The sequence below is a fragment of the Corylus avellana genome, chromosome 6 (genome assembly GCF_965113065.1).
Source record: "Corylus avellana chromosome 6, dhCorAvel1.hap1.2, whole genome shotgun sequence".
Classification (NCBI taxonomy): Eukaryota; Viridiplantae; Streptophyta; class Magnoliopsida; order Fagales; family Betulaceae; genus Corylus; species Corylus avellana.
This window is the reverse complement of record NC_142495.1, coordinates 6535251-6607339: the sequence shown is the minus strand read 5'-3', so window position 1 is coordinate 6607339 and position 72089 is coordinate 6535251. Positions and strand designations below refer to the sequence as shown.

Here is a 72089-nt window from a genome sequence, read left to right as displayed (position 1 = left end):
AATTTTGAGATGTTTTATTGTTCACACGTCGCTATTCACGTGCGAATTGTGATGTGTGAATAGTGTTACCATTCACACGTTACTATTCGCACGTAAATAGTAATACTATTCAAATGTCATTATTTTATGAATAGTGACGTTTTTTTTAAAAAAACAGTGGAAATTTTTGTAGTGTGAGATGATTTTTCAAGAGAAAGTGAGTATTTGTGAGAGAAGGGCCGGTTGAATTTTGCTATGGGGTCTAAAGGCTTATGCGTGTTTTGTTAGAAATAAGAAAGGAGAGGGTGGCTAGTGGGGACCCTTTGATATGATATGAGCCTGTAATGATGTCAGTAAGCATACGAATAGAATTTTTTTAGAATTACTGAATTCAATACCTATATGGCTGATGATGGGTATTTTTTTTTGAAGATAGTAGTGATATGCTTCTCATTAGAAAATCAAAGGGCTAGAGCAGTTTGCTCCAGCAACACAGTTTCTTGAATACATATGGGCAGTTAATGTACTTTGTTTAAAAATTTTAAATAGTCTCCCTATAATGTTGGAGAGAAGTAAATTGTGAGACCATAGTTATTTTACATTAAATTACGTCATGATTAATTAAGTATCGGAATAATAAAAAACCAGTTCACTTAACTAAAAATTATGTGTTCATGCCATGCATCGCAATCACAATTTTCTAAAGAAGGTTTCCGTCATATATATGTGGGGAGAGGGTGTTCGAATTAAGCTCGATCGTATGTAGCATAGTAGAAGCTGGGTTACACGTCATAGCAGCAAAACCTATAATGGCTTGCTCTCTCTTCATTTGTAGAGATTAATCATTAAGAGCATTCTTAATGGAAGAGCCAAATATTACTTTTATCTAAAATAACTCTTCAAATGTTTAAAAAAGCTCTTACATTGGATTAGCCAAAAAAAAAAAAAAAAATGTAAAATAGATATTTGATTGGAAGAGCTAAAAAAAAGGTTAAATGTAATAGCACTTTTCAAGAGAGTTATTTTATTTTTCATTCTTTCTCTCACCTATTTTCTCTTTTTTCCAAATCTTTTCCTACTTTTTTTTGCATGTTCTCTTTTTCCCATTTTTCCTCTCACATGTTCTATTTTTTTCAAAACTTTTCTTACTTTTAATATATTTTAATAGAATAGATAAAAATATAGCTAATCGGATGTAGAGACATTTAAAAATGGCTTAGCTAAATTAGATAAAAGTGAGTTTTAAGAAGTCATTTTACATTAAAATATAGCTCCTCCATTGAGAATGCTCTAAGAAGAAAGAGTATATGGAATTGGAAGTGGAAGTGCTATTGATAGGATATTAATAATCCAGCACTAACACCCTTTTAATTTGCCGGATTTTTGGGCACTGACACCCCTTAATTCGAAGGAATCAAATTAAGGCCATGTTTGGTTTGTGGAATAGACCTTTGGATTGGACTAGCTAACACTAGGGCCCCGTTTGGTTTGCAGAATAGACTCTTGGATTGGAGTAGCTAATACTAGATATAGCTAGTCCTTTGCTTGGTAACACTCTATTTCTGGAAATAGTCTATTCTCATGGGACTATTAATCCCATATACACAAGGGTAACTAAGCCACTAAAAAATGAGTGGCTTAGCTATTCATTTCATGTGGGATTAAATTAATTGTGTAAATTACTACAAAAAACTCAACTTGTGGGATTAAATTTCGTTCTCTCTCTCTGATTCTTCTCTCTCTCTCTCTCTCTCTCTCTCTCTCTATATATATATATATCCGTTTCTCTTTTTTTCGTCTCTATGTTTTGTTATCTCTCTTTTTCTATTTTCTCTCTATTCTTTTGGTACAGTTTTTCTACAAGTGCAAACAAAAATTTTCTTTTCTCTATGCAGTCTCCCTTCTCTGTACCGTTTCTCAGTTTTTTTTTTTTTTTTTTGATTATATGTACCGTTTCTTTCTGATTTTCTTCTCTCCGTTTCTCTTTTTATTTATTTATTATTTTTTATTTATGTACCTGTTTCTCCGTATCTCTTTTTTCTCAGATTATTTATTTATTTTTCTTTGACGGAGAAATATAATCCACAAGGTTTTTATAAAATACAAATATATAATCTGTTTTTTGATTTCTTTTGATTCTCTGTACATTCTCCAACTATATTTTTTTTCATTTCAAGATTGAGTTTGATTCTGTTTTCTCCAACTATATTTTTTTTATATAAATAATTTTGTAGCATAATTGCAAAAAAGAAAAAGAAAAAGAAAAAGAAGCCCACATACCTGACATAATTAAAAACAAAAAAGAAAAAGAAATTATAGTAAAGTTGTTTAGGTTTAAAAAAAAAAAAAATGAAAGTCCTTAATAGTATAAATTGTATTTGTATTATAAGGGTATTTTAGAAAATTTGATCACAATATGATTCAATTCACCAACATATTGCATTGTACCAAACGAAGGAATATGATTAGCTAATCTATTCCAGTGTCACAACCAAACAAAGGAATAAAAATAGCTAATCTATCCCGCACTCTGTTATTCCCAGTAGTAGCTAATTCTTTTCCAGTGGACTAGACATTTCACAAACCAAACGAGGCCTAAGCGTGTGAGAGAGGGGGCTTAAAATTCTTACCAATTTTAGAAATCAAAACAAAAACCAAAGCAAACCCATGTATACATACCCTCTTCAACTTGTGAGAATCGCTGGTGGTGGTGTTGTTCAGTGGGTGTCGCCCAGAGAGAGAGAGAGAGAGAGGAGAGAGGAGCGTGGGAAAATGGGGGAGGTGAAATGGATTTGGGTGAGATGAACGGGATAATGCAACCAAAAGACAAAAATAACCTTGCTTGATTTAAGCATGACGAACAAAGAAAATGGGCAAAATTGTAAAGATAATTGTGTATACTGAAAGACAACAATAACCTTGTCTTATATAACTATGATTAAAAAAGGCGAAGGGCATAATAGTAATTAAAACAATCAAAAGACGGAAATAACCTTGCTTGTCATGCTTGAGTTAACCATGTACGTAGAACAAAAAAGAAGAAGAAAAAAAAAAAAAAAAAAAAAAAAAAACAAACAAACAAACAAAAAGGAAGGGCAAAATGGTATTTTCATCATCAAATAAAATTGGAACCATTCTTTGTGACATCGCCTCTTTTTATATATCCTCTAAGGACATATAAAAAGAGGCAAAAACAAACATGAATCCTCTCACACAATCAATTAAGCAGAAATAAACATGATATAGTGTTTAAAAAAATATAAACAAAATGATAACAAAAATATAAGATTTACGTGGTTCGGCACTTTGTTTACATTTACAGTACAACGGTAGAGAGATATTTTACTAATTCAAAAGGGGAGATATAAAAGAGTATTTAATCACTCACAAACCCAAATTCTCAAATACACCCAATTTCCTCTCAACTCACCTCTCGTCTCTTTCTATTTTCTGCACTCTCTCTACTTGTTCTCTTGCTGTAAAACCTGACGGCTATTTATAACCATAATGTAAAAGAGAAACAAAAATGGTGGGTGCTTCTTTTGTCAAGCTTTGCAATCTCTAATTAATAGAATGCAAAGGAGAAGAAGAAGGAAAGCAAAAACAGAGATGAGTGTGCGGATTGAAAAACAGAGATACTGAATTCTGTATATTCAACTTGATTCAAAGAATGATGAAGTACGATGTTTATATACTTTAATACTTCGATAAGCATAACAACTTTCGAACTACTTAACTGCAGCTAACAACTTAACTAATTAACAACTAACTTTAACTAATCTCCAACTACACTGAAACAGTACAATAACAAACTTACAAACTAAAAAGTTTAGCTTAATACAATCGTTTACAATTTGTACACGTGCATGCAGACAACTCCCATCTGAGTTGTCTGATGGGAGTTGTCTGATAGTTCACAAAAGAATAAACCAAAGATTTAATGTAAGGCTGCCCAGTCTGCTACAACTCTCAGGTGCAGAGAATTCTTGATGTCTTCATACGGTGTGCTTTGGAGATAAAGATAAATCACAAATCTTGATGAACAAATGAGGTGGAAGGCTGGCAGATTCTTTTGACAAAAACTGAAGAGCAAATGTTAGGCGCAGCTAGTCTTAGGTGCCTGTTCTTATTGTGCACAATAATTGATGAACAATATAGAATAAAAAAAAAAAAAGACTAGACATAGATTTAACGTGGTTCATCAATTTGCTTATGTTCACAGAGAGGTGGTTATATTTTTTTCTTAATAATCAAGGGTTTCAACATAGCGCGCGCGCACACACACATATATATATATATATATATATATATATATAAAAGAAAAACCCTATCCCTAACCTATCCCTAAATCCTACTGATCGATAGCAACGTATTAAATAAATTTCTAAAATAACCGACGTTCACTAGTTTCACCCGTGCGTGAAAAAAAAACAAGGGCAGCCCACAATACAAGAATTTTCCTACTTTGCCTTCTGCTAATGAAAATCTTCATTCGGTGCCTAATTATTTTTCTTTGACTATGAGCCAAATTTCAACGTACACCACCTTCAGACGGCTTATAAATCGATCGATCAATTGATTAAACTTGCAATATCTAAACAAATTTAGAGCAGATTTCTCTTCAAGTTTCGCCAATGGCCTCTCTATTGAAATCGACCCCAAAAACTCATGATGGTGATCATGAGAATGAAGAAGAGAGCTTCACGTATGCAATGCACGTGGCGACCTCCATTGCGCTGCCCATGACCTTGCGATCTGCCGTCGAGCTTGGCGTTTTTGAAATACTAGCAAAAGCGGGTCTGGGAGCCAAGCTCTCCCCCTCACAGATTGTTCAACACATGCCAACCAAGAACCCCGAGGCAGCCACAAAGATGTTGGACCGTATTCTGAGGATGCTGGCCACCCACTCTTTGCTGTGTTGCTATGTGGTTGCTGGTGACTCATTAGGATCCTTTAATAGGCTTTACAGTCTTTCTGATGTCTCTAAACACTTCGTCTGCAACGAAGATGGTGTCTCTTTGAGCCCTCTCATGGCCTTGGTTCACGACAATGCCTTGTTAGATATCTGGTCTGTTCTCTATTTTCACCTCCACTTTTCTTGTCCCCCCTTTTGTTCATAATTAGTGTTTGTCAAAAATATAAAGGGTGTCAACGTGACATATGCAAAAAAAAATTAAGTCAACGTGTTACAAGTGAAATGTTGTTAAAAAAAGGGACGTTAATTGATGGTTTTTTAGTAGTGAGAGAAAGCACGTGTTTATGCTTTCTTATCAAGATTCAAAAAAAGTTTTGTTGTTCTGGATTCTAGTACAATATTCTTTTTTTAATTTATTATGAAAATCATATGATAGTTAAATATTAGAATTTATATAATATTTGTAGATTTATTTACAAAGTATTGCTCGTACGGATAATTCAGTTGGATGTGCTGATTCTGGTATTTTAAGTTCAATGAAAAAAAAAAAACAAACTTCTAACAGTATTCAAATATGACATCTAACCCGAAATATTCATTGACAGGTCCCAACTGAAAGATGCAATTCTTGAGGGAGGAGTTTCTGCATTCAACAGGGTTCATGGCACGGACTCCTTCGCGTATACCGGGTTGGAGCCCAGGCTCAATCAGGTTGTTAACACAGCCATGTTCAACCACACTACCATTGTTATTAAGAACATCCTTGACTCCTACAAAGGCTTCCAACAACTCATACAATTGGTTGATGTCGATGGCGGTCTAGGAGTCACACTTAACTTGATCACTTCCAGATACCCCCATATCAAGGCCATTAATTTCGATTTGCCCCATGTCATTCAACATGCCCCACATTATCCTGGTATATATGCTATTCTTTTATATATAATGTTCTTCATAAGCTATATATATATATATATAGTGTACATATATATATATATATATATATATATATATATATATATATATATATATAGTGTGTGTGTGTGTGTGTGGATAAAGAGAGGTGTTAATTATTTGTGTTGCAGGTGTGGAACATGTCGGAGGAGACATGTTTGAAAGCGTTCCTAAGGGGGACGCCATTTTTCTGAAGGTGGGTTTTATTGATTTGTGTACTTTTTTGTATATGAGTTGAAGAGAAATGGTGTTATAATTTGGTATATATATATTTTGTAGTGGATACTCCATGATTGGAATGATGAAGAGTGCTTGAAGCTGATGAAGAACTGCTACGAGGCAACTCCAAAAGATGGAAAGGTGATTGTTGTGGATGCAGTTCTTCCAATTGTGCATGAGATTAGCACTAGCACTACAAAAAAAAAGAAGAGATTTTTTGACGTGGCAAACAGTAACTAATTTTTACCACGTCAAAACATTTTGACGTGTCTAAGTAGACACGTAAAAAAAAATATTATTGACGTACTGCATTTTAACACGTCAAAAGTTTTTGACGTGTCAACCTAACACGTCAAAAACTTTTGACGTGTTAATTTAAGATGTCAAAAGTTTTTGACGTGTTAGGTTGACACGTCAAAAACTTTTGATGTGTCAAATCAACACGTCAAAAATAAATTAACATTAATTTGTAAATAATTAGGTAATAATTGATATCAAAAATATGTATTAAAAAATAATTAAATTTAATTGGCATAAAAAATTAAATTTGATTGGTGAGGAAAATTAAGTTTATCATATTAGTATAAATTACTTGGTATATATATATATATATATATATATATATATGTTTGTTGGATATATATGCATGCGTAATCATTCTAGCTATATATTGTATACCAATTAATATAATTATCACATGCATGCATCTAATTCAACCATTTCATTAATATTAAGTTAAACATGATATTATCATGCATATATGTATCAGTCTAGTAATATTAATATGATAGCCATTTTAATTTTTTAAAAATATATAAAACATACTGAATACATTTATTTTATAAGACCCGCAAACCTCACATGAACTCGGCCAACACAAAATATGTGGTCGGTGAGTGGATACATCTAATTATCTATACATCTAGAATATTAATTTATTTATTCTTTAATTAATTGTAATTGTGTTGTATGGATATATAATGTGGACATATAAGAAGAAAAAAAAATGATATAATATAATAAATTATATTTGTAATAGAAATTATATGATAGAGTAAATATAATTTTAATACAAATATAATTTAATATATAATCTTAATAAATTAAAATAAATATAATTTATTATATTTTAAATTATATAATATAATTAAATATTATATGTTTTTGACGTGCCATGTGTGGCACGTCAAAAACTTTTGATGCGCGACGTGTTGTAGTTAAAACGTCAAAACATTTTGACGTGTCTAACCAACATGTAAAAAAAAAATTAACATTTTATTGTAATTAGGAAATAATTGATATAAAAAATATGTATTAAAAAACAATTAATTTTAATAGGCATAAAAAATTAATTTTGATTGGATAGGAAAATTAAGTTTATCATATTAATTAGTATAAATTACTTGGTATATTTGTATATGTATATGTATATATATATCACATGCATGCCAATTAATATCACATGTATATTATATAATTAATTAATGTACACTAATTAAACATAATCATGCTATATATTAATGTATGCTAGGAAAGGTGGTTAGATTAGACGGTTAGCTAACAAAGGTGGGGTGATGATATTTTGTTGTTATTAGAATGATAATTATAATTAGGTATTATAATTATTAATGGTTATAATATATATATACCAAATTATAACACCATTTCTCTGTTCTCTGTTGCCCGGCAGCAGAGAAAAAATATTTTTTCTGTTGCCCGGCGGCAGAGAACAAATTTTTTCTCTGCTGCCGGGCAACGGAGAAATTTTTTTTTCTCTGTTCTCTGCTGCCGGGCAACAGAGAACAGAGAAAAAAAAAAATTTCTGTTGCCCGACAGCAGTGAAAAAGGGCAGCAGAGAAAAAAAATTTTCTCTACTGCCGCCAATGAGAGAGAGGGGCACCGGAGAGAGGGAGGAGGAGCTTAGTTCTTACCCAGCGTTTTCTGTAGGGGTTATATCCGTCATCTCTGGCTTTTTTTTGTATCGGCCGGCGGCGTCTCCGGCGACGTCTCCGGTGGTAGGTTGGTGGCTGGAGCGGTTTTGGAGAAAAATATGAAAAGGTTATTCTAGAAGGTGTTTTGTTTTAGGTATTCTAGAAAAAAGATTTGGTGAAACACCATATTTTTGTTACAGTGTTCCACGCTGATGTGTCGCCTTCTTATTGGAGGGCACAAAGGCCTTGGTTTATGCCACGACCCTATAGAAGTTATTCTCTTATATTTATCTTATGATTTTAATTGTTAAGTATTAAATTATTGTTTCTTTAATGCATGAACTTAAGGATATATTTGTTCTTTTAATTGTTTAAATATAAATTGTTTGATGTCTGGACCTGAGAATAATTAACTAAGCCACATATGTTGGTAAATGTTTATGGTACTATCCAAAATTGCAATCGGAAAGCTCTGGCAAGGCAAGTCTTGGGACTTAAGTGTGCCGTTGTGCACCCCCTCACTTACCTGGGACACTATCCGGTTGTACTTTGGAAAAATATTGTTTACCCACTGACATGTTGGTTTTGTCTTTTTTTCTTGGAAACTTTAGTTTTGGCATCTATACAGTTATTGGATGTTAATGAAGTCGTGATTATCATAATAATTGTGGAAAAGCCACAGCATCCCAATTTTATAATGATAATTGCATCAAGATCATATATGTGAACTTCATAAAGAAAATTAACATCCAGTTGTAATTAATTCATAAATTTAATTACTAATCCACACAGGGACGTTATTATTTTTATGACCTAATTAGAATAAGATAATAAATTTAACTTTAAAAATAAAATTTCTCTTAGGCCCACAGGTACGGAGAATTTTCTTTATTAATGTTAAATTTATTAGTCCTATTAAAGAATAAATTTCATGCGTGATGCAACATTTGCCCACATGTAGGTTGAAATTTACTATTAAATTAGCATTGGTTAATTTAAATAAATTCGATTTTAATGAAGTCGTAATTGTCATAATAATTTTTGAGTGAGTCACAGCATTCCGATTTTATAATGATAATTGCATCAAGATTATATATATGAACTTCATAAAGAAAATTAACATCGTGTTGTAATTAATTCATAAATTTAATTTGCCAATCCCCAATCCCCACAAGGACATTTTTATTTTTATGAGTTAATTATAATAAGATAATAAATTTAACATTGAAAATAAAATTTATCTTAGGCCCACAGATACGGAAAATTTTATTTATTAATGCTAAATTTATTAGTCTTATTAATAAAGAGTAAATTTCATGTGTGATGCACCTTTGCCCACAGGTAAGTTGAAATTTACTATTAAATTAACATTGGTTAATTTAAATAAGATTATTTCACAGCATTAAAGTATATAATTTTTTCTTGATTACTGGATGTATTCCTACTGCTTTAATTATTAGTATTTTATGTTCCAATAATTCCTAGTGGTAATTTTTTCCTGACTGAAAAGAAAAATGTGCTTTTCACTTTGGGGTGTTTGGAGACAGAATTGGCGTTTCGTGTGGACGAATCACATTCTCCCATGGAATAAAGTACGCCACATGAGATTATTAAACATGAACGATTGTAGTGGTTTAAATCGCTTAAGTTTCAACGTTCATGAAATCTCATATCAAGGAAAGCATTAGGGTTTTATTCCTTAATGTTTTAGGGCCAAAGAAAGGTCATTGAGGAACATTTAGTGAGTTCCAATAAGGTTTTGGCCTACACCCTAACAGAAAAGCTTTAAAGTAAAACTTTTTACAGTTTCAAAATGTGCTTGAGCACATTATGGAAATGAATGACATAACCGCTCATTATAAAGTCCATAAAGGTTGAGTTTTTTTGAGTCATTATGGTCAATTTTATTTTAAATTCTCTCATCTAAATATGATATTTTTTTTCAAATATCTTGTGGCACACATAAGGATAACTGATCAATGAAGGAACTTCTGATCATGTGTGTTCAAGAAGATGAGAGATTAAGACATGAGAATCCAGAAAGTTACTCATCTTAAGGGAAAGACCTTTATAGGCAATCATGTCCAATAGTTGATGAATGAAAACAAGGTGCCAACAAAGTGTTATGGCAATTAAGATACTTGTTTCTCTTACACTAAGAAAAATTATGGGCATATAAAGAATGATTGCATAAAGTATCATAAATGACTTGAAATAAAGGTAATCTCATATACCTAGTGTGTCATGGATCTCTTTTATTGACTCTCCTAAGGACTATGTGGATTGAATTTGGTTTAGCGGTCCATGTTGTCAACATAATGCAGGGTTTTCTAAATTATGGATCTATAGATTAATTTTAAAAAATTCAGTTATGTCATTTTGACCTTAATAATGTTTTTATATATTCCACAATTCTTTTAGAAATTTAATTTCTATTTTAGTTTGTTAAAATCAAGTTTGAATATTGTTAAAAAATTTTGGTGGAATATTAAATTAATGGTTTATTTAAAATTGATCTAGATCCCAATTTTTGGAACATTAATCCCTGCATATAAATGATGACATAAAGCAGAGTCTTATTAATGAGAAATTCCTCTATGTTATGGCATTGGAGATTGGAATATATCTCTATAAAGAATAAAATGTCGATAAATGATAGAGCTTTTTACGACTCTTGAAATTTACTATCTCTGGTATTTATGTGGACTGCATTAAGGAAAAACAGACCAACTATACCACTAAAGGTGCCAACAAAAGGATTTTTGAAATTATTGAGATCATGTACATGTGTAACCTTTTCCATTGCCTAAATGGTTAGAGATATCCTATCTCTTCCAGTAATAACCATATAAGGTTTATGTATCTCTATCTTCTAAATCATAAGGTTTGGGCATTAAATGCTTTCAGTACCTATAAGATAGAAGTAGAGAAACAAAACAAAAGAAAATCAAGATCGCAAGATCTGATAGAGGCAGATGGTATTATGGTAGGTACATGAAAATGGGACATGAAAGGTAATACTAATATTCTATTCTCCTAATGGAGTGAAACCTTGAAAACCGCTGTGTATACATTTAACTGGGTTCCATTCAGGGTTGTCCATAAGACACCTAAATTAAGGAATTAATGGAACCAAGTTCAAATTGTTTACACATATGGGGTTGTCTTGCTATAATGAGGATTTATAATTCACACCTAAGGTAATTAAATTCAAGGACAACTAGCGGAATTTTATGGGTTATACAGTAAACTCCAAGGGGTTTAGGCTTTACCGTTCTTCATTTAGTCCTAAAATTGTTGAGTATAGATATTCAAAATTTCTAGAGGACGCTGAACTTAGTAGGAATGCTTATCCTCAAGGGATTGAATTAGAGGAAGCACAAGAGTTGACTGAAGCCCCTTCACATGAAGGGTGTTTGATTGTGCTTAAGAAAAATCAAATTGATTATCTTCAAGCACAATCGGTTTCAAAATAGTCAACTCGTAAGGAACAAGTTCAGAATGAACCTACTCAGACTTTGTCAAAAGTAAATGAAGTAGGATTAAGAAGATTCTCTAGAATAAGGCAACCAACAATCTCTAGTGATTATGTTGTATACTTTCAAGAGTCTGATTTTTATGTCGGACCTAAGGACGATCCAAAATTTTTTTTCACATCTTTTTGGGTGGAGATAACTTCACATTGTGTTTCAATGCCATGAAGGAGGAGATGAAATCTTTGGCTAAAATTCAAGTCTGCAATTTTGTTGACTTACCAAAGGAAGTTGTAGCCGTAGGCTGCAAATGGGTTTATAAAACCTAAAAGGATGATTCCGAGTAATGTTGAATGATATAAATTTAGACTTGTAGCCAATGATCTTACTCAAAAGGAAGGCATTGATTATCATGGTATGAGTAGCTCATTTTGTTTTGGAGCTATATCAAAAGGATGTGAAAAACAACTTTCTTGAATAAGGATCTTAAGGAGGAGGTGTACATAAGACAACTTAAAGGGTTTTATTAATAACAGTCAGAAAGCTTACAAATTATGGATATCTATTAATGGACTAAGATAGGCCTCTCACTAGTGGTATATAATACAAGGTTGTTACCTCACATAGGTTTATTGAGAACCTTGTTAATCATTGAATATACCTTAAGGTCAGTGGGAGTAAAGTTACATTTCTTTTAGTCTTGTATATAGATAATATTTTGCTTGCAAGCATTAATTTAGGTTTGCTACATAAAGTTCCTCTCACTAAAGTTTTGGGAGAGATTCAGAATAAAGAACTATGAATCTTCAGTAGCACCTATTATTAAAGGGGATAGTGTCTCAAAATGTATTGGAACAAAGGCAGATGAAAAAATATTTCATATGTATGTACAAGTCTACATTAGACCTGACATTGAAATAGCAGTTGGACTATTGGGTCAATATGGTATTATGGAATATGCAATGAACCAAGAACTACAGTTTAACCGAAAGATACACTTACCATTTGGTGATGTTTATTTAGGTTTGATTTTTGCTAAATGTGTAGATAATAGATAATCAACTTCAGTATATATGTACTGAAGATACAGTAAGCATACTATAGTTGCTACATCTACCATGAAAGCAAAAGTCATTACATGCTGTGAATTAATTACACAGGCATTATAGTTGAGACATTTTTGTTAAAGGTCTCAAGATTGTCGATTTTATAGTTAGACCCATAAAGATCTTCTGAGTTAATTCTACTACAGTTATTTTTTCTAAGAATAAACTAAGTAGAAGCAGAAGTATATATATCGACATAAAGTATCACTATGAAAGAAAGCATTAAGTGACAAAAAGTGTTTATTGAGCATATAAGTATTGAATTAATGATTGCGGATCCCATGACTATAGGCTTACCGGTAAAGAAAGTATAAAGTCATGTGGAATATACGGGATTCATTAATTCATTTGTGCTTAGTTTCTCTTTAATTGGTCTATAGACATAAATGTAATGTTATAAAGATTTTTGTGCGCATATATATTATTCTTATCCGTGGGGATAAAATTAAAGTTGGACCCGAATGACTTATAGCTAATTCATTCATAAAGTACATTATCCATAAAGTACTCATTTAGGGAGGCATTGCACATCGTGATACATGGAAGGGATGACTTATCATATAAAAGCTTTATCGCCATGATTCGTGTGTAGTATTCCTTGAGTGAGTGGGAGGATTCTATGAATGGTTGTAATAAATAAAGTAATGGCCATATCATAGAACTGGACACCATAAGAAATTTATGTGTCATAAGGGCCAAGTGGGAGAATGTAAGAAATTCTATTAAAGTATGTCCCTTATGTCACATATATTATTGTATTACGGTATTCAGTAATTTATTCCAATTAAAGCTTATTGTGTGAAATCAAATATTCTGAATTAAATTGCTGATTCAATTCTTGTGGAACAAGTATTTGATTTTCAATCAAATATTCTGAATTAAATTGCTGATTTAATTATTGTGGAACAAGAATTTGATTTCATTACTGATTTTATTTTGTGGAATCAATTAGCTGTATTTATTTATTTTTATTCCTTGATGTGAGGAATAATTAAGATAATAGTTCTAATTGAGGGTCCCTGACCTACCTATAAATAAGGCATGTGTATTCCATCAATTGGCATTCACTGGTAGGCATAGGTCAGAAGAACCTCTCAATATTTTTTGTTTTCCAGATTGTTTCTGTGAAGCTGTTCTTCAATTGGCTTGAGCAAAGCATGGCTAGAGGTATTTATATAATTATTCATCCTGCTGCTAATTTTATTGTCAATTAGCATTTAATTATATATTGAATTCTTACAGAGGATAGACCTGGTCCCACTCAAACCCATCACAATCTGTACTTCTGCATATTTGCCCGTGAGGATAATAATTTTCTCAACTCAATGGATTTGATTAATTGAAAATTCAGCAAGAAAATTATGAAAAAAAAAAAGAGAGAGAAAGGAATGTAAAAGGAAAGGAAGAAGAATCGCACCACTAATCCTATTAGGTAATGAGCATTTTGGGCACATTTTTTTTGACATGTCCGCACAATAGGAAAATGGAGATTCGAACTAATGACTTTCACTTTATTAAGCGTGATCCTAACAAATTGAGTTACCTCTTGATCATATTTTAGTGTTTTGTCTTGTGTCTTCTTTGGGGTTTTTTAGGGCCATTAGACGATTTTGAAGTTGTTTTGGCTTATTTTAGTGATTTTGTTTTTAGGTTCAGTATTATAGATTAGACTCTCTATACCAAAACAACATCGTTTTGGTAAATTTGTTTTCATATATTTATACATATATGGTTATTAACCTACCGTAAAACTGTTAACCGCGTCTGCATATATGGTCAATAATTTTTTTCTAACAGCATCCACGTTCGGTTACGCGGATAACACTTAACTATACCAATTACTTGCAGTCTGAAAGTCTTTTTTTAAGTCTTTAACATTTCTCTAAATCTGAATAAAATTTGGTATAATTATATTAGTTTTTTATTTTAAAATATTCCTAGCATATGGAAAAGTCGTATGTAGATATATTGTAGATGTTTCAAGGGATTACGGCGCTCTTTATTTTGCTTGGGATAAAGTAAAGGATGGTGACTATGGTTTGACTACGACGATTATTTTTTATTTTTTTGACGGATAATGATGCCTTGAATATTCAGAATTGACAATAAAAATTAATAGGCCCAATTTTCAAGCAGCTCGAAATTGACCTTGACCATGGATCTCAACAGCAATGACGTGGTTGAATAAATAAAAAAAATGTCTACTATAGTGACATATTGTCACTTCATTTAAATAAAGTGGCACGTACACAATCAAAATATAATTTATAAAAAAAAAAAAAAAAAAAATCTAAATAGTAAATTAAACCGTATTTCATTTCATTTGTTTTTTTGGATGGATGGATTCCTCTTGATATCACCAAAAATGAAAAGCATGCGTGATTCCGTAAGTGCTTGAATTTGAAGTTGTTTTATTATTAATCTGAGCATCTTTAGCAGCATATTTTACTTAGTGAAAAAAGTACAATTTTTTATTTTAATTATTGCTTTTTCCCTACATATTCCAACAGATTTTCTATTTTATTCTCTACTTGCTTTAAAATATTATTTCTCATTCTTTTTTATTATTATTATATTATTGCCAACACTTAATTAAAGAGAAAAACCAACACATATATAAAAATCACTCATAAAAACAAAATAAACACGTATGAAGAACATTCATTTCACATGCAGGTACTGATTCTTAAAATTAATAGCATAAATAAATTTTTTCATCCAACTGTAATTTATTTGTTTCCATCAGTGTGTTTCTATGCAATAAATTTTTTCATCCAACTGCAATTGATTTGTTTCCAACCGTGTATTTCCATGAAATAAATTTTTTCTGCATTCAATTTTTTATCCAACTGTGAGAAAAAATTTTGTGAGCGAGAGAGATAAATTTTGTGTGAAAAAATTTTGTGTTTGAGAGAGAGATGTAGCAGATGTGAATAGGTGTTCAAAAAAAATAAAAGATGTTGGATGAAAAGAGGTAAAATAAAGAAATAATAAATAAATAAATAATATTTTATTCATCTAATGTGCTACAGTGGATAACTTCAAATTGATATTCACGGTAGTAATACAGCTATTTTAACTAATAACTAGCTAATGTATTAGAACTGAAAAAAGAATAATAATAATTAAATATAATTAATATCGATCTTTTCATTAAGCTGCCAGAGATGCTCTTGTACAAATTGTATCTTGTCGTTTGATAAGGTCACTTCAATTATTTAATTTACTCCAAATAAGATAAGGATAGAGAGAGGCCGGTGGCTCATGGTTTGACTGCATCATTTTTTATTATATTTTTATGGTTACCGTAACTGCTACTCCATCATACCACTGAAAGTCCTAAATAAATATAATTAGTCAAATGAAGCAGCTCATTTGACTAATTATATAATTATTGACAGTACAGATATTTAATTTAATTCAAAGGAAAAATTTATATTTTGACACATTATTATATATAGCTGGATGAGAATATACAAAACATGAGAGGGTATAGGTCAAGATTTTGAATAGCTATTATTAATGTTGGATGTCGGCACTCTCAGCCTTGTGGTTGTGGAATAATAGGCAGATTATGTCAATTATTTTGAAACTTTAGTTTCTTTCTAGAACCAATATCCTAATTGCCTGGATTCATAAGGCGTAGACTTATGGGGAAAATAAAATAAAATAAACCCCCTCTCAGCTCTCAGATTTGAAACAACCAATCATTAACCATTGTAATTTCGACCTGAATTTTTTTTTTTTCTAGGCAATTTCCAGCCTATTTTTCTATGTGTTTCATTGCAATACGTAATTATTCGTGATTAATTGTAAATTAATCCAAGGTTTGGGCTTTTCGCTTGCAGAATTTGTAAATTGCATGGAAAAAGGAAGAAGGTAATTTAATTTGTTACTCACTAAATTGCTCTTTTTGCCGGTTTAAACAAGAGTTGTCTCCATCTTTATAGGGTGCATTGAAGCTGTCCATTGCATATGCAGCAGGACGATATTTTTGGACCCCATTTTGTTAGGCCAGGTATTCGGACTATTTGACACCTAACTGAACAAGATGGATTTTGAGTACCCTTTAACATGAGGCTAACCATTCACACCCATTGCATCCAATTCCCATCAAAGGTGTCATGATTGTATATAAAATAAGAGTATCTAAGAACACACGAAATATTTATTATTATTATTATTATTATTAATAGAAACTTGGAGATTTTTATTATCTTCCGATTTTCATTACTCTGGAAGATACTCTTGCTCAATAAACACAATATCACAAATAAAACTAAGAAAATCTTTAGACTGGTTTACAAAGTGAGAAAACTAATAATTAATACCTTAAGTGACATGCCCAAGGATATTATAATTTAGTATTTAATTTTCTGTTTTCAACGTTGCCGGAGATGGTTTCTTTTTTCTTTTTCTTTTTAGATTTAATTTTAAATTAAATTAATAAAAAATTCTCTATGCTGATGTGGTAAAATGATGTGTTTCAATCAATCTAACGGCATTTAAAATTTTTTAACGGTATAGATTTTATTGGCATTTCGATTAAACTAATGAGTAAATTTTCAAAAGAAAAAAACTTAGGGAGTTTTTTATTTTTTAGTGGGTTGACTCATGGATTTATAATATATTGCCCTAAATAATTTTGTAGTATAATTGCAACAAAAAAAAGAGCCACATACCTAACATAATTAAAAATAAAGAAAAAATTATAGTGTAGTTATTTATGTTTGAAAAAATAAAGAAAGAAAGTCCTTAACAATATAAATTGTATTTGTATTATAAGGGTATTTTAGGAAATTTGATAATAATATGATTCCATTTACCAATATATTGTATTTTACCAAACGAAGGAATATATAATTAGTGACAGTGTTCTATTCCAATGTCACAACCAAACAAAGGAATATGAATAGTTAGTCTATTCCACACTCTTCTATTCCTAGTAGTAGTCAATCATTTTCTAATGGACTAGACATTCTGCAAACCAAATGAGGCCTAAGTGTCATAATTTGCATTAAAAACCCTAACAACAAGTATATATAAAAGGCAATTTGATAACGGAATATACTGACGAGTGATTTGATAAAAGTTAAACTCTAAGAATCTCTCAAGTATTTTTCTCTAGAATTAAATCTGAACCATCTTGTACATGATTTATAGATTTTATTAACTAAATTAACTATTGCACTCTAAACATAAAAACTTCAAGTGACATTTATGTAATGAATAGACCTCCTTTTATATATATATATCAAAGATAGCCTATAAACTTTGAAAAAGTCAAAGTGTTTGGATGCTTAGCTTGGACCGAGCCCCTCCAGCAATGAATGTGGCCCTCCCTTTAATATGACATCTTTGGATTTTTCTCCATATACGTACAATGGCTGTGTATAAACTTTTTTAAACAGTCTCCGAGCTCTTCTTTTCATAAGATGTTCCTAGATTTTTCTTAGATCGTCATTGATTGCGTATGAACTTTACAAAAAATGTGCATGTTTGACTGTCTTATCTTTCGCAGCCTTGGTGCTAATACTTTCTACCTCGTGCTAAGAATTGGTGCTCTTCTTTGACTGTCTCTTTTATAGTAGAAGAAAGAAGGAGCTAAGAGTATTGAAAGTCTCACATTGTCTGTGTATTAAGGAGATAAGTTATTTATAAGGGTAAGAAAAAATCTCAATTCTTCAGTTAGCTTTTGAGTTGAGTTAAGCCCAAGACTCATTTCTAATATGGTATTAGAACTTAGCCCAATTGGTTGTGGCCTACCGTCACTCATTGTCGCACGTGTTGGCTTGGATGTCCTCCCGTCACAAGTGAGGAAGCGTATTGAAAGTCCCACATTATCTAGGTATTAAGAAGATGAGCCATTTATAAGGGTGAGGAAAAACCTTAACTCCTGAACTAACTTTTGAGTTGAGTTAGGCCCAAAGAGTAAGACCATGTATTGGGTGACGTTGCATAAATAACCCCCTATCAAGTATCATCTAACTTTTGATCAAGGCATATGTACGCAAGCCCATTGCTTTCTCATGCTAACTACTTCTAAGCACAAAGCAAAACTGAGTGAATGGAGTACCTAGCATTTGTGTTGCTACTTCCCTTTATGTTGGTATCTATTCATCTGCTGGCCTCTGGCCTAAGAGCCAAGAAATCTGGCGTGTCGAAAAAAAAAAAAAAAACATTCCTCAGGTCAGGTGCAACACGTACCCTCGGAACAATAATTAAGCTTTATCGGCTAAGTTAAGGCTGAAGAGAAGACTTACAACAAAGGAATAGAACTTGTGTCAAATTGAGAAGAATTATTTGAATCTACAGATTTTATTTTGTTTTATTACAGAAATAAATTGTTATATGGTTTAATTTTTTTTTTAATCTAACAGTATAAATAGTATTAATTACGTCATTTTAAACTTTTAAATAAAGTGACAATTAATAATACACTTACCTTTTTTTTTTTGAAATCAAATCACTGTTATTGCATTAGAAAAAATCAACTGGTCTGATGCTCATTGTGTGGCAGAATTAGGGCTGTTAAGTGAGCGAAGCGCCTCGCGGGCAAGTTCGGGCTCGGCTCGCATAAGCTCGGCTCGTGCTCGACTCGAATATTAAATGAAGCACTTCATGAACACAAATCCTAGCTCGAATATTAAACGAAGCAAGCTCGGCTCGACTCGGCTAAGCTCGTGAACAGCTCGTATAAGCTCGAGTGTGTGTATATATATATATATATATATATAAACTAAGTAATAGATAATTAATTATAAATCTCATAATTATTAAAACCTTAAAATTGCATTTATATTTAAGCGTTAGAGAATAAAAAATTCTAGACCTTTCGTGATGAAAGAGAGAGAGAGCAATCATTAAAAAAACCTCGATTCAATTATAGCAGATTCAAACGAAAGGAAAAAGAATCAAGCAGAAACTATTGAGGGAGATTGCGAAAGGTATAAACTATTGATGAATCAAACAGACTCAAACACTATCACAACATGTCTGGTGAGTGAGAGTGAGAGAGTGGGAAATGAGAGTTCAGGTGGAAGATCCGTTGTGACTGGTGAGGGGGATTGAGAGAGAGACGTTAAAAAAATATTTTTTTGTAGGGGGCGTTGTCCCAATGCAGTCCGAATGCAACCTGTTAACTTGTCCCACATTATGAAGAAAACATCAATCTCCAAGTTTACTTATCTATAAAATGATGCATATCCTCTCTCTTTAAAACCAAATGCCTTGTTGTATTGACTCAGGCTCTATACTCGACTAGCCAGGCTAAGCAAATACTCATATGTAAACTAACTTCTTAAGCCATTTAAGAGTACTTGAAGTTAAAAAAAAAAATTTAAACAAAAACATTAAATATAAGAGCCAGCTCGCGAGCCGGCTCGGCTCGACTTATTATTAGCTCGAGCTCGATTTTTTTGGCTCGCCCTTGAGCTCGAGTAATATTTAAACGAGCCAAGCTTGAACAAGGGAAGTTCGCTCAAGCTCGGCTCGTTTACACCCCTAGGCAGAATTAGAACCACCTTCATACGTACGGCTTATAAATCGATAATATTTTATTCAACTTGCAAATATCTAAACAACTATATATAGAGCAGACTAGCTTCGATGGTCACTCCAAGTTTCTATAATGGCTACCTCTCTAAAGAAATCGACCCCAAGAATTAATGAGAATGAAGAAGAGAGCTTCACGTATGCCTTGCAGGTGGCGAGCTCCTATGTGGTGTCCATAACCTTGCAATCGGCCGTGGAGCTTGGCGTTTTTGAAATTCTAGCAAAAGCGGGTCCGGGAGCCAAGCTCTCCCCTACACAGATTGTTCAACAGATGCCAACCAAGAACCCCGAGGCACCCACGATGTTGGACCGTATTCTGAGGATGCTGGCCACCCACTCTCTGCTTGGTTGCTCTATGGTTGCTGATGACTCTGGATCTTTGCAGAGGCTTTATAGTCTTTCTGATGTGTCTAAATACTTTGTCAGCAGCGAAGATGGTCTTTCTTTGGTACCTATCATGGCCTTGCTTTTCGACAAAGTCAGCTTAGATTGCTGGTTAGTTTTCTATTTTCACCTCCACTTTTTCTTCTTTTCCCACCTTTTTCTGTCCATAATTAGTTTGTTTTCTTCTTTTGTTTATTTTTTTCTCCAAAAAAATAAATAAAAAAAACTAGTCGACGATCTTTCATTGTGGAATTTATATAATATTTGTAGATTTATTTAAAAAGTATTGCTCGTACAATCCAGTACTTGTGCTGATTCTGGTCCGAATTCATTGATAGGTCTCAAATGAAAGATGCAATTCTTGAGGGTGGAGGAATTGCATTCAACAGAGCTCATGGCATGCAGGCCTTCGAGTACGCCAGGTTGGAGCCCAGGTTCAACCAGCTTTTTAACGCAGCCATGTTCAACCACTCAGCCATTGTTATTAAGTACATCCTTGACTCCTACAAAGGCTTCCAGCAACTCAAGCAATTGGTTGATGTCGGCGGCGGTCTAGGAGTCACTCTCAATTTGATCACTTCCAGATACCCCCATATCAAGGGCATTAATTTCGACTTGCCCCATGTCATACAACATGCCCGACATTATCCTGGTTAATTTGCTCTTCTTTTATATATATATATAATGTTCTTCATAAGCTATATATATTTGTGTGTGGGGGGATAAAGAGAGGTGTTAATTAATTGGTGTTGCAGGTGTGGAACATGTCGGGGGAGACATGTTCGAAAGCGTTCCTAAGGGGGATGCCATTTTTATGAAGGTGGGTTTGATTGATTTGTGTACTTTTTGTATATGAGTTGAAAAGAAATGGTGTTATAATTTGGATACATTTTGTAGTGGATACTCCATGATTGGAATGATGAAAAGTGCTTGAAGCTGTTGAAGAACTGCTACGAGGCTACACCAAATGATGGAATGGTGATTGTTGTGGATGCAGTTCTTCCAATTATGCCTGAGAATAGCACTTCTATGAAGTGCAACTGTCAAATGGATGTGAACGTGATGACTCATGTTACCCCAGGAGGGAAGGAAAGGACGGAAGCAGAATTCATTGCCTTGGCAACCAAAGCAGGGTTTAGTGGCGTCAGATTTGAATCTTTTGTCTGTAATTATTGTGTTATGGAGTTCTTCAAGTAGATTGCTTGCTTGTAATATTAATTTGGAAATCTATCGTTTCTTGTCCAAACACTTTAAATAAAAATGCTTATGAAAAGTTGAAATAAGAATTGCGACTTCAAATTAGCTGCAGTTGATATATATATATATATATATATATATATATATATAGCTTATAGATATAGTATTATGTAGGCATGACACATCAGTCTAATGAAATGATAACAAAGCCATCAATTTAGAGATTAACCTAAAATGAGTGATTCATGCTGCTTGACTGCCAACCTCTTTCATGCCCAAGTCAAGCAAAGGGTCTCTTCGTGCGCCACTTGTTAAAATTGGATGAGATAAGAGTTGAGTATTTAAAATTACTTGTCAACATCGTAGAAGAAAAAAAAAAAAAAAAAAAAATCTTTGACAAATCTCTCATATAACAAAGTGCCTATTAAAGTAGTCTGAAATTTCAAACTACTTTAACAGGCACTTTGTAAATCATTGTCAACACCTCTTAAGGGTGTTGGTTTACTGTTCAACAGACACCCTTATTATAGGGGTGTCGGTTCCACTAAATGAGACGCCTTGGAGTGTCGTTTTCTTACAAGGCGTCACTAAATCTGAAATTTTTTGTAGTGAAATTAACCAAACGCCCGCAATAAGGGATGCATCCATATAAGTGGAAATCTTATTATGAATTGTTTTTTAAAAAATGCTATACATACTTTAAAGTGTTCACTCCCAAGTACTCACTTCCTGAAATAGTACGTCATTGAAAATCACTATTAAATGAAATAACAAACAAAAGTATATATAGTATTTATCTTTAAAAAAAAATTATAGTTTTTTCACGAAAAATACAAGGAGAGAGAGAAAAACAGAAAGGGAGCGTTAAAAGTGGGGAGAAGTGAAGGACATAGTAAACAAAAATTTTCAAAAGTTTTTAGTTATTAAGTTATTATGATAACTATACAAAATTAATTTATTTATAAAGATAAATGTTGACGTAAGTCATTTTATTTGGTTAAAAATTGATCAACGAAAACTAGTACTACCTGAGAATTTTCTTAATTACTTGTAGAGATTATTAATAAAAAAATTATTTAAGCAAATGAAACTAGAAAAAAAAAAATTACATCTAAAAAGTCGTTTGATTTGAATTCACTACCTTACTTGTTAAGAAAATGCTCGAGTCCTATGATGGTTTTGAGAACCTCAAGCAGATCGTTGACGTTGGTAGTGGAAATATCGGAGTGGCCCTTAGCTTAATCATTTCCAAATACCCCAAAATTAAGGGCATTAATTTCGACATGCCTCATGTTATACAACATGCCCCGCCCTATCCTGGTATGTTTTCTGTTCATCAAGTACGTTTTTTTTAAAATAATATTGTTTAAGATATTGTGTTGTTTCTCCCAACGGTAATTTTTGAATTCGATAAATTTCCTTATCAGACTTTGGGATTAAAATGATCAAAAAATCATTGGATATGCAATGAATCCAATCTTTTCCCACTTCAGTTGTTTTAAGTGCAGTTCGCCACATCTCTATTGTTCTGATATCTGCAACCTTCATATTCTCAATGCCCATGTATGATGCCCAAAAAAAAAAAAAAAATTGTTTCTAAGTTAAAGTAGATGATCTCTGCAACCTTCATAATGTTAATTTTCATGTGCCCTGTCAAGCTACCAACAAACAATGTTTTTATGTTAAAGTAGATAGGAAGAAAGAGTGAGAGGGAGAGAAAGATGCCACAAAAAAACTTTCCAAAGTTCAAAGTAGATGGTCTTTGTAACCTTCATATTATCAATTCTCATGTACCATGTCATGCCACAAAAAAAATAAATAAAATAAAATAAAATTCTAAGTTATTGCAAAGATGGCTAAAATCTTGTGGAGACTAATACTATGGAGATTGATTATCTAGATCCAGTTCATCAAATTTTACTATACATGAATTGCTAATGAATGGTTGTACTTTTGGAAGTCTAGACAGCTATTTGCGATTGTTTAACAGAATCTGTAGCTTAAAAGGGGTGTTAATTTATCTTCCAGGTGTAAAACATGTGGCTGGAGATATGTTCGAAAGTTTTCCAAAAGGAGATGCCACAATTTTGAAGGTGAATTTTCAATTTTGTATCTTTTTGGCATTGTTCCTTACTTTTATTGTTGACTTAATTAAGGCTTATTTTTCTCTTTCGCTTAGAAACATTTAGCAAATAAATTTGTAGCATGGAAAAAGATTGTTTGACTGCCCATCTATTGATGTTGTAATGGCATTACTACAAGAATGCAATAATGACGTCCTGTGTTTTTTAAGTGCTATCAACAATTTCTGTAAACTTTGTTGAGACTACGCTTTTCAATATTGGTGATTGGCCCCATAATTTGAGAAAATTGTTTCACTTTGTCTCTCACCATTCAAATTGGATCTTAAATACTGGAAATGAAAAAATGATTGAAATCCTCGTTAACAGATTGGAAGGCATTGTTATAAAATTGGTGTTTGCATCTCTTATGGGTTTACCAGAATACTTTGGCAAGATCATTAATTGTTAGTAGGGCTACCATGCGATTGGCAGGAACCAAAATGTCTCCTAAATACAATGTCTCCAGGATGTTTTCTCCTATCCTTGAGCTTGAAGAATGACTAATAACTACGTCACTTCTTTTGTTACCCACATTTGAAGCTCAGAAAGATATAGATGAGATATAAGAAACTTGGTTAATTTTTGCAAGCCGTTTAATTTTTTTATTTTTTATTTTTCTACATATGTGATGTTTATACTAAAGACAAAAAAAAAAAAAAAAAAAAAAAAAAAAAAAACTCTGCCTGTTTATCTCGAGGGTGGCATTCATGGGATTTGTTGTTTTGACATGATGGTATTTGGTTTGCTATAATGGGGGAATGTGTGATAAAGGGATATACTTATTCATCTTTTTCATTTTTGTAACATTCGAGCCTAATTTAGAGGGTGCGCAAATTGAAAGTTCGGTGGAGACGTTGCCACAAAGTTGATACTCTACGGTAGTAAAGTATAATTTGCCTTTGATTTTTAACATTCTTTTAATGCTTCTCATCATTATATGCTTTGTCAATAATACTCTGTGCTTAAGAAAGGTGATAAATTTATTTTTCAGAATTCAAATACTAACCATGAGATTATTTATCTTTGATAGTGGATACTCAATGATTGGGGCGACGATGACTGCGTGAAGATATTGAATAATTGCTACAGCGCTCTTCCATACGATGGAAAGGTTTTTGTATGGTGCAAGTTCTTCCAATTTTTCCAGAGATTACCACTTATGCAAAGGTTAAATCCCTACTTGATATGCATATGATGATTAAAAAACCGGGAGGAAGGAAGCGGCAGCAACATGAATTATTTCGATTGGTATATGCAGCTGGATTTAATTGCATTGGTTTCAGATGTGATGTCTATAATACCTGGAGTATGGAGTTGAATAAGAATGATATGATATGATATGATGACATCCATATGGTAGTAAGGCGGTGTAGGGAATATACCTTTGTAGGAGCTTACACACACAGATATATATATATATATATATATATATATATATATATATATATATATAGTGTGTGTGTGTGTGTGTGTGTGTGTGTGTTTATATTTGTATATAATGTAAAAATTGTTATTGACAATTCTGGTTTGATCTTTGATTAGTCAACTTCGCATGAGGTGTACTAATAATTTTGCTTAGGTTATTAACATTATATTAATTTGTGTAATTTAAAAAAAAAAACAAAATAAAACACATTAATGGGTCAAATCTAATTTAAGAGAATGCATAATGGGTCAAATCTAATTTTAATAATATGCATGTGATCCATTAAATTTTCTTATTCTCTTCCATCGACCGATGGTGGAAGAGAGTAGTGTATTTTCCTTGAACGATATAAAAGTAACTTTAATGGTTGAGGCTAGTGTATTTTCATTCCACAGCTATTCATTTTTTTATTTTCAATTTATTACTTTTCTTTAGGATCCCCATAACACATGTAGTTAAATTAATTAGTGGGCAATAATTTTGCTATGATTATTCCAAAACTAACCTCGGCTTACTTAATGTACGTAGTAATGCTATGGACAAGAGTTGGATGACGAAGTTTAAGGGTATGAAGGAATACAAAGACGGGTGTAGTTCATTTGTAGACTTCACAGTTAGGACTTGTAGAACTCCAGATGGACTTATTGTGTGCCACTATAAGATGTGTCGAAACGACAGGAAACACCCGCCAGGGTTGGTATACGAGCACTTGACAGGGGGGAAAGGAATATGGCCAATACCAAAATCTATTTATCACGGCGAGAGGCCTGTAAGAGCTCCAGTTGAAGGCGCTCATTTGAACTGTTCGACCGCAGATGCAGATGAAAGCGGAGAACAGGGTAGAAATATGCATAGCCTGTTGTGTGATTTATTTGACATGCACGAAGTCAGGGAAGACAATTGTGAGCTTCAGGTCGAGGTGCAGGGTGAGAAAGAACATATTGTGCATGATGAAGCGGATGAGTGTGACATACAAAAGTACGAGTACTTACTTTAAAATGCAGACAAGCCGCTTCATGAGAAGACGAAACACAAAAAACTGAGTGCTACTGTACATTTGTATAACTTGAAGTATGTAGGTGGAGTTAGTAATATGATATTCTCGGCTTTCCTAAATTTCATGAATCAGTTGCTTCCTGTAGATGATGGGGCTTTGCCAGTTAATACATATGAGGCGAAAAGGTTTTTAAGGGACATGGGACTCGGGTATGAGAAGATACCGGCTTGTAGTAATAACTGTATGTTGTTCTGGAAGGGCAATAAGGATTTAGATTTATGTGTTAAATGTGGAAAATCTAAATGGAATGATGAAATCCATTTAGACAAGGATGGGCAGCCCATAAGATCGAGTAAGCGACGTCCAGTGAAGGTGTTGCAGTGGTTTCCAATCATACCACAGCTACAGAGGCTGTTTATGTAGCAGCATACCGCGCTCCGTATGAGATGACATGCAAACGGCCGCACAAAAGATTGTGTATTAAGGCATCCGGCCGATGGTAAAGCATGGAAGTCGCTTGATAATTTATATCTGAATTTTTCTGCGGACAGCAGGAATGTAAAACTTCGCCTCACCTTAGATGAGTTTAATCCTTTTGGGAACATGACCACATCCCACAGTATTTGGCCTGCAATGCTAGTATCATACAACCTACCTCCTTGGATGTGCATGAAACAAACTTCTTTTATATTATCCTTGATTATTTTAGGTCCAAGTTCACCTGGAATAGATATAGATGTTTACCTGCAACCTTTAATTGAAGAATTACATGAACTATGGAATGTAGGGGTACGAACATTTGATATCTCACTAAAAAAGAATTTTATGCTCAGAGCACAGTTGATGTGGACAATTAATGACTTTCCCGCATACGAAAACTTGTCCGGGTGGCCTACTGGGGGTGGAAAGGCATGCCCTTGCTGTATGCATGCAACAAAGTTTAGACGGTTAAAACACGAAAATAAATTTCGCTTTATGGGGCATAAGCGATACTTGCCCATGGATCATGCGTGGAGGCGGAACAAAAGAACTTTTGACGGTAACCAAGAACTAGAATGTGCCCCCAATATGCCAGGTGCAGATGAAATTCTAAAACAGTTAGAAGGGATGGTATTTGGGGATGAGAGCGCCGGTAAGTCGAAGCCCACTGATAAATCAAAGAGGAAGAGGACTCATAGTGATAATCTAGTGTGGAAGAAGAAAAGTATTTTCCTTAAGTTGCCGTACTGGAAAAATAATTTATTACGGCACAATCTTGATATTATGCATATAGAGAAAAATGTGATGGACAACATAATAGGCACACTACTGGGCATCAAAGGGAAAACGAAGGACAACCTTGAAGCACGTAAAGACTTGCAAGAAATGGGTTTGAGACCTACACTTCATCTGTTCACGAAAGATGAGATAATCTATATGCCCCCAGCTTGCCACACGATGTCCAATGAAGATAAAAACTAGTTTCCTGAAAGTTCTTCGAAATGTAAGGGTGCCCGACAGATATGCCTTGAACATTTTTAGGTGTGTACGACTTAAAGACTAATCGATTTAAAGAATGAAGAGCCATGACAATCACGTACTGATGCAACAGCTTCTCCCTATTGCATTGCGTGCCATGTCACTGCCAGATAAAGTGGTTAGACCTCTTGTTGAAATGTCTGCAATCTTCAGAGGCATTTGTTCGACGGCATTGACTGCAGAGGATATGAACCGTATTGAGGGTGACGTCTGTATTACTTTGTGCAAGATGGAGCAGGTATTTCCACGCGGGTTTTTCAAGAGCATGGTTCATCTTGTCATGCATCTTGTCCGTGAATGCTACCTCGGTGGACTTGTACAGTATAGGTGGATGTATCTGGCGAAAAGGTAAAGTTAATTCAACACAAGACTTACATTTTTTCGCCCTTCATTTATTTAAAAACAACAACTAAATTCAATGATTGACTGATTTGATATGTAAGAGCCTTGGGGGTTTCAAATCTAATGTGCGAGATAAAGCGGCTCTTGAGGGCTGCAATGCGGATAGCTATATTGCAACTGAGTTAGTGACGTTTTGCTCTCATTATTTAGATAATGTACCGACATTTCACAATAGGCTACAAAGAAACCCGGATGGGTCTAAAGGGGCGGGGACACGAGTCGATCTCGACAAACGTACATTGACTCAGATCCACCGTATATTATGTTTAACTCGGACGAGTTTCTCCAATTACGGATGTGAGTGGATTTATAGCATAGAATGTTCATTTGTCTTACACCCTTAGTTGTGTGTTACAATTTCCATATTTAATTTGAAATTGTAGGATGCACATAGATACGCTTAGGGAACCTAGAACTAGGGGACGACTGATGGACAATCAGTTGGAAACCTAACATGTTGAGCAATTTTACCATTGGTACCATGACTACGTAAGACTAATGTCATATCTACCTACTAACTTTCATGTATTTGCTTCTTATTTCTATTCCCTAAACACACTAATTATGTGACTTTCATTGTATTTTCCTTGCAGGTCGATCGTTCGGACGATCGACGCAGGAATGAAATAGGTCACAAACTAGTAAAGGATTGTAGAGGGTCGATGATCTCAGCAGTCTAATATAATAGATATGTTGTCAATGGCAAGTTGTTTCGCACTCGTGAACATGATGTGGGGAAGAGGTCACAGAACAGTAGTGTTTGCGTGCCGACAGTTGACAGCCAAATATACTTCGGGAAGTTAACCCAAATACTTGAGGTGGAGTATTACGACAGGACGAAGTATGTTCAGTTTAAGTGTGATTGGGCAGACAACACATTGGACAGGGGATACAAGGTGGACGAGTATGGCTTAACGTTTGTGAACTTCAAAAACTTTGTCCATACGGGAGAGTTGATTACTGATGAGCCATATGTGCTGACTTCCCAAGTGGAACAAGTTTTTTACGTCGAAGATGAAAGGAACCCAGATTGGGCATGCGCTGTAAGGACAAAACCTAGAAACGTATACGACGTTGGTCAGGGTCAAGGGCCTCATGATGATCGTGTCAACTACCACGAGAGTGAGCCACTACAATTAAACAGAAATCTTGATGATCCGCATGATGACATCGAATACGTTCGACCAGATTTATCACCGATCGAGGCGTATGTGATCATATTATATTTGAATATTGTGTACATGTAAAGCTTTGTTATCTATTTATATATTGATTGTCATTCATTGGTTTGATGGCATATATTTAAACATTGATTGCACATTTGATACATTGTACAGATAACTAATCTCTCGCTCGTTTATTTGCAAGGTAGTATGAGTACTCGAGGGAGGACGGAGGACACTGTCTTCTATGTGATAGAGTACAGGTGGACGTGGGTCGAGACCGCACGACCTTGATGACAGTAAGGCGCATAACGTTGCTATGCTACTGAGGCAGCAGTCAGGGTATCGACCGATACTTCCAGAGCATGTGGAAAGGCATACACCTGCGTGAGACGATTATGTCTTCGACATTCCCGGCTCTTCGATTGATCTAGGCCCAAATTTCGGAGACCCATCCCATCTTACCCAGTTCGGGTATCGATATGAGCCTACTCTTCGCGACTCAAACGAATCCCTACGTATGCCATCCCCGCCACCCACATTGACCCAGCTAGATATATTGCTGGACGGCTATTTTGATCGGCCACCACACAGCAGTGCATACATGGATGATAGTGATATGCAGGCCGATGACGACATGGACGATGAGACAGATAACCGAGTGGACAGCCAGCTCGCTGGACTTGCTGGGCAAGTGTTGGGTGTCAGAGAGGTTCAGACGATAGGTATGTATTCTAGTCAATGTTGAAATTATATGTATTTGTTTATAGATATTATTTTATATATAAGCATTCACTTCCAATTAATGTATGTACTAATCATTTTTTTGTGTGTTAAACATCAATGCAGATTCACAAAATAAAATTGAAGTGTTGTATATAAATGAGTCACGCAAAGTGTGGGACATCCCCTTAGGGAAAAGGATCATGATGGAGTATAATGGATTGTGGCAGCCAGTAGGACAAAGCGGGTCAAAATTTAGAGGGGTGATGGGCAAGACTGTTAGGAGCGGGGCTTTCCTCAGGATATCCGATGACTGGTTGAAGGTACCCGACAACACGAAGGAGGATTTATGGAGCTCATTGATCTTATGTGAAATGTTACGATATTTTTAATTTACAATCATATGTACATAGCAGTTATTTTACTTATTTTGTGAAACGATTAGTTGATGGGGAAAGTATAATGTAGGGTTCATAATTTCTCAATTTCAAACTTATGCAGACGCAGTTCTATATCTTGCCTGGCTTGGACATTGCAGCGATCAAGAAGGATGCATTCTGTGACATGGGTGACAAGCTGAGGCGTTGGAGACATGACTTGAGAAAGAAACTCCTTATTCAGCGTAGTGACACGCCTGCGACAGTGAAGCAGAGGATGTGCCAGCTCCTTGTAGGGTACAACCGCGCAGACGTGGATACATTGTCGGAGAAATGGTGCGATCCAACGTATCAAGTAGGTCACTAAGTTAATGTCAATTGTGTAGTTTTAGTAATTATATATATTCTTAAGATGGCTCACATATTAATAATGTATATATGTTGTGTACGCGTAGGACTATGCTCAGCATATGAGATAAATATGAGCCAGGAATAAGATACCACATTGCACTGGCTCGAAGAGTTTGGCAAGGTTATGCAATGAGGAGGTATGTTTGTCATTTACCATTTATATAAATATATATGTCATCATTAATTTAATATACATACTAACATATGTTTGTGTTGTGGGTTTTTAATTCCAGCTAATTACTACGGGCAAGGGTCTTACGCGAGCGCAAGCTTACATCAAAACCCATCGAAAGAAAGACGGTACCTACCCAAATCGGGAGGTCGACGAGAGAGTTGTATGTTGTTTACACCATTTATCTTTTTATTTCTATTTGCGTATAGAAAACTTATTTAGGATTAACACATAAATAATAATGATTGGATGTAATGTAACATAAAGGTGAGGATGGAGGAGCTATTGGAAAACGATCCTGCAGAGTTGATAGACGCTCATCATGGGACTATTCGGTGGGCACCGAACGATGCATACGCCCAGGCGCACAACTCTAAGCCCAAATATGCTGGTCATGTTCGGGGGGTTAGTAAGAATATTCTCCCTGCGCACGGCTACATCCACTCTTGTTATAAACCATCTTCACAGAACCCCAAAAGCTCGAATGTCCCGCAAATGATTGAAAGAGTATTCGAAGTTGAAAGAAAGCAACACAGAATACATATGGCTGCACATTTGACCCAGCAAAGGGCTGAGATTACTGTGGAGGTGACCCAGCAGGTAACCGTAGAGATGACCTAGTAGGTTACCGCATAGATGGCTGCGCAGATGGCTACACAAATTGCTCAGCAGATGGCGGCGTGTGAGGCCCAAGTTCGTGTGCACGTTGAGGGCTCTAGGCATGTCTCCGAGCTGGAGGTGACCAATAATGTTAGAGCTCCACACGACTTAGACTCCCCAGTCCATGTGATTGTAAGGTCCTCGGTAGCTAGCCGATCAAGTAAAACTATATTAGTTTTTGTTTCTCTTTAAGTAATACGATCAACTTCTGAAATGACTATCATTTTAACAGTTAGTAAATTTGTTTGGTAATCACACTTTGTTCGTATGTTTTTGGAACACATGCATGTGTATAACACATTTACACTGTAATGTGTAGATGACGTAAGGCTAGAAGCTGATGACGGTAATCAAAACGAAAACCCACAACGGACCCCGAGTGGACAAAAGTCTCGCTTATCAAGACATTGTATCACTGGTTCAGCAAGCCCGTACGTATACATATGACTTATTTCAGACAAGTTATTATTGAATATTCATAAATAGCGTATATCCTTAACTCAAAATGCTTGAAAATTAGGAATACAAATTAATATGTGTTGTGATTGTGGAAATGCTGGATACGAGTAGATCATATATATGCTTCGTAATTTCAGATCATTTTCACATTTTGAATGGATTATCATTGAAACTATGTATATGCCCTAAGGTGTGTGTTGGCAGTGTAGAAATAACGTTGAAGTTGTTTATCATCCGTTTATACACGTCACTAAACCTACATACTGTTGAGTATGACTTTCGTATACTTTGACGTTGCTAATCGCTTAGGACTTGATGATTCCTAATTGATTGTTCGAGTGTTTGTTTACTGACTGATTGTTGTTTAATCATTTGCAGTGAGTGCAGAGAAGTCGACCCGTCAGGATGGTGTTCACGAGATTTTTTGTTGGAGTGTTTGTATGTAATGTATTCGCGATTCACTTAAGTTGTATGTTTAGGGTTTTGTTAATGTATATATATATAGTTGGAATTACTTGTTTATTAACAATGTTGATGTATATATACATTTTCTGTTTTGTGGACATCAAATGGATATATATGTTGTGGACAATGTTCGGATACGACTTGAGAAATGGATGTATGTTGATAGCAATTGATGATGAAAAATTGATGTATGTTGAGAAATACATCCAAATGGATGTATCGGATATCTGTTTGTTGAGAAATGTATGTTGATGTTATCAGGTGTACAAATAAATATATTTCAGAGAAATTTATTATTAAAAAAAAAACAAAATTTATTTCCTGCACGAAATAGTAACGTGTCCGTATTGACACGTTACTAAATAGTAAATTGTCAATACTGACACATCACTAAAACTATTAGTAACGTGTCAGTACTAACACGTTACTAAATAGTAACGTGTCAATATTGACACGTTACTAAACTGGATTAACAACACCCAATTTCTTAACACGCCAGACACGTTACTAAACGCACGTTACTAAATGTTAGTAACGAGCCAACCCTATTAACCTATTACTAAACTACTGTAACTAAGTAACCCATTTTTTTGTAGTGAGAAGCTCTTTTGCCTAATTACTTAGATAAAGCCAACTAATGCAGCTTCTGATGGTAATATTGTAAGTAATATCAATATGCAGCTTCTTAAGGATTCCTTTAGTTTTTCCAATGAAACTTGTGTTACGCCTAAATATTTCTATTAGATTTGCATTATAATTTGTAATCAAATTTTATTTCCATGTTTTTACGTTATTTTAATTTAATAAGTGCTGATTTTTATTGTATCGTTATCATAATAATTATATGATAGTTATATCCTAAACCCTAAACCCTAAACAAATAATAATAATGAAGAAAGGGAGTCATAAAAGTGGGGAGAGATCGAAGTGACGAAGAAAGTGAGTAAAATAGTTAAAAGAAAAACAAATTAACTGATTCATCTTTGTTAACCGATTCATCAAGATTTAAAATGTTTAACTAATTCATCTTTGTTACCTAAAAACAAATTAACTGATCTTTTTTATATTGCATAAAAAAAAAAGATTTTTTAAATAAGCCAAGATCGTATAGGCGCTAGAAGGCAAATTAGCAAAAGCAAGAGCAAATTCAGGGTAGTGCATCGTCTTGTTCAGCTGAACAACAAAAATCAATGGCAACCAGAAGCCCCGCACAATTCCAACCAAAACAAGAAGAAGATGAAAATGAAATTTTCTCCCATGTGCTCCCATGTCCATGCAGGCAGCCATCGAGCTCGGCATTTTCGACATCTTGGCCAATGCGGGCCCTGGTGCCGAGCTCTCCGCTGCGGAGATCACGGCCAGATGCCCACCAAGAACCCCGACGCACCCTACATGCTGGAACGCATCCGCGGCCTACTGGTGTACCACTGCGTGCTTGGTTGCTCTGTGATTGTGGATGTTATAATTGGGGTTGTAAGGCTGCACCTACATTGTACAGGTTCCATATCCTCTTTGGCCAAAGATATTACAGATGCTGACGACATTAATTGTTTATTCTACAGTAAAACCGTAAATCATTAGCAGTAATCACAGTTTCCTTATGTGTTTCACAAAATAAAATTTACAAACCTTTTTCGGCTTCCCAGTGTAGAATTCGTCTTCATTAATGTCTCCTTCCCCAAAAAAAATTTTCTTCCTGTTCATCTTATTATCTAAACCTAACAATATATACCTAACAGGAGAGAGAATAGTCAAGCTCAGAAAAGAAAAATATAATCAAACTTGCCAAAAATAAATTATTCTCATATCATTTAATAAACTGCAAGTGCTTTAAATAGACTATAATAAAACTAAAATGTCGAATAAATATTTAGATTCATATCACAAGGTTCATACGATGATAACCTAATCCCCTTTCATCATTAAGCAGTCTAACAAATAAGAGGCTAGAAATTACAACAGCGTATTGTTATGTCCATAGCATGTAAATGTACATAGAGCCCATTCGGTATATTATGTAGATTATCCAAACTGTAAGAATAAGAATAAATCATATCTATAATTCCTGATCGGTTCAGGCTTTTTTTTGGAACTACCAATGTTTATTCATCAGGACAATAATGGAGCTGTTCTTTTCGGTCTATTCTCAGCATTGTTTTATTCATATGCTTTTTGCATGCACTATAATTTTATTATAAACGAATGACAAATTAGTTTCGGTAGTAAGTTAGGTATATTCATCATAATGGAGACCGATGGGCTGGCGGATAAAAATTGCCAGAGAAGGTGATGATACCATTATGGGCAAAGAATTATGTTGTTCTGCAGTATTCTGTAGATTCATCATCTTCCTATGTCACTATAATCTAGCAATTAATAAGAAAATGGACCTTGTTTTCTTAGTTGTTTAAAGCTATCACATAAAGCTTGTAGCATACACATATTTCTTTAAAGATAACTATTTATTATTTCTTAAAGTAGAAGTTAGCATATATACTCCATGAAAAAAAAAAAACAGAAAAGAGGTACTGTTATGTCCATAGCAAGAGAAGGTGTCTATTTCATCAATGGGGTTCAGTATTGGAAAAATTCCATCAACAAAACCAGATCCATATTTCCATCAAATTAAAACCCCCAACAATTTCATGAAATCCATCAAAACCTAAAAAAAAATTACTGAAAATTACCTTCGGATTAGCCGGAACCCTAGCCAGACGAACTGAAAGATTGTCGTCGATTAGGGCGGGGGGAGAACCTTAAGTCGTTGGGAAATGGTCTATCGGAGAAGAAGATGACTGGCTGGTTATGGAAGTCTTTGGACGCCGGACTGGGGGTTGGTCGTTTAGGATGCCGGCGACAGCAGGTTGGGGCGGGGGGAGAACTGTGTGTCGTAGGGGGAGAACCGTGGGTCGTGGCCTTGAGTTTCGTCGAGGAAGAAGAAATCCCTAACTTCACGATTTGGGAGTTTTGATCCTATTTGTCGTAGGATCAAAAAATTCGACTGATGTGGCCTTCCTTAAATGATGCGTTTCAACCAATCTAACGACAGTTAAAAAATTTTGATGGTAGAAATTTTATTAGCATTTCGATTAATCCAAGAAGTAAATTTTTGAGAAAAAAAACTTAAAAATTTCTTAATTTTGACGGGTTGACTCAAGGACTTATTATACATTTGCCATTGTTTTAATTATTAGTTTTTTTTTATATATTTTTAATTCATAAATAATTGTTTATTATTCTTTTAAAAAGATATATATATATATATTTTTCCCTTCCCGTGCAATTTTAGATTTTCCCTTTCCAAAACTTCACCAAACAATTTTAGCTTTGGATAACCGCATCTATTTGGTAGTGTAAGCGGTAGTTTGTCTTGTCACCGCATATAAGCCGAATCCTTTTTTTGAAGCAGCTACGCGAACCAAGTTGAAAAGGTTTTTATTTTTTTAATGCCTATCATGAATCCTTGTGGGCCCTACGTAAAGACTTTTTCTTTTCTTTTTTCTTCCCTGGGCGGGTTGAATTCTTTGTCATGTTCAATTTGGCTTTCACACCAAAAGGCAACATAAAGTAAAAAGAAAAAGTGGATCGAATGATTATATGTGATAAAGTAAAAAATATATAATAACTTCAGAATTAGAGTTTTGAGTGGTTATATGGAAGTTGCTTTTCAAATTTCAATTGCTCTACTTTTGTCGGCCATGAGGGTTGGTACTGCATTTTAGCTTGACACTGTAGAAACAAGTGATTCCCAGCTACATAAGTAATTGAAAATTAAGAAACAGTATGTATAAAATTATACGATGGAGAAATTACGTTAGGAAAAGGTAATTCATATCATATTGGCACGCACAATTAGGAATAGACAATTAGGATATCTAACAATTATTTGTATCCATTGTGAACAATTGAGATGAATAATTGTGAGACGACTTTTATAGGAGACTTCTCACCATTGGGCATCTAAATTACTAGCAATCTGATCTATTAATTATTAGAAATCCAAATCCAAGATACATGAGGAATATATTAGATGAACATAATTTATTTGGAATTAACATTTCGAGAACTATTTCTAAGATTCTGTATGAAGTAATTAGTCTCTTTACAAAAATTTCAAAAAGTTCTTTTCTCATTAATATTCGCCCAAGCCTATAAGTGGCTTGGTTGCCAAGAAACCAAAAGAAAAATCGTGACCAGCTAGCAGACACTAGACAGAATGCATGCAAACCAATTAGGGATTAGACAGAAAGCTTCTTTTCTAAAGATGTAGTAGCCGTGTTATATATAGTGATGGATCAATAATCAATGGTGGAGCCAGGTGCATTATTGCGCAACTTTTGCACCAAAAAAGAAAAAGAAGAAGACTGTGCGAAGACCATAAATCCTCGTATGGGTTTTTGACCCAATAAAAATACACGACCTTACTCCACAATTAAAAATTTATTTTTCAAAGTATTCTAATTTAGGCTTTTTTTTCATATTAATTATAAAAATGTTAAAAAAAAATGGACTAAAGAAATCGCGAAAACTGCAGGCATGTCGCATCCAAGGCTCAAGAGAGCAATTTGTTAGTCTTAAAAGAATAACGTATATATGGAGATTGCACAAAAGTCACATTTTATGCCCACCACTAAATGAGTGACAACTAAGCTTATTCCAAATTAGAAAAAAAGTTTGAATGCACTAGATTATACCAACTTATTGTTAAACCCAAACCCTTATTTTTCATTTTTATCACTCTGCTTTTCTCTAACACATCAGCCCACTGCCACCACAGATTGAGATCCTCTCCAATTGGAGAGAAATTGTAAATTTTCTAATTGTTAATTATTACATTTCATTTTAAATCTAATAGTTTATAAACTTCAATTTCATTACAATGCAAATCTAATAGAATATTCAGTCGTAAACACAACTTTCATTTGAAAAACTAGAGGAATCCTGCATAGTGATATTACAATGCCATCAGAAGCTGCATTGGTTGCCTTAACTCAGTAATTAGGCAACAGAGCTACTAGAGTGTGTAAGCTCCTACAAAAGCTATATTCCCTACACCACCTTACTACTATATGGATGTCATCATATGATATCATTCTTATTGAGCTCCATAATCCAGGTATTATAGGCATCACATCTGAAACCAATGCTCTTAAATCAAGCTGGCATATATCAGGTATTATTGCCTTAATCCGTTTTTTTTTTTTCTTTTCTTTTACAGGTCCGCACAAGAAGATGAGAGAGATTTAAACTAGTGACCTCTGTTTCATAAGGCGTAGTTCCAGCCGATTGAACTAGTGCCTTAATTTGAATTTTGAGCTAGAAGTTAAAGCCAAAACAGTACAACAATTTTTATTGCCGAGTTGTAAGATCAACCTTGGCTTTCTTAATTTAATTTGAACAATTTTTCTTTTTTATTTGCCAAACTCATGAGATACCTAATCACATTATAAGACTAAATAAAATATAAAATAATCATAAGAAAGTATGAATTAAACATATAAAATACACACTATAACACACTATAATATATATTTATATATTGTAAATCATTGTTGACAGATTAGAAGGGAAAAAAAAAAAAAAAAAAAAAAACTTTGACAAATCTCTAGTAAAACAAAATGCCTATTAAAGTAGTATGAAATTAACCAAACAATTTAAACCCAAGCAGGGGCCAAAACCCCATGGCCGAAAACAGACGCCTCAAGACAAAGCAAAAGCATGCAAGAGCAAGCGCGGGTCAGTGCATCGTCTTCATCAGCTGATGCCCAAGAATCAATGGAGACCGAAACTTACAAACAACGCAAACAAAAAGAAGAAGAAGATGAAGTCTTCTCCCATGCGATGGAACTGGCGTGCGGGTCAGCGCTGCCCATGGCTATGCACGCAGCCATCGAGCTCGGCGTTTTCGACATCTTGGCAAATGCGGGCCCTGGTGCCAAGCTCTCCGCTGCGGAGATCGCGGCCCAGATGCCCTCCAAGAACCCCGACGCACCCGCCATGCTGGACCGCATCTGCGGCCTACTGGTTCACCACTGCGTGCTTGGTTGCTCTGTGGGTGCTAACGATGACAGCGATGATCATCCTTTCCATAGGTCCTACTGTTTGGGTCCGGTGTCCAAACACTTCGTGCGCAATCAAGATGGGGTTTCCTTGGCGCCCTTGATGGCCTTGATTCATGACAAATTTTACTTGGATAGTTGGTTAGTCTTATTATTTTATTCCTCTTTCGTTTCTTTTCTTTTTAATGATTCCTGCATTCTATTTCGTTCCTTTATATTGTAATGGAAAATTCGAGGAAGTTTCCAAGAAAAATTACTTGAATCCACAACACATTTGCCTCTATTAAGGGAAAACCCACGAACGAAATCATCATCTTCAGAGGACTTTGTCAGGAAACCAAACATTTATTAATTTTCCTTGATTTTACTCTAATAGTATTATGATATTATTCTCTAAATTGAATGTTAGGTCTCAAGTGAAGGATGCAGTTCTTGAAGGCGGAGTTCCATTTAACAGGGTCCATGGAATGCACGGCTATGAATACGCTAGCAGGGACCCTAGGTTCAGTCAAGTTTTCAAGACAGCGATGTTCAACCACACTACCTTACTCGTTAAGAAGATGCTCGAGTCCTATGATGGTTTTGAGAATCTCAAGCAGATCGTTGACGTTGGTGGTGGAATAGGAGTGGCCCTTAGCTTAATCATTTCAAAATACCCCAAAATTAAGGGCATTTATTTCGACATGCCTCATGTTATACAACATGCCCCACCCTATCCTGGTATGTTGTCTGTTCATTAAGTACATTTTTTTAAAAATAATATTGTTTAAGATATTGTGTTGTTTCTCCCAATGGTAATTTCTGAATTCGTTAAATTTCCTTTTCAGATTTTGGGATTAAAATGATAAAAAAATCGTTAGATATGCAATGAATCAAATGTTTTCCCACTTCAGTTGTTTTAAGTGCAGTTTGCCACATCTCTATTGTTCTGATATCTGCAGCCTTCATATTCTCAATGCCCATGTATGATTCCAAAAAAAAAAAAAAAAAAAACCCTGTGTCTAAGTTAAAGTAGATGATCTCTTCAACCTTCATAATGTTAATTTCCACGCAACAAACAATGTTTTTATGTTGAAGTAGATAGGAGAGAGTGAGAGGGAGGGAGAGATGCCACAAAAAAACTTTTCTAAGTTTAAAGTAGATGGTCTCTGTAACCTTCATATTATCACTTCCCATGTACCATGTCATGCCACAAAAAAATAAAATGTTTTTAAGTTATTAGAGAGAAGGCTAAAATCTTGTGGAGACTAATACTATGGAGATTGATTAGCTAGATCCAGTTAACCAAATCTTACCATACATGAATTGCTAATGAATGGTTGTACTTTTGGGAGTCTAGACAGCTGTTCGCAATTGTTTGACAGAATCTGTAGATTAAAGGGGGTGTTAATTTATCTTGCAGGTGTAAAACATGTAGCTGGAGATATGTTCGAAAGTGTTCCAAAAGGAGATGCCATAATTTTGAAGGTGATTTTTCAATTTTGTATCTTTCTGGCATTGTTCCTTACTTTTATTTTTGACTTGAGGCTCATTTTTTTCTTTCGCTTAGAAACATTTAGCAACTAAATTTGTAGCATGGAAAATGATTGTTTGACTGCCCATCTGATTGATGTTGTAATGGCATTACTGCAACAATGCAATAACGATGTCCTGTGTCTTTTAAGCACTATCAACAATTTCTGTAAACTTTGTTGAAACTACGCTTTTCAATATTGGTTATTGGCCCCATAATTTGAGAAAATTGTCTCACTTTTGTCTCGCACCATCTAAATTGGATCTTAAATACTGGAAATGAAAAAAAATGATTGAAATCCTCGTTAACAAATTGGAAGGCATTGTTATAAAATTGGTGTTTGCATCTCTTATGGGTTTACCAGAATACTTTGGCAAGATTATTTATTGTTAGTAGGGCTACCATGCGATTGTCAGGAACCAAAATGTCTCCCAAATACAATGTCTCCAGGATGTTTTCTCCTATCCTTGAGCTTGAAGAATGACTAATAACTATGTCACTTCTTTTTGTTACCCACATTTTAAGCTGAGAAAGATACGGATGAGATATAAGAAACTTGGTTAATTTTTGCAAGCTGTTTAATCTTTTTTTTTTTTTTTTTTTTCTACATACATAATGTTTATACTAAAGAAAAAAAAAAAAAAAAAAAACTCTGCCTGTTTATCTCAAGGGTGGCATTCATGGGATTTGTTGTTTTGACATGATGGTATTTGGTTTGCTAGAATGGGGGAATGTGTGATAAAGGGGTATACTTATTCATCTTTCTCATTTTTGTAACATTTGAGCCTAATTTAGAGGGTGCCCAAATTGAAAATTCCGTGGAGACGTTGCCACAAAGTTGATACTCTAGGGTGGTAAAGTATAATTTGCCTTTGATTTTTAACATTCTTTTAATGCTTCTCAGCATTATATGCTTTGTCAATAATACTCTGTGCTTAAGAAAGGTGATAAATCTATTTTTCAGAATTCAAATACTAACCATGAGATTATTTTTCTTTGATAGTCGATACTCAATATATAATTGGGCGACGATGACTGCGTGAAGATGTTGAAGAACTGCTACAGCGCTCTTCCATACGATGGAAAGGTTCTTGCATGCTATGGTGCAAGTTCTTCCAATATTTCCAGAGATTACCACTTATGCAAAGGTTAAATCACTACTTGATATGCATATGATGATTCAAAAACCGGGAGGAAGGGAGCGGCAGCAACATGAATTATTTGGATTGATATATGCAGCTGGATTTAAGAGCATTGGTTTCAATTGTCATGTCTATAATACGTTTATTATGGAGCTCAACAAGAATGGTATCATATGATGACATCCATATAGTAGTAAGGTGGTGTAGGGAATATACCTTTTGTAGGAGCTTACACACTCTAGTAGCTCTTTTGCCTAATTACTGAGATAAGGCAACCAATGCAGCTTCTGATGGCATTGTAATATCAGTATGCAGTTTCTGAAGGATTCCTCTAGTTTTTCAAATGGAAGTTGTGTTTACGACTAAATATTACATGGGCTGGTTGAATTCTTTGCCAAGTTCAATTCGGCTTTCACACATTAGCAACTCAGCCGTATAAGTGGTTCAACATGTCATGGGCTTTGTTCCCACGTGAGAAATGTATGAAGTGATTTATGATCCAATTTTATTATCAAATCTTGAATTTATTTTTTAGCTCTGTTTCACACTCAATTTTGGCTTTCAATACGTCAAAATTTGGTATTCAATGTGAAATAACAAATTGTTCTTCTTTGAGTAATCTTTCCAATGCATTTGGCATTGCCTTAATCCGAATTTTGAACAAGAAGTTATAGCCAAAACAGTACAATCAATTTTGTGGCGGAGTTGTAGGATCTAATTTCACCAATTTTTCTTCTTTATTTGCCAAACTCCTGGGGTACCTGCAAAACATAAAAATCACATAATAAGATTAAATAAAATATAAAATAATCCTAACAAAGTATGAATTAAACATATAAAATACATACTATAACGTGCACATCTGCAAGTACCGAGCTATATAGAACCTGTGTTTAAATGAATAACTTTGAGTTGTTGGATTTTTTTTTTTTTTTGGAAGGCCGCATGATGTTTTCAGAACTAGACGTTAACCGTATAAACGAAGTTAAAATTCGACGTCATCATTAATTTTTTAACAGTACATATTATGTAGTTTTATTTTACAACTACATAATCTAATCTTATCTTATCTTTTATATATATATAGAGAGAGCCATGTCAAACTCAAACTTAAAGAGTGGTGGGTGCTAAAGATTTTCAAGCTCACCATTGTCCATGGGTATTAAACTTCTATTTTTATAAAAATTTATGAGCCATTCAATGAAAAAATATTGATTCAAAATTAAGAGATCTATTAATAGAATAAGAAAATCAAATTAGAGATAATGAATTAAATTTACGTAAAATGAAAGCAAATATATAATGGAACAATAATTAAGCTTTGTCGGCTAAGTTAAGGTTGAAAAGAAGACGTACAACAAAGGAATAGAACTTGTGTCAAATCGAGAAGAATTATTTGAATCTACAGATTTTATTTTGTTTTATTACAGAAATAAATTGTTATATGGTTTATTTATTTTTTATTTTTTTAATTTAACAGTATATATATGGTTTATCTTTATTTTTTTTGAAATCATATCACTGATATTGCATTAGAAAAAATCAACTGGTCTAATGCTCATTGCGTGGCAGAATTAGAACCACCTTCATACGTATGGCTTATAAATCGATAAATATTTGATTAAACTTGCAAATATCTAAACAAATATATATAGAGCAGACTAGCTTCGATCGTCACTCCAAGTTTCTATAATGGCTACCTCTCTAAAGAAATTGACCCCAAAAATTAATGAGAATGAAGAAGAGAGCTTCACGTCTGCACTGCAGGTGGCGGGCTCCCTTGTGGTGCCCATGACCTTGTGATCGGCCGTAGAGCTTGGCGTTTTTGAAATTCTAGCAAAAGCGGGTTCGGGAGCTAAGCTCTCCCCTACACAGATTGTTCAACAGATGCCAACCAAGAACCCTGAGGTACCCACGATGTTGGACTGTATTCTGAGGATGCTAGCCACCCACTCTCTGCTTGGTTGCTTTGTGGCTGCTGATGACTCTGGATCTTTGCAGAGGCTTTATAGTCTTTCTGATGTGTCTAAACACTTCGTCTGCAAGGAAGATGGTGTCTCTTTGGGACCTTTCACAGCCTTGATTCATGACAAGGTCTTCTTAGACAGCTGGTCTGTTTTCTATTTTCACCTCCACTTTTTCTTCTTTTCCCACCTTTTTCTGTTCATACTTAGTTTGTTTTCTTCTTTTGTTTATTTTTTTTTCCAAAAAAAAAAAACAAAAAAAATTAGTCGACAATCTTTCATCATATTGGTACAATGGACATGTGAATCCATGGTTGAATTGGTAGAAGGAATGATTAAAAAATTATTAGGAGAATGATGTATAACATGACTTTTCTTTAAAATTGGTGGAGCAAATAAATTCAACATGCATACTAACTATCCTCCATAGTACGTGAGATAAACTGGGTCTTTCTCAATAATAATAATATATATATATTTTTTTTTTGAAGATAATGATACTGATCTCATTAAAAGATGAAAGTCAAAATTAAGCATGAAGTTTATGCAACATAGAGCAACTTAAAACTCTGTCAAATCTTAACCAAAGCCAAGATGCGACTTCACCAACCTGCTAACCTATGTCTAATGTCAAATCTTTCGATACTAGATCACATCTGCTCCAGGCAGATTTCAACAAATACATAGGTGTAGCCCATAACTAAACCCCCACAATCCAAGGCCAGGGGACTAACTCACATCCACAGGCCAATAGGCCAGGACGCCTTATTAAAAGAAAAAAAAACTATTGTTAACCCATGTACAAATATATTTAAGTAATAGGTCTACTTTGAGCAGACTAGATCTACGACAAGTAGCTAAAAAACAATAACACAAAAAAAAAAAAACCTAAATAATAATAAAAATAAAAAACTAAAAAACTCCACAAGCAGTAGTGGAGGAACACGGTATCGTAAACATCCTCAGGAAGATGCACCAAAGCTGATGAAGACAATTAGATCTAAAAAAGATAAAACTAGATCTGGATCTAGATCTAGATCTACAACTTAGATCTAAAAATACACCCACCAAAAACGGAGACTGGAAAAGACACCGAGTATTGCTGCCAGAGAAGGGGGAGGAAGGAAGATCTAGATCTAAATCTAAATCTTCTCTCCTTAAAGCTTTCTTTTTTTGTTGCTTAAAGGAAGAGAGGAGGAGATGGTTTCTAGAGAGAGGGCAGAGTCTCTCCCCCTAGAAACAGTTTTCTGAAAGATAACAATTTCAATAATAATTTCTCAATATTCGTCCTAATTAAATGCCTTTCTCTCTCTCTCTCTCTCTCTCTATCTATCGTTACTATAAGAAGTTAGTCCCGCTTAGAAAAAAAGAAAAAAAAAAAAAAAAGTAGTTTATGGATAAATTAATGACAAAGTTTTCTTCCAAAATTGGTTGGATAGGAATGACATAATTGGAAGAAATTTTATTAAAAAGGTATGTGGTCTTCCAACTTTGCATGTGTTTCTTACATACAAAATAGACACATAGCATTTTTATAGATTGGGATGGAGAAAATCTTTGTCCATGTATAAATATGCTCTTAAATGACCATTTGCCCCCAATAGCTTAAAATGATAGGAAAAAAGTAAATTTAATAATTTAATGAATACTTTACATCTCTCGCATGTGGGCTTAAAGCCTCTTTTAATAGGTGATGCTCAACACATGGAATATTTAATTTAAATGGGGTGAATTGATGGAATTAAGATTTGAACTCATGACCTATAACTCTGATACCATGTTAAGCTTTTGAAAAAAGTGGTGATTTAAAATGGTATTAGAGCCAGAGGTTCTAACTTCAAACGTTGCCTTCGTCATTCATTACTCATTTCAATTAAATATTCCGCATGTTGAGTCTCACTTATCAAAAATGAAGTTTGAGTTAGAAGTTTTGTGCTTCTGATCTTTTATCAATGAATTCCGAAAGGTTCCCGTTCAAAAAAAAAAAAAAAAAAAAAAATTGAGTCCACACATGAGAGGAAGTATTAAAGTATTGATTAAATTATTAAATGATTTCTCCCTATTAGCTTAAATTTTTAGAACAAGTGGCGATTTAACATATGTAAGAATTTAATGTCTCATACGACATAAAAAGACTATTAAACTCCAATGTTATAAGGTTATTTAATCCTAATCCTATTAAACTTATTAGGTTATTTAATCTATTTGTCAAATAAGAGAAGTGGTTTTTTTTTTTTTTTTTTTTTTTTTATCTATACCCTATAAATTTACACAAAATATATCCATAAGTTTGGTGTAACTAATTAAGATGGTTAAGTGAAAGAACCTGTTCTGTAGTGTTTATATATACTTTCAAAATATAATAAATCATGATAATTAAGATGTTAGAATTTATAGAACATTAAGTTTACACACGTATCAGAGACGACTAAGTTGTAACTTTCATGAATTTCTATTGTACCAATATATTATTTTATACGTACGTATATTCTTATGCAAATCTGTTATAGAATTTATTTGTAATTAATTAAGGCATGACCTTTTGAATTTTTCAATTGTCACTGTGCCGATGTTCATGATTTTTGTGCGAACTGTAACATCTGTATACTCTATGATTTTAACGTGTTTGAAACTTATTAATATATAGAACCATTATTTTTATACCCTATAAAACAAAAAGGAGAAAGATTTTTTGAATTTTTTTTTTTTGAGTATTTTGTTTTGTTTTTTTTGTTTTTGTTTTTTCTTTTAATTGGTGTTGCAAATTTTTTTTTTTACAAGTTGTTTGTTAATGTTTTTACTTTTTTAGTAAAAAGAAAAAAAAAAAAAAATTAAGAGTGGATTATCAAACAATTTTTTTAAGCTAGTCCACTTGTTTATGAAAATATTGCACAGTTATGCCTAAAGTGCTTTTGGTGTGCAAAGTTATCGAGGTGTTTTTTTTTTTTTTTTTGATATGTCCGCACAAGAGAAGGAGGAGAGGGAATTCGAACTAGTGACCCCCGCTTTATGAGGCGTGGTCCACAGCCGATTGAGTTACCCATTAGGGACAGCGGGGTGGTTATTAACCACTAATAATCATATAATCGCATAGGCCAATTGCAGTTAGTGATTTTAGTGGTAGACAAAAGCGGTTAATAATTGTGAACCGATTTCTTTACTTAAAGATATATAAAAAGTGGGAATGGCTTTCAAACAGTAACTTTTCTTTTGCACTTTAAATTTATTATTTTATTTTTACTCTTTGTTCATTATGATTTAGTTAGATAAGGTTATTTTTGTCTTTTGACATTTTTTTAGATTACAAAACTACTAATTTGTCCTTCCTGTATCTAATAAATTTAAAAAGTTGTTTGGATATTTTTGTCTTTTATATTTAAATTATCATTTTTGCCTTTTGAGTATGTAAAGGGTCAAACTTTTTTAGAGAGATTTTTTTTGTCTTTTATGAAGGTACCTTCAGAGGGAATGGGCGATCTCAGCACTCAGCAGCCTTTAATATTTCTGCCAACTCTATCAGTCTATTGTGTCAAACTCAAGATTTTCTTCAGTGTTTTCTTTGATTTTTTGTAAGAAATTCACCGGCTCTTCAGAGAGATGAAGATATGTTCTACCAACTCTATCAACAACCGCCTGGATTTTCGGCTAAAAATCTGGTGTCTTCGGTCGTTGAAGATATAAGCTCAATAGATAAAAACCAAAAATTCCAGTCCTTTTGCTATCGCTGAAGAGAGAAGCAGCTGCTCATCACAAATTCTCTCCACTATAAGGTATATTTTTCTCTTCGATTTTAATTCTTTGCTCTAAAATCTATTGATTTTGTTTTGAGAGAGAGAAAGAGCGAGGAAGAGGAGGGTATTCTGTATTGGTTGGTTGATTCGAAGATTGTTGTTATGTGGTATGTGAGATTTTGCTTATTGTGAATAACGTACCAATATGCGGTTGGTTTGGATTTTCTGGGATAGGTTTCCTTATGATTTGGCTTATGGGTATTGGTTTGAAATATGTGATTGAAGGTTTTTTTTTTTTTTTTTCTTTTCTTTTTCTAAGCAAATAAAGAAAAAATTGTGGTTTGCTATTTATTCTCGTGGTTTGGCAGCGTAATTGGACAGTGTAATTGGACAAAATTATCGGGCTACAGCTGAACATGTAATTCTGGTGATTTTGTTAAGAAGAAAACTGTGGCTTCGGTTACAAGAGAAGAGTATGTTGAGAAGGTAATAAAGATTTGCTATTGTTTATTGTTGATGGATGTGTAATTTGCATGATGAAGGGTGTGATTGGGTGCCTATGACGTGAGCTTGTTGTAGAGAAATAATTTTTCGAAAAAAAATCGAGGAAGAGAAGGAGAAGCTTCAGAAGCAACAAGATTGAGTTCTTATAGAATTTTGTGAAATTTAGTGTCTTTTTTAGTGAGGTTTTTTGTTTGTCTTGTTTGATGGTTAATTTTTTTTGTTCGTTGTATTATAGGGAGGAAGAAATTCAATTAAGGCACATTGAGGTTACAATTTTTCATGAAACCTTTCAAACTTTTTCCCTTTGTATGGGGGTTAAGTGTGTATGCGGTTACTGTCTATATTTTACTCGTTCTGAAGTATTTGTTTTAATATTTTTGAGAGCTTGTTTTCATGACTATATATCAATTCTGAAAATTACTCGTCAACTTTTTTACTTACATGGACTGGTAAGATTTTTTTTCCCACATACTGCTTAAAGCATTAGCATGTTTCTATTGTTTGGTTGGATTGTATGCTATCTTGTTCTCTCTACCCCAATATTGTGGCAAGTTGATGGATATGATGTTGAAGTCTTTTTGTTTTGTGGATCTTTCTAAATATGTGCAATTATAAGTTTTGTGGCTGGAATATGGTCTATGGCATCAGATTCTTAGTTCTGAGTTGTGCAAAGAGAGAGAGAGGGGTCTAAATAGTGTGCCTGCCAAATTTTTTTTTGTACAGAGGCTTGTTTGCACATATGCAGACAAATACACGTAAAAATGGTGCTCCAAGTTTTGTTGTCAGAGAGTTGTGGAAAGGTAGAGAATGCCTATATTCTTTGGTAGAGAAGGCCTATATCCTGTCGGACTACCAAATATGGTTTTCCCAGAATATGATGCTACAAACCTTGCTTATTGTTATTGTCATTTATCTTTAATGTTAACAAAGACTACAATGAAATAGGGAAAAAAGAAAAGAAAAGACTACAATGAAAAATATCTGCTTGAAAATAAAGAGAATCAAAATAGTGATATGCTTTTTGAACATCTAATGTTATGCCTTTGTTATGGTTTATTTTTATTTATGTTTTCCTTTGTAAATCCAACCTGGTTGCCAATGGTAATTGAGGAGCAGATTGGACACATCCTATTAGAATTGTAGCATTCATTTGCTGCTAGGTTTGGTGCTTAATCTTTTGGTTCATAGTAAGAAACAGTTGGAGATTGGATAAAAGGATGCTGACCGGGTGTCTTGCTATTATATACCTTACAAACAATATCCCTTTTGATTATATAAATAACTTATCCACATACATTCAAACTAGGACAGATTTGTGTGACTCTGTTAGCAAGTTCTAAAATTTTTTAATTATTCTGAGATTGGGTTTGTTATAATGCTAGATTTTGAAGAAGTCGAATAAAGTTTATATTTTTGAAGCGTTGGTCTAATTTGCAATATGATTGCTGATTGATTCGTATCTTAATATTTTTTGATAAGTAATATGTTGAAGATCATTTTAGAATAAGATTTACACTATATGTGTGCTTCTTTTCCTTGGTTCTATTGGTTAACAAATAGATTGGTGATATGTTGAGATTCCCATTTTTGTTTATGTGAAGGAAAGTGATTTGCACACGAGAAGAACTTGGCATACAAAGTTTGTTGATAAGATTTTGGAAGGCAGCGAAACCAATTAGTTTGGAAGTTTCATAGGCAATTGCAAAGTCGGAATAGGCCCTATGCAAGTACTAGCTAACCTGAAGGTACTATTTCAGTTCATTGTTTTTCATAGTCATTGTGTTTGACTCAAATGTAGAGATTTGCTTCGATATGTATTGGTAAGATTGTTACAGGTACAGTGATTGTTTGGTTGCTGATTGGCTATATATCTTTGTATAGTTCTTTTTTGGTTAGATTGTATCGTTCCTATTCTAATATATTTTGAATTGTACTACAATCAGGTTGCTTACTAGGGAGATCAATGCATAGACTAAGGGAGTGGCAACAAAAATTGAATGCAAGAGAAGAGATTGTCACATGGACTTGGGGTCTTTCGAAAAGAACTAAATTCAACAAAGACAAATAAATACATTTTTATTATATAGAATATTAACTTATTTTCCTATAATAGCATATTAAGAATACAAACACATGATCTCTTTTGTGGTTACAATATGTGTTTGCCCTTTATAGGAGTTTTTTTTTGTACTTCATATCTACTAACTTTTGTAATGTTATTCATGTGTAAGAATTTAAATGTGCACTTGTTTAAGGACGAAATATTGAATTTATGTTATTAATACTTTTTATAGATGATATTTAGATTTTAATGTTAAATATCACATAATGAATTACATATATTATTATTGAACACAGGAAATCAAGCACTTGCCATCCCACTAATATATATATATATATATATATATATAATAACAAACTACAATATTTGTTCCGCCATTTAATGATTCAATAGATATTTTTGAGTTTAAATGTTTAAATCCATCACATATTTTGAAATAACAATATCGTTAAACCCAACCCCCTTATATTACAATATTAATGTTTTCGAGTTTAAACTGCGAATTGGGATAAACAAATTAATTAGATCATAATTCGAACATGTAGGCTGCCTCTTCCACTACCTAATCTCTCTATCGTTCATGTGAGCTTTGCTTGTCCTACAATTTGCGTTGGGTGATTGCTCTTGTGTCTGTTTATAATTAAGTGATTTTGACAAAATTAACCTAATACTAAATAAATAATATAACTATTGCAAGATTTTTGTTTACTTATAGTTGTTGTCATTGTAGAGTAACATCATGTGGTGCATGGGATAGACAGTGTAGTGAATTCCAAACTACTAAAGTTTAATTGTTCTAGATTCTGGTACATTCTTTAATGAATTTGTTGTGAAACTCATGAAATATATATATATATATATATATATATATATATAGTTAAGATCTTGGAATTTATATAATATTTGTAGATTTATTTACAAAGTATTGCACGTACAATCCAGTACTTGTGCTGATTCTGGTCTGAATTCATTGATAGGTCTCAACTAAAAGATGCAATTCTTGAGGGAGGAATTGCATTCAACAGAGTTCATGGCATGCAGGTCTTCGAGTACTTGGGGTTGGAGCCCAGGTTCAACCGGGTTTTTGACGCAGCCATGTTCAACCACACAACCATTGTTATTAAGAATCCTTGACTCCTACAAAGGCTTCTAGCAACTCAAGCAATTCGTTGATGTCGCCGGCGGTCTAGGAGTCACTCTCAACTTGATCACTTCCAGATACCCCCATATCAAGGCCATTAATTTCGACTAGCCCCATGTTATACAACATTGATGCAACGTGGCTTAGTGGACTGCAGCGAAGAACATCAATAAGCAGCGGATAAATAACTCCAGATCTAGATTCTACCAAAGATCTAAGAATTCTTCTAAAAACAATAGATACTCTCTAAAGTTTAAAGGAAAAGAGGAATAAACTCAACTCTGAGTATTCTCATTAATCAAAATCAGTAATAATCAACAACTGTCTTTCTCTGGAAGCTATAAGCATATATTTATAGCTCAAAACCCTGAATATAATAAAATATGACATAAATACCTCCAAAACCCTAAACCTAATAAAATAACGCAATATTGACTCTCAAAACCCTAATCCTACTAAAACAAGGAAATAACGACAACTTAACCTAATTAAAACGAAGAAAATAACATAAAGGTCCGGCATGCGCTCGCTCGCAGCACGTGGGTGATCGATCGCAAACCGAGTGCTCGATCGCAGTACCAGACGCCCAACTGTTATCCAATCTGCATAAAAAATGCCCCACATTATCCTGGTTAATTTGCTCTTCTTTTATATATATATAATGTTCTTCATAAGCTATATATATTTGTGTGTGTGGGGATAAGGAGAGGTGTTAATTAATTGGTGTTGTAGGTGTGGAACATGTCGGGGGAGACATGTTTGAAAGCGCTCCTAAGGGGGATGCCATTTTTATGATGGTGGGTTTGATGGATTTGTGTACTTTTTGTATATGAGTTGAAGAGAAATGGTGTTATAATTTGGATACATTTTGTAGTGTATACTCCATGATTGGAGTGATGAACAGTGCTTGAAGCTGATGAAGAACTCCTACGAGGCTACACCAAATGATGGAAAGGTGATGGTTGTGGATGCAGTTCTTCCAATTATGCCTGAGATTGGCACTTCTATGAAGAGCAATTGTCAATCGGATGTGAGCGTGATGACTCTAGTTAACCCAGGAGGGAAGGAAAGGACGGAAGCAGAATTCATTGCCTTGGCAACTAAAGCAGGGTTTAGTGGCATCAGATATGAATCTTTTGTCCATAATCTTTGGGTTATGGAGTTCTTCAAGTAGATTGCTTGCTTGTAATATTAATTTGGAAATCTGTTGGGGATAAAATCTACTATGGGTCCCACTATGTCTCAACAACCCTTAATTATCTTATAAGGTCCTACGTTATCTTAACTACCTCACATTATCTCTCCACTATTTCAACTGATTCTTTAATCATCTGAAGGGAGAAGATCAAGGAAGTAGTTACAGAGATAAAACCCTATCAAAGAGAACTCAAGACATCGCTAAAGGGGATCAGTCATTATTTCTCAATATATTGCTAACTCCGGCTACATTTTGACCGCATATACGACTGCTAACTTAAGCATCGGAGGGTCTACGGGGCTTTCCCTGTAGACCCCTTTGACGCTCTTATTATTTTGTAGGAGCCCAAAGGTCACTGATTAGAGACGCCTCGAAGAACATGAAGATCACACCAAACGGAGACTGTTAGATCCAAAAAATGCATCAACAGTTTGGCGCCGTGTGGGAATTGACTAGGTTCTTGCAAAATCAAAATCCGTTGTGGGGGTGATAATGCGTTTGGGTGATACATCAACTAGCCGAAATTAGATCTACACAAATCTATAATCACGGATCCCAGATCAACTGCGTGGCGATCTGCTCATACATACACTAAATCGGTGTTTGCTTTCGTCATATCTACACTTACCCGATGGGTCTACACAGATTTACAATCATGGATCCCAAATCCACCCTATTGCGATCTACGTACACCAAATCGGCGTTTGCTTTCGTCCGATCCGCAAGATGAAGTTAAGGGGAGTTCAGCGAGGGACAAATTCATATAAAGTACCCGAAAGGAGGTGTCCCAGATCTACGTTTCATCAGGTTCACGAAAATAATTCTCCTACGTACAGATATTATGTGTGAGATTTCCACGCTCAACTGTGTCGACCAACGCTAAATCAGTATTCATGTGTCTAGGAGTACGAGATAAATCTTATTTTCATTCCCCTTTTTAGTAATTTATAACATGAATGAATATTTGTGTTTGATATGCGTGTCTAAAAAAGAAATGTCAAGTTTGACTTTTCAAAAAGATGAAGCCAACAAGTTGGTTGTCAAATATCCTAGAAAATGTGTCTCTTCTCACTTAAATTGTCATAAATGAACATGTGTGTTCAGAATTAAATTGTGCTTTGATTCGGCCTATCTTCATGCAGGTTCTCACACTTAGCAGTGACCTCTCCTACAGACCAGCGGCTAACGAGAAGGCCTCGCGCAACGCAACCTAGCTTAAAGATAGGCCGAATTCCCCCTGAGTCGCCGGTCGTTTCAAGGCTGCGTATTGCCATCCTCGAATCACTGATTCCGCGTCTCGTCATCCTCGGGGTCACCGGACATCAACATTAGACTCACTTCGTCTGCGAAAGCGCCAGCACCTTCGCCGGTGATCCATCATAGTCGTCAACAACCTCAGGTTTGCCGACGAACTAGCCGCGCTCTCCGACGAACCAGCGCCCCAGCGAGCACAGCACCTCACCTCTGTAAAGGTGCCACCAGGCCTCGGGCAATGCAATCCAGCCTCAAGAAACGCCAGAGTCGACCTAGTCTCGGACTCACCATGAATGAGCCTGCCTCGGACAGTGGGTCACCAAGTTCTGTCGTCGACGCGCCGACCCGGTCTCGGAATCACCATGAACAAGACTGCCTCGGACAGTGAGTCACTGTGGCCGTCGAAGAGCCAACCCAGCGTCGGGATCACCATGAACGTGCCCTTCTCAGTCGCCGAGCCTCGGGTCCATCTGAATGGGTTGCCTCGAGGATCGCCGAACCTCACATCTAATGTCGGTGAACTAGACTTAGGTTCATGTCCGCCCCGCCTGAGTGCAGCGTAAGTGTACCCAATGTGTGGTATTTCTGATTAGTTTTCAAGAAGACTCTTTCTTAATCGGGGTGCATTCACATGCAAAGCTTTACAAAGCTAACAACACCCATATATTAAGAAAACATCTTCTGTGTTTCCTTGTCATTTATAATAAACTGTAATTTACAGCTACGCCATGATTATTATTGTTATTTTCTCCAAGCTTGGAGAAAAGGATTTTAATAACCCACGCAGGTAAAAAAGCTAGGAAAGACTTCGACGTTGACCATGCAGGTCCTCTTCGCTTAGCTACGTGGCTACGTCCCCTTAAGCTCAAGTGGAGCTCTTCATTGTGAACCTTCGCCGACCCTGCTACTACCGAGCAAACTTGCCGTCCTGAGAGGCGAAGCATTTACCAGTGATCCGAGTATGATTCGCCGGACCATGCCAAATATTCGCAGAGACCTGCTGTCCCAACACGCTAATCCATAGCGGGGAACAAAAATTGGCAGACTCATTCACCGAGCTTCTAAGCCTTGTCGAGTCTGCCAAGTCACCGAGCCACCGAGCCCACCTAAAGCGCCGACCAAGCCTCGGGTTCATCTGAACGAACTCCCCTTAGTTGCCTTACTCGGGTTCGCTGACCCTCTTTAGAGCCATCGACCCATACTCAGGTTCACCACTCCTCAACATCGTAGTTTCAGCCCAACAGTCTCGTGATCACCAGCGACCACGCCTATGTTCGCTGACTTCTGTTTTAAGGTCGCTGAGGTGACCCCGAGCTCACCTCAGGTTCACCAGCTCCTGCTTGTGGCTCTATTGACTGCATTGGAACTTTTTGTTTACAAGGACAGCTCCACAAAAAAAAAAAAAAAAATGTTAGTCAGATTGCAGTACGCCCGTAGCAAGAGCGTTGCATGAAGACTTTGATAGAGGATTCCGAGGATAAAAAAGTCCGAAAAACTTCGAGAAAAATTTTCCAAGGATAAATTTCTGAGAAGAAATTTCAGAGAGTCAAAATTTCAAAGGGACAAAATCCAAGGAACAATCCCGAGAGTCACAACTCCAAAGGGAACAATTCCAAGGAAAAATCCCAAGAATTATAATTCCTAAGGAACAATTCCGAGGAAAAAATCCCCAGAGACAACTCTTAAGGGAAAAATTCTAAGAGAAAAATTCTGAGAAAAAATTCCGAGAGCCAACTGCTTTGAGAACACCAAGTCTTTAGCTTCAAGGAACCAAAATGACAACAATTTTCCAGGTTTATTAATGCTCAATTCGTTATTCTATTGCTTGGATGCATGCACACTACAAAAATCAATTTTTTTAGTCACGGACCAGTAGTAACGTGTATATGGGGTTAACACGTTACTAAAAAATTGTAACGTGTCTGGCGCTTAGTGAAATTGGACGTAACAAAATGGAATTTTGTAATGTGTCAGATTCTGACACGTTACAATTTGGTAACGTGTTAACACTTACTACGTTACAATAAAATTGTAACGTGTTATTTTGTCAAACGTTACCAACTAGTCACGTGGTAACAAAGTGCCACGTTACCACTCTTGGTAACGTGGCATTATCTGCCACGTTACCACTGGTGGTACCGTGGCATGCAGCCATGTTACCATTGGTAGTAATGTGGCATTATCTGCCACGTTACTACCAGTGGTAACGTGGCAGTGTATGCCACGTCACTACAGTTTACAGGGAATTTTTTTTTTTTTTTTCTAATTTTCTCCTGCATATACGACCTGATATACAACCTCTCGACAACCCAACATCAATAACCAATAATCCAACATCAATAATCAATAATCAATAATCAATAATCCAACATCAATAACCAATAATCCAACATCAATAATCAACCTTAATATATAACCACAATCTAACGTTATATAACATAAAATGGAGTGTAACTAATTAGTTATAACTTTATACAAACAACTAACGTGCAAATATGTAATAAAAAGTAAAATACAATACAACTAACGTTATACACAATACAACTAACGTTAAACAAACCTCGGATACACAAATCATCGTGACCAATAATCAATCATCTGCGCCGCATTAACTGCAAAAGATAAAACGAACAATCAATCGGCTAATTAGTTGACTTTTGTGATATAATATTTTAAACTCCTAATAAATAATTGTCACGTATACAACCTCGACACACATATTAACTATGTATGCACAAACACATATTAATTATACAAAGCACAAACACAAACACATATTAACTGTACAAACAATACATGTTTATTCAATGAGACAACTTCAACAAATATGGTACGATTAACTATACAAAGCTTCAAGCTCCAAGCACATATATATATACTTACGGGGTGCCTGAACGACGGGTATAATGTATTGACAAACGAGACTTCTAACCAACCGGCGTCTGATGTTGGGTTTCATTGTGATCGTCCTCAGCTTCTACTCTTGCGTCATCTACACATATTACGTTGCAATTGTGTTATATACATACAATTGTGTTAAATGCGAACAAAGTTTATTTGACTCATAAGATAACCGTGTTAATCAAATAAAAACAATAAAAATATATTGTTACCTGATCTGCTATTAACTGAGGATCTCACAATCACTCGGGCTGGGGACTCCGCATCTTGCGGATTCCGGATAGTCGTCACATCTGGATCGGAGCCCATGCGTCTCGACCCCTCAAGGCTGGGAATCCAGGCCTCATACGCTGCCATCTGAGCAGCCACCTGCTCAGCAACCCATGCAGTCATCGCTGCAGTCACCGCAGCAGTAATCGCCTCACTCTGCTGCGTCAGCTGCTCATCCATTTGCTCCCTATGCTTCTCCCTCTCAGATTGAATGGCTCTTTCAAATTCTTCGCGCGATATCATCGGGCCGCCCCGGTTCTGCGACCGTGTTTGGAACGGTGTATAGTATGAGCAGCTGGTACTGGGTGCGGGCAAGATATTCTTACTAACCCCTCGGACACGACCCACATACTCAAGCTTATTGTCGTGCGCCTGAGCATAAGCATCATCCGGTGTCCACCTAATTGTGCCTCGGGGCCCTTCTACCTGCTCCGCAGGGTCATTTTGCAATAACTCTTCCATCCGGCCCTATACATGAGTATTCACATTTATATACAATTGTTAAGACTCAATAAGTTAATACATAAAAAGAAATTCACGACAAGGTGTCTGCCACTTACGATTCTCTCTGCGGCCACCGGATTTGGACGGCTACCATCTGACTTTGTATGGGTCTTGATATATGTCTTTGCTCGCGTAGGAGCCTTGCCTGAACTAATAAACTGCAATAAATTCAAAGCATCAATTAAATATTTATGATATATACTACGCAATATATCACAAATATGTATACTCATGGTAAGTAAGAGTAGTACCTTCTCATGTACGACTCTTGCATAGCTCTTCGAGCCTGTGTAATGTGGTGTTTCATTCTATGTGCGTATGTCTTTCATGTGCTGGCAATAAGCCTACGAACCCAATATGTACACATAATTAATCGCTAAGCCATCAAAGATTAATTAAAATTAACGAAAGTCAAATAGTTCGAAGTCATAACCTACTTGATAATCGGGATTACGCCATTTCCCCAACAATATTTTCACATCTCTGGGGTTGTACTTTGAAATGGTGTGAGCCATCCTTGCCGACACTGTCCCAGGAGTGTCGTCGCTCTGAATCATGAGCTTCTTCCTTAACTTGTGCCTCAAAAGCTTTTGCTTCTCGCCCATGTCTCTAAAAGCATCTTTTTTAATTGCTGCCATATCCAACCCAGGCTTGATGTAGAAGTAATTCTGCATCAATTAACAACTATTGTATTAAAGCGTTTGTTGTTTCACAAAATTTAATTTTAAACTGGTACAAATCATAAATTATGAACATCTAAACTACACTTACCATCAATGACTCAAATAAATCTTCCTTGCTTTGTTCTGGTACATGCTTCCAGGGGTCGGATAGCCTGATAAAAGTTTCGGTCTTGCACGTCTTCCCCATCATCCGTCTAAATTTTTTGCCGCTTTGTCCTACGGGCTGCCACACGCCATTATACTCCATGACCACCCTTTTCCCATCAAGAATGTCCCACAACTTGTGCGAGTCTTTTACGATCAACACCTCAAAGTTACTCGCCCTATCTGCAATGATGAAGTATATATTAGCACACATATGGTTAAACATACATTATTTGAATTTATGTACTAATTAACTATATGTACCATCATACATAAATATGTACATATTTATGGTTCGGAATATCATACATACATACCTATCGTGCGAACCTGGTCAATAGTCAATGCTGGCCAAGCAAGGTCATCGTGATGCTCATCGTGCTGCTCACCTAGCCCATCATCCATGTCTTCACCAGATAGTGTCTCACTATCATCCATAGGTGCGCCGCTGTTTGGCTGCTGATCGAAAAAGCCATGCGGCAATGTGGGTGGCGGAGATGGCAAACGCATGGAGGCGCCAGGGTCGCAAGGACTAGGCTCATATCAATACCCAAACTGTGTAAAGGCCTGTTGGGCCTCTTGCCTCCGCGAGTATTTGGGATATATCAGCTGAAGTGGGGATTTTGTCACAGGCATAATCGTCTCTGGCATGTAACTGCCAGTCTACATTATCCGGAAGTATCGGTCGATACCCTGATTGCTGCTGCAGAAGCATAGCAACTTCCTGTGCCTCACTATCTGTCAGGACATGGTATGATCTCGACGTAGAAGCGGCTCCCCGCCGTCCTCTTGACTTCCCCCGAGTACTCATAGCAACCTGTGAAATACAGCACGCACCCAATTAGTTATGTGTATAGTGTGAGAAATATTCATTACATATATGACGCAAGAATTAATAAATGAAGAAATTAATAAGATATTGGACACACGCAAAAATATTCACCCAATTAATGAACAAATTAATAAATAACAACAAGCCAATAAATGTAAAATATTTATTCCATATGAAATGACATACGCCTCGATTGGTGCAAAGCCGGGTTGGACATATTGGATGTCATCGTGCGGATCGTACAGCTGATTATTGTTTAAAGTGAGTGGCTCACTCTCGATCTCGTGATAGTTGGCATGAGGATCATCAGGCGTTTGACCCTGACCAACGTCGTATATGTTTCTAGGTTTCGTCCTCACCGCGCAAGCCCAATCTGGGTTCCTTTCATCTTCGACGTAAAAAACTTGTTCCACTTGGGAAACTAGTACATACGGCTCATCACTAATCAACTCCCCCTTGTGGACAAGGTTTTTGAAGTTGACAAGTGTTATGCCATACTCGTCCCCTGTACCCCCTGTCCCTTGTGGTGTCCGCTCAGTCACACTTGAACACAACATATTTTGTCCTGTCGTAATACTCTACCTCAAGTATTTGAGTTACTTTCCCGTAGTATGTTTCGCCATCAACAGTCGGCACGCACACGCCACTATTCTGAGACCTCTTTCCCACATCATGTGCTATAGTTCGAAAGAACTTGCCGTTTACCACATATCTATTATATTGAACTGCTGAGACCATCGAGCCTCTACAATGCATTACTAGTTTGGCACCTATATCCTTCCGAAGTCGATTGTCCGAACAATCGACCTACAAGTCATATACAATAATGACGAAGTTTTGTTAGTGCATTGATGAAACATTATGAAATTTACAAGGGGTGACATTAGTCTTACGTAGTCACAGTACCAATCGCAGAATTGCTCAAAATGTAGGGTTTCCAAATGATCATCCGTGATCGTTCGCCCCCTGTTTGCACTTTGTCTTATTGAATCCTTGTGTAGCCTACATTTTGAAATAAAATCAATTAAATTTAATTCACAACTAACGTTGTTGCATGATATGAGCATGCATATATTCATTACACAATACTAACGTCCGCAATTGGAGGAAGTCATCTGAGTTAAATAGGATGTAACGGTGAATCTATGTCAACGTGAGACGGTTGAGAACGACTCGGGTTCCAACCCTTTTAGGCCCATTCGGGTTTCGTTGCGGCCTATTGTGGAATGTCGGTGCGTTCTCTAAATACATCGAACAAAATGCCATCAACTCGGTTGCTATGTAGCCCTCCGCAATGCAACCCTCAGGAGCCGCTATATAGCGCACACTTGATTTGAACACCTCGAGGCTCCTACATATCAAAACTAGCTAATTATTACATCTAATCATTGTTTTAAAATAAATAAATGGCAACAAAATTTTAGTTTTAATTTTTTTCAGTAAATGTTACCTCTCTGCCGAATACATCCACCTATATTGTACCGGTCCACCGAGTCGGCATTCACGGGCAAGATGCACCACAACATGAACCATACTTATGAAAAAATTGGGGGGGAATATCTGTTCCATCTTGCACATAGTCGTATAGATCCCATCCTCAAGTCGGGTTAGATCCTCTTGGGTTAACGCAGTTGAACATATGCCCCTGAAGAATGCAGAAATTTCAACCAGCGGTCTAACCACGTTACCGGGCAGTGATCCACGCAATGCAATCGGGAGAAGTTGTTGCATCAATACGTGATTGTCATGACTCTTCAAACCCGATATCGTCCGGTCCTTAAGTTTTACACATCGGGAAATGTTCGAGACATATCCGTCTGGCACCCTTATATTTCGAAGCACTTTTAGGAAACTAGTTTTATCCTCTTTGGACATTATGTAGCAAGCATGAGGCATATAGATTCTTCCATCATCATTTGTGAAAGGATGAAGTGCTTGTCTCAAACCCATTTCTTGCAAGTCTTTTCATGCTTGAAGGTTGTCCTTCGTTTTCCCCTTAATGTCTAGAATTGTGCCAAGTATATTGTCCATCACATTTTTCTCTATGTCCATGACATCAAGGTTATGCCGCAATAAATTATCCTTCCAGTACGGTAAACGAAATAAAATACTTTTTTTCTTCCACAATATATTATCAGTTCTCTTCCTTTTTGCATGTGAAGTATCAATATTAATTGACTTACCAGCGCTCTCATCCCCAAATGCTATCCTTTCTAACTGTTTTAGGATTTCATCTCCATCTAAAACATCGGGGGCACATTCTAGTTGTCGGTTACCGTCAAATGTATTTCTTTTCCGCCTCCACGGATGATCCATGGGCAGGTATCGCCTATGCCCCATAAAGCAAAACTTATGTCCGTGTTTTAACCGTCTAAACCTTGTTGCATGTATACAGCAAGGGCATGCCTTTCCACCCCTTGTAGGCCACCCAAACAAGTCCGCGTATGCCGGGAAGTCATTAATTGTCCACATCAACTGCGCTCGGAGCATGAAATTCTTTTTCAAGGAGACATCAAATGTCCGTACCCCCACACGCCATAGTTGCTGTAATTCCTCAATTAACGGTTGCATGTACACATCTATATCCATTCCAGGTGAACTTGGAGCTGGAATAATTAAGGATAATATGAAAGACGTTTGTTTCATGCACATCTAAGGATGCAGGTTGTACGGTACAAGCATTACAGGCCAAGTACTGTGGGATGTGGTCATGTTCCCAAAAGGATTAAATCCATCTGAGGTTAGGCCAAGTCTTACGTTCCTACTGTCTAATGAGAAGTCCGGATATAAATTGTCGAATGACTTCCATGCTTCGCCATCGGCAAGATGCCTCAATACGCCGTCCTTAGTGCGGCCTTCTGCATGCCACCTCATATAGGGTGCAGTATGCTTTGACATAAAAAGCCTCTGTAGTCGTGGTATGATGGGAAACCACTGCAAAACCTTGACCGGACGTCTCTTACTCGACGTTATGGGGTGGCCATCCTCGTCCAAATTAATTTCGTCCTCCCACTTAGATTCTCCACATTTAACACATGAATCTAAATCGTTATTGCCCTTCCAGAACAACATACAATTATTGCGATAAGCCGGAATCTTCTCATACCCGAGTCCCATGTCTCTTAGAAACCGTTTCGCCTCATATGTATTAATTGGCAAGGCTCCATCATCTGCAGGCACCAACTGTTGATTAGATCGAGGAAACACGAGAATATCGTATTGCTAACTCCACCTACACACTTCAAATTGTACAGATGTACAGTAGCACTTAGCTTGCTATGTTTGGTCTTATCATGAAGCGGTTTGTCTGCCTTTTTAAGCAATTCCTCGTACTTTCATATGTCACCTCCATCGGCTTCGTCATCCACAATGTCTTCTTCCTCTCCATGCACTTTAACCCGAGGCTCACTATTGTCAACTCTAACTTCGTGCATGCCGAATGCATCACGCAACATGGCGTGCATATTTCCACCCTGTTCAGAACTTGCACTCGCAGCTGCTGCCGGATGTGATGAATTCGAGCCATCCACAAGAGCTCTAACAGGCCTCTCGCCATGACAAATCCAGAATGTGTATTGGGGCCACATTCCTTTCCCCCTGTCAAGTGGTTGTATACCAAACATGGGGGGTGTCTCCTATTACAGCGACACGTCTTATAGGGGCACAAAATAAGTTTGTCGGGAGTGTCACAGTTCCTAACTGCAAATTCCACAAACGCTCTACATCCTTCTCTGTATTCCGTCGTACCCATTGACTTCTTCATCCAACTCTTGTCCATATTGTTACTACGTACATTAGAAACATAAATATGTAAGAATTACGCTAAACGTAAACATAAATGCATAACTATGGCCCATTGGAACCCTAACAGTGAATAAGTAAATTGTTGTTAATTACTTTATTGTTATTCTTTTATTTCATTTTGCTTTGTTGTTTTTTCTGCTAAAAGTTTACATGAATTGAAGTACTGAATTTTCAAACCTTAAACCACATTATAATACAAAATCAAAACCATTGTCATGGGTACCGTACTAGAAAAAAACATCTACGTTCGTTGTTTATTTAATAACATGTAGTCAAATATAAAGTTGCAAAACCTAAACCAAATTATATTAAACAAATTGAAAAGGTTGTAATTTGTTAGGAGGCCCTAAATAAAATAAATTTAAGTTATGTTTTTGTCCCAGTACGGTTGTAATTTATTTTTTTCATATGGGGACCCTAAATAAAATTCATGTAACTAGCTGCCTAGGTAGTTTTTTTTTTTTTTTTTTTTTAAAAAAAAAAAAATTATTTGATAGCATTATGTATTTTTTATTATTATTTTTGTAATCATTTATATAAATGATTTATATAATCTATTTTCTATATTTTATATATTATATAAGTGATCATTTATATAATATATAGGTTTGTAAAACATACACAAAATAAAAACATTTAGCTAATTTCAAACTACCTACCTAAAGACGTACATGTCTATAAATATTTTGCATGCATGCCCATATTGAACAATCTTACATTTCTACGTACGTACAAACATAGGACACTAAAACTAATCTATTTCAACCAAATTAATAAGTTAACTAGCTAACAAAAAAAAAAATTAACATACACATACAATATTTCTATAAACCCATACATTACAAGAATCAATTTTATATATATATACAAAATCTGAACATATATTTTTTCCATCCCCTTACTGCAGAGAAAAATTTAAACGACCCATCAATATATATATATATATATATATATATACCTGATGATGGGCGAAAAACAAGTGAGAGATGAGTTGGCGGCCGGAGCGGAGTTCGCCGGCGGAGAGAGAAGTCGGTGGCGTGAGGTGAGTGGCTGCCGGCTACAAAATCCGAAGAAGCAAGAAGCAAGGTCGAAAATGTGAGAGAAATATTGAGGAGAAGGTGGCTGGAAAATGTGAGAAGAAGAAAGAATTAAATTTGGAATGCAGGGGGAGGAAGCTGCGTGCATTGCGCGGGGGAGAAGAAAAAAAAAACAGAGAAAAGAATCGGAGGAGGAGAAGAAGAAACAGGGGCCAGCTGGGAAAAAAAAAGAGAAAAAATAAAGGGACCATGCGCTTCTGACCATGCACATGGTCCCGAGGAAACCAAAGGTAACGTGCCATATAAGCACGTTACCAAATGGTAACGTGCCTATGTGGCACGTTACTAAACTTAATTATATATATATAATTAATTGATATAAATATATAATATTAAGTTGATAATTAAGCTTAATATATCTATATATATTATAACTCTTAATATTTATTTTATTTTATATATATAATTAATTAATATAAAGCTGTAATTTATATTAATATATACTTGCAAATTATTAATTAAGCTTAATAAGTATAGTACTTAATTGATATATTTATATAAAACATATTACATAATACTTGCAATTATGAAAGCAAACTAAATTTATTTTAAGTTTATTAATTGATAATTAATTAATTATCAACTTATAAGTTGATATATATATATCAATTTAAATGTGTAATATTACGCATATGGCGTGCATATATATATATATATATTTTCACCATGCATGTTCAGGGATTGCATCTGCCAATTCCTTAATTTGGTTAATTAATTGATAGGATTAATCCTATCAATTACTGCATATCCTGACTATGAAATAAAGCATAGTGTTAATGTTATAGAGCTGATAGCGTCTAGCATGCTTGACACGCTTTTAGTGTTGTAAAACACAAGCACTAATGCATATTCTGTTGTAGAGGCATATCTTAGCCATATATTTTTTGGGTTTTGATCTTTCTCTGGGGACTCACATTTAGCATGAGATCTTTCTAGGGCCTGTCACAAAGTCGTACGCCCCAATATTTTTTTAATCAAAATTATTATTAATATTTTTTTATCAAGATTACAAGAGTACACTTGTATAAAATATATACACTTGTAAAGAATGCATAAAAAAAAAAATTCATCAAATATCTAAAAATATATATTTTTGAAAAATAAACTACTGGTTACGTGTGAAAATGCCACGTTACCATATGGTAACGTGGTATTTTGCCACGTTATCGTATGGTAACGTGGCATTTTGCCACGTTACTATTATGGTAACGTGCTATTTTTGCACGTCACTGTATTGTAAAGCGTAAAAAATACCACGTTACCAAAAATTATGTTAACGTGTTATATTTTAACACGTTACAATACAGTGATGTGGCACAAATCGTATGAACAGTTGCCACGTCACTAAACCCTAATATTTTTGTAGTGGCACTTGCTTGGTGTCTTTCTCATTTTGTGTAGAAAAAGTCCGAGAATGAAATTTCGAGACAAACTCAAAAAATTTTCGAGGAAGAAAAATTTCGAGAGTCCGAGAATGAAATTTCGAGAAAAACTCAGAAATTTTCTGAAGTAAAATTTCGAAAGTCCGAGGATGAATTTCCAAGGAGAAAATCCGAGGAGCAAATCTGAGAAGCAAAAAATCCAAGGAGCAAATTTCCCGAGGAGAAATATTTTGAGGATCACTCCACCTCCCGAGGCCCGAGCATCACTCCGCCTACAGAAGGCTGAGCCTCGCCCCACCAGATAAGTCCCTGTGAACTTATTTTATTGAGTTGAGAAATATGTGATTTTTTTAACCAACTATGAAAAAGCATGTTCACCTTTTGCATAGGTTTCACGTGTGTGTGTGTGTATATATATATATATATATAAAGAGGCCTAGCTCTTTATGCAAAAACTCATTGACCTCATCAAGTTGATGACTATTGAATTCGTAAAAAGAAGACACCTTCTGCATTTAAAACCAAAAACAATATTTCTTTTTACATCAATTGTCATAAATAAGTATATGTATATTTACAATTGTTAAATGCTTTTGTCATTTACCAGAATCAAAGCACAATTTACAATTCTAAATACATATGCTTGATGAGAACCAAATATTGCATATTTAGAACCCTTAATTTGCATTTGCTAAGCCTTTAGTTTTATTATGTTCTGATGTTTTCGTTTGTTTTGGTGTTTTAGTGATTTGCTGGTTGTTAAGAGAAAAATGCGACTTTAAGGTGAAATTTGCAATTCATTCCATTAATTTTGGGGCTTAAGACACTTCAGGGAGCAGTGGCAGCAAATTTGGATTGAGCGATGATTCGCACCCGACGAGTCCCACTAAAAAGGCCATATCTAGAGTTTTATACCTCGGATTGAAGCAATCTTGGTGTTATTGGAAAGCTAACTAAAATATTTACAAAGTCATGTTTCACAATAGTAGGCTAATTCCGGCTGGAAGTGTGCTTGAGCACACTCGCGCCCTGCGCCGCAAGAGACATGTTGCTCGAGTGCGATTGAGCGCACTCGGCCGACTTGGTAGTGCTAAAACCCTAAAATTAGCTTATAAATATCATTCTTTTCCATTTTAAACGGATAGAGACGCGCCAGGGGCACCATTCTTGGTCAATTTTCATGTTTTCTGGGTTTTTCTAGCTTGGAACTCGAATTCTTTTGTAAGTTTTTAATTTTAATGAAGTAATTTAGTTTCTTTAAGATTTATTTTGTCATGAGAGGCTAAATCTTCAACTAAGGTTGAAGATGAAGCCTCACCATTGATTTGTTTACATATTTTTATGTTTAGTCTGTACAATTTCGTCGTTTAATGTAATATATGTTCGTTTCAATTCAATTGTGTGACAAAATTGTGATTGATTGTTGTTTATAAATCGTGAAAACGTTGGATATTCATTGTGTTTCATCAAACAGATACAATTCATCTTTTGGTTTACTTTGGATATCCAATATCTTTTGTGCAAAGCATGGATGCATTGGATCTTTTGAACTAAACCAGATATGTTTTGTTTTTCGTAATAGAGATGGATTCATTGAATCTTTCAATAGGATTTTATAAAAACAAAAGAACATGCATGAGATTTTATTGAAATTTGGATGTATGAACAAACATAATTATATGTGCTTTGATTTGTTGAGGTGGATTCTGAAAACCTTGTGTTTTTAGCTTTTGATTTATTTTATTTGTTTTGTTTTCAATTTCAAATTCCCAAAATTTGGAACTAGGTTAAAATAGGATTAGTTTAGATAAGAATTAATTCTCATAAACACAATTCCCTGTGGATTGACCTCGCACTTGCACACACGCTATATTGAACACGACTCGTGCGCTTGCGAGTACAATTAAATTTGTACATCAAATTTTGGCGCCGTTGTCAGGAAGTTGTTTGTTTTTGTGAAAATTGATTTTTGTTTAACTTGATTTTATTTTTCTACTAGTTTAGGTAGATTTTTGTTTCATTTTCTTTTTGCAATTTTTGTTTATTTTTATTTTTATCTATTTTTATTTTTTCTCATCTAACCATAAAAAATATAAAAATTAAAAAAATTAAAAAAAAAAAGAGTTTGGTTTCTGTTTTCATTTTTTTTTTTTTGCTGTTCTGCGAAATCTACTCCCTACTAGTGCGTTCGATCGCACCCCACTCGCACTCGAGCACATGGTAGCAAACGAAGCGCGCCTGCGCTCGATCCACCCCAGTTGGGCTCAAGCGCACAGCAAACATACGCTCGAGCACACACGAGCAACAGCAGCACACCTGCCGGACCAGTTCACACCTGCGCTCGAGTGCACCTCCGCAGACTGCACCAAAATAGGCCATCACCTTGAATTTTACCAAACTTATGTTTGGTCCGTTTTGTGAGTTTTTGTTTTGAGTTTTTGTTTTTAATTTTTGGTATTTTTGTTTATTTTATTTTCAAAAAAAAAAAAAACCAACAAAAAACAAAAAAAATTTGGTTAATGTTTCATGTGGAAGTGTGTTTTGTTTAAAGAGTGAGGATAAGCATGAATTTTCCTTTAGGTAATTCTAATGCTACCCTTAGTTGTAGGACACCCGCTCCTATCAACTATCCTCACCATTTTCACCCACATGGAACATGTTGATACTACTCTAACCCTTATCATAGTTTAGGTAATTGTCCATCCTAGGGACAATTTTTCAATTTTTCACATGAGCAGATGAACACCAACTTCTCCAGTCCGGGGTCTGAATCAAATTTCAATTGCTACACCCCAGACTGGAGCAACCATTCTAATTTCTCGTGGCAAGCTAATGCTACAGGAAATTATGCTCCCCAATTTGATGAACTGCGCCAGCCTGAATATCCGCAGTTCGACAACCAATCCTCTACCCCTTCACCCTGCAATTATCCTCCACAAGATTTATCATTGGAAACACCCTTAAAGCATTCATACAGTCTAATGCCCAAACCTTGCAAGAGCTTAAAAATGCCATCATGGTCAACTCCCAAGCCATAAATGAAGTGAAGAATGCAGCCATGGCCAACACTCAAGCAATTGAAAAGTTGGAAGGACAGCTTGGTCATTTAGTTGCTGAACTCACCAGAATAGAGGAAGAAGAGCTTCAAAGTCAGTTGATGGCTGAAAGGCACTTCATGATTGATGAGGATGATTCCAGCAATCCTTATCATGAGCATATCCAAACCACGACCCCAATTGAGAGAGAGAAAATTGTTGAGGAGACTATTGATGAGCCAAGTCTGGAGGACCCATTGGGAAAGTGCTTTGCTCAATTTGGATGTGACCTAGACCTTGACAAGTTACTTGAGCAAGTTGATGCTTTATTGGGCTCCACTCCCAAGATGCGAACTGAGAATGGAGAAACCATTGAGATATCATTCCCTAACTCACCCTCATTACCAACTGAGTCTTTCATTGTGGGTAACTATGAGGAGAAAGAAAAAGAGGAGCAAGTTGAGCAAATTGATCCCCTGCCAACACCAAGTCTATCCAATGACAAGGAAGTGAGTACTGAAGCTCATTTCTTCATCACAATCCCTCTTGAGACACTCCATGATCCCCAAGCTCCACTTATTCAATGTCTCAAAGAGCCATTTTATGCCAAGACTCTCAAGGATTTTTGCAAACAAGCAAGCAAACCTAGGAACCATCGTCCCAAGAAGATCCTTCGAAGCAAGCAAGTTGGCTACATAAGATGGCGAAACATCCTTTTAGAGGGATATCAAATTCTTAAGAAGAAAGGGTGCAAGGGATTGGTCGGATATCCAAATGATCGGGGAAAGCATTGTGTTTTGGTGTTCAAGTTTGGGGGACACCCTGGCCTTTGCACACTCGAGTTTCCTCATCCCATGGTATTGTATCTCTTGCCACATTGGGGACAATGTGTCATTTAAGTTTGGGGGTGTGGAAAAACACATTGTCTTTTGTTTGTTTGTGTCTTTTTATTTGTTTTTATCTGTTTGATTTGTTAAATAATAATAATAATAATAATTGTGCTATGCTATTGATTGGGCATGAGTTACATCATAACTGTGGTTTGCATGTCATTAGTGTGTTTAACTTTTTGAACACTGCATGTCATTAGAAATCTGAGTCCTTTGACTCATTTGGTGGATTAGAGAGACTTCACATGTTTGAGTTGATTATCACAAGCACACTAGTATAAAGTCTGTGAGGTATGAGATTTGGATTGATTAGGGTGTGCCTTGCGATTTGTAGGATGAAGTGTTGATGAAACCTTGGTTTGAGGATATATATATATATATATATATATATATATATATATATATATATATATATATATATATATATATAATGTGTCACCATCAGTTTGAGCTTTTCATTGAGTAACCGAACCTCATGCCTCACTAAGCATTGAGTGTTCGCGTAAAAAGATGAGAAATTCAATTTGGTTGATTGTATGGCAAGTTTGGCTTCGTAACCTTTTTGACTTGAGTAATTAAGTCTTAGGGATGTTTTACATCTGGTGCCCTCAAACCATCTGGTTTGGGAGTCACTGGCCCAACACTTATTACATAGATCAATTAGAAAGCTTAAGGGAGCTGAACATTGCACAGCCTACACAAAAAATAAAAATTAAAAAATTAAAAAATATTAATAATAAATAAATATATATATATATCTAGGAAGTATCGGCCAGAGCAACTCCTATCCACTGAACTTATTACTCAATTTAAGTGTCTCATCACTGATGCCACTCCTACCACATAGAATGGGGGGGGTACATATTCTATTTTTATATTATATGCATCTTATAACCAAATACATGCAGGAAACGTTCAATGTATGAGGAGTTTGTTCCCGAGCTGCCATTTAATGGCTACCAACAAGACGCTTTGCCTACTAAAGCCTTGAGCCCCGAGCACACCAAGGAGTTCCATTCCAAGATGCGAAGAAACTGGGCTTCCTAATTGCTCTAAATATTGAGCTCATGAAAAGCCATTTCACAATTTATGGGGTATCATGGTGGACAAAGGGAGCTCATTTCCAAGAAGCGGAACTTGCTTTTGGTGGCTTACAAGAACATGATCAAAGAGCGTATAGTTTCATACGGCTGAGCATCACTCCTCCTTATACGGCTGAGCATCACTTTGCCTCTCCATGGCCGAGCATCGCTTCACCACACCAAGGCCAAGCTTCGCTAAGCTACGCCGCTCCTTGCTGAGTCTATGATCGCCTCACCCTCGCTCACTATCGCCGAATCTTGCCGAAAGTTCACGTGATCCCGAGATTTCCTAGGAATCCGAACAAAAGGATCCCGAGAGTCACATATCCAAGAATGGGGGGTATCTAGTTTGAAGATCATCTTTGAAATTTGAAGAAACGGCTTGGTGAGTGCAAATGAGGTAGTCATCCCAGCCAGGGTTGGATCAAGAAGCATTTCGGCTCAAGTGCAATAATGAAAGCCTCAAGCTATACCTTGACATGCTATAGGAGAAGTGGGACTAGCCCCAAGAAACCATGGCAGCATAACAGGAGTGAGCGGCTTGACACTTCAATCAAAAGAGGCTCCTTGGTGGAACATAGTTGAGAGACATTCCCCTAGAACAACTCGGTGAGATACTCGAGGCTCTTTCCCGAGGACGTTTGTGTGGAACATAGTCAAAGAGACTATAACTCATTCTCTTTTGAGAAAAATAGCCGAAGAGGTTTCCCGAGGGGAGTTAGGGACAACATCCAATGACTTTCCAAACTAAACCTTTCGACCATAAAACCCATGGAATGTTTATGGGAGAAAACTGTCTTGAACCTAAAATCCTTCGTCAAGGAATGTTTAACAGTCAGACCAAAGCAGAGAGCTCGGATCAAGAACTTCGACAGGAGGTTCTAAGGAACTCTCTGGGGTCAAGCACTCATCCAAAGAGCTTCCCTGAGACCAATCTTGGGAAACATAACTAAGGCGCTTTTCCAGTCACTTCGGAAAAAAACCGAAGTTTTTCTGAGTCAAAAGGGAAGTACAATCGAAGTTTTCCCGAGTCAAGATGGAAGTACATCCAAAGTTTCCCCGAGTCTGAAGAAGACACTGCCAAAGAACTTTCCCGAGATCAAACTCGGGAAACATAACTAAGGCACCTTTCCAAGTTTAACCTGTCAAGAATGTAAATTCTTCAAAGAAGGTGTGTTCCAAAAAGGTTAAACAGCTAACCTGTCAAGAACGTAAATCCTTCAAAGAAGGTGTGTTCGAAAAAAGGTTAAACAGCTAACCTGTCAAGAACGTAAATCCTTCAAAGAAGGTGTGTTTGAAAAAGGTTAAGCAGCTAACATATCAAGAACTAAATCCTTCAAAGAAGGTGTGTTCGAAAAAGGTTAAACAGCCTCAAAAAAAATAACTTGCTAAGAACGTAAATCCTTCAAAGAAGGTGTGTTCAAAAAAGGTTAAACATTTCCTGAGGCCTAGCACAATCACATATAATTCATAAATTACTGTCAAGATTGCTAGGAGTGATGCATAAATAATATCATTGCAAGCAAATGAAATGACTAGCAGTTTGATCAACCCAAAAAGTCCTATTATTCCAAGTATATAATTACAAAATAGAAGGGCCAGCTTCGGGAGCTCCAAGGCTTCGGTCACAAATACGAATAAGATTCCCGATGCCCGACTAGTTGGATAAGTTAGCCATGGGAATCGGGGGGTAACTGTTGGGGATAAAATCAACTATGGGTCCCACTATCTCTCAACAACCCTTACTTATCTTATAAGGTCCTACATTATCTCATAAGGTCCTACGTTATCTCAACTACCTTACATTATCTCCCCACTATTTCAAATAATTCTTCAATCATCTGAAAGGAGAAGATCAAGGAAGCAGTGACAGAGATAAAACCCTATAAAAGAGACCTCAAGACATAGGTAAAGGGGATCGGTCATTATTTCTCAATATATTGCTAGCTCCGGCTACATTTTGACCCCAGATACGACTGCTAACTTAAGCATCGGAGGGTCAATGGGGCCTTCTCCGAAGACCCCTTTGATGCTCTTATTATTTTGTAGGAGCCCAAAGGTCGCTAATTAGAGATGCCTCGAAGAACGTGAAGATCACACCAAACGGAGACTATTAGATCCAAAAAATGCATCAACAAAACCTATCATTTCTTGTCCGAACCCTTTAAATAAAAATGCTTATGAAAAGTTGAAATAAGAATTGCGACTTCAAATTAGCTGCAGTTGATATAGATCTCATATATATAGCTTATAGATATGGTATAAGGCATGACACATCAGTCTAATGAA

At 35.5% G+C, this 72089-nt stretch overlaps 2 protein-coding genes, 1 long non-coding RNA gene and 2 pseudogenes across 5 annotated transcripts; all 5 read left to right on the top strand.

Annotated features, from left to right (window-relative positions):
• The first annotated feature begins 4582 nt into the window (after positions 1 to 4582).
• On the top strand, positions 4583 to 6307 carry LOC132188393 (isoflavone 3'-O-methyltransferase 4-like). The gene is made up of 4 exons (XM_059602830.2): positions 4583 to 5047; positions 5500 to 5813; positions 5980 to 6044; positions 6128 to 6307. Exons 1-4 carry the CDS (start codon positions 4614 to 4616, stop codon positions 6305 to 6307), a joined length of 993 nt encoding a protein of 330 aa, XP_059458813.2. The 5' UTR covers positions 4583 to 4613.
• Positions 6308 to 20207: 13900 nt separating this feature from the next.
• Positions 20208 to 21817, top strand: LOC132187372 (isoflavone 3'-O-methyltransferase 4). The gene is made up of 4 exons (XM_059601666.2): positions 20208 to 20626; positions 20854 to 21167; positions 21271 to 21335; positions 21413 to 21817. The coding sequence occupies exons 1-4, from the start codon at positions 20208 to 20210 to the stop codon at positions 21710 to 21712; spliced, it is 1098 nt and encodes a 365-aa protein (XP_059457649.1). The 3' UTR covers positions 21713 to 21817.
• Positions 21818 to 38289: 16472 nt separating this feature from the next.
• LOC132186637 (isoflavone 3'-O-methyltransferase 4-like) lies at positions 38290 to 41804 on the top strand (annotated as a pseudogene). Its single transcript, XR_015912643.1, has 4 exons — positions 38290 to 38808; positions 39077 to 39387; positions 40070 to 40134; positions 41184 to 41804. The product of XR_015912643.1 is annotated as an isoflavone 3'-O-methyltransferase 4-like (transcript).
• A 1210-nt stretch (positions 41805 to 43014) lies between these two features.
• Positions 43015 to 51898, top strand: LOC132187345 (isoflavone 3'-O-methyltransferase 4-like; annotated as a pseudogene).
• Positions 46786 to 49775, top strand: LOC132191406 (uncharacterized). 2 transcript variants are annotated; one of them, XR_015912644.1, is made up of 5 exons: positions 46786 to 47056; positions 47120 to 47302; positions 47386 to 47503; positions 49123 to 49266; positions 49465 to 49775. It is a non-coding gene; the product is annotated as an uncharacterized LOC132191406 (long non-coding RNA). The 2 variants fall into 2 exon arrangements; XR_015912645.1 differs by lacking the exons at positions 49123 to 49266; positions 49465 to 49775 and adding an exon at positions 47757 to 47836.
• Positions 51899 to 72089: the final 20191 nt, after the last annotated feature.

Coding starts and splice junctions, on each gene's coding strand:
- LOC132188393 (XM_059602830.2), top strand. CDS start 4,614: ATGGCCTCTCTATTGAAATCGACCCCAAAAACTCATGATGGTGATCAT. Junction 5,048..5,499: donor AATGCCTTGTTAGATATCTG/GTCTGTTCTCTA, acceptor ATTCATTGACAG/GTCCCAACTGAAAGATGCAA. Junction 6,045..6,127: donor GGGACGCCATTTTTCTGAAG/GTGGGTTTTATT, acceptor TATATTTTGTAG/TGGATACTCCATGATTGGAA.
- LOC132187372 (XM_059601666.2), top strand. CDS start 20,208: ATGGCTACCTCTCTAAAGAAATCGACCCCAAGAATTAATGAGAATGAA. Junction 20,627..20,853: donor AAAGTCAGCTTAGATTGCTG/GTTAGTTTTCTA, acceptor ATTCATTGATAG/GTCTCAAATGAAAGATGCAA. Junction 21,168..21,270: donor ACATGCCCGACATTATCCTG/GTTAATTTGCTC, acceptor TTGGTGTTGCAG/GTGTGGAACATGTCGGGGGA.